This window comes from Podarcis vaucheri (genome assembly GCF_965113315.1).
Source record: "Podarcis vaucheri genome assembly, chromosome: 8".
Classification (NCBI taxonomy): Eukaryota; Metazoa; Chordata; class Lepidosauria; order Squamata; family Lacertidae; genus Podarcis; species Podarcis vaucheri.
The window spans coordinates 35,358,149-35,430,237 of NC_138766.1; the positions used below are offsets into that span (position 1 = coordinate 35,358,149).

The following is a 72,089-nucleotide window of genomic DNA, read 5'->3' on the forward strand; positions in this document are numbered from 1 at the left end:
CCTGGCTTAAGCAGAGGCTGCTCTCCACTCTCTTGAGTCTGGCTCAGCAGAGGAAGTGCTTTCCTTGCAGGAAATAGAACATACTTTTGTTGGGAATGATTTTTCTTTTTTTCTTTTTAAGCACAAATGAAGCAAATGTCTGAATTAAAACACACAGAAGTGTAGATTTTTAGACTTTGAGCGCCACAGACACTGACACCATGAAAAGGAATTTGTCTATTGCTGGTAAGCAGTGTTAGGAACTGCAGACAATGGTATCTTAATCAAAATATTTATTACTCCTTGTGCTGCTACGGTGGTCCACAGTCTCTTTAACTATCTAGGCAACAACACGTAGCTGACAACAATGTGCTGTACAAGACAAGTCTGATTACAATAGTAATAATAAAATGACTCAAGATAGGAGGCCAGACATACGCAGAAGGTGATTCATAACTCAAGCATAATTCTACCAGTAACTGTAAATGTTGTGATCGTTTTTAGGCAGCGCAGGGGGTACTGGAGATTATAGACATTGTATAATGTGTCTGATCCAAACCCCACTGACATCAGTGGAAACCATCTAATTATTCCAGTGGCTTTTAGGCCACAAATGGCATAGATGTTTCTATTTCCTTCCGCCCTCTATAGGGTTACTTGAAATGAATTTGTTTTCAAGTGAAATATACAATAACTGCTGTTTAAATTATTTCCACATGGGTGAGGCAAATAAAAAATTATTTTTTATTTATTTTAATAAAATAAAATGTATTAAATTTATTTATTAAATGAAATTAATTTTTATTTATTTATTTGGTGACCAAAAGACACTGAATTTTTGATATTTTTTGCCTTTTTTAAATAAATGGGGTAAGCTGAAAACCACTACTCCTCTCCCCCAATGATTCCGCAAAATAAATAACACACAAACATGATAAAAGCAAATGATTTACTTGAGTGCAAAATGGTGCCTGAAAGCTCCAGAAATAAGTTAAAAAATTAGCCCACAACCATCACCAGCCAGCTGGAAATAAACTGGGCCGCTGCTGGGTAACCCAAGAGAAGCAGGAAGCACGGAAGAAGGTGGCGTTGGGCCACCCACATAGGAAGCAGTGGGGCAAGGCAACCCATAGCAGTGGGTTACCCATAGCACTCTTTAGCAGTGAATCATTCACTCCTTTTTGGAGCATTCCTGTTGTGAGAAAATCCAGACTGAAAGAAGGGAAGGAAGTGGTTTGGTGGAGAACATGATATGGACAATGAAGAATTAATGGAGGTGCCGGAAGCTTACTATCCACATCCAATGACAGTATGGATGAGCCTAAGTCCTGTCTGAAGAGGTACATCTCTTTGTATGTCCCTAATCTTCTAACATTCAGCTTCGTTGGACGACCCCCTAGGCCCTAGTATTATGAGAAAGGGAAATTTCTCTATCTACTTTCTATATAAAAGGTAAAGGGACCCCTGACCATTAGGTCCAGTCGTGGCTGACTCTGGGGTTGCGGCACTCATCTCACTTTATTGGCTGAGGGATCCGGCGTACAGCTTCCGGGTCATGTGGCCAGCATGACTAAGCTGCTTCTGGCGAACCAGAGCAGCGCACGGAAACGCCGTTTACTTTCCCACCGGAGCAGTACCTATTTATCTACTTGCACTTTGACATGCTTTCAAACTGCTAGGTTGGCAGGAGCAGGGACCGAACAACGGGAGCTCACCCCATCACGGGGATTCAAACCACTGACCTTCTGATTGAGATTGGCAAGTCCTAAGCTCTGTGGTTTAACCCACAGCGCCACTCACGTCCCCTACTTTCTATATACTGTGCATAATTTTGTACATAGTTTTATATCATCCCTTGCTTGCCTTTTTTCTAAATTAAAATATCTGAAATGTTGTAATTTCTCACTTCCAGCCCCATGCTCATTTTGACTGATGTTTTCTGACGCTCTTCCAGTTCTACAATATTCTTTTTTTGAGATGTAGCAATCACACAGCACAGTGCGGGCGCATCAGAGGTTTGTTTAATGGCTTTATGATATTGGCAGCTTTATTTTCAATCTCTTTCCTAATGATCCCTGACATGGAATTTGCCTTTTTCACAGCTGTCACACCCTGGGTCAACATCTTCATCATCTTACCTACTATGACTCCAACTTCTCATTGCCTGGTCAGTCAAGTTCCTATGTGTTTATATGAACTTAGAATTTTTTGCTCCGATGTGCATCACTGAATCATTGCTTATGCTCAACTATGTTCACCATTTTTAATTATTGTTATTTACTCGGGTAAAGAGTAAATAACCCCCAGTTTATCTTACAACCCTGAATAATTTGATGCTGTTTGACTCCTTTTGTATCAGTTCCATTCACAGGCTCTGGTTCTGTTAAAGTCACTCCCCTTTAAACAATCCTGGCTGCAGATCTTAGTTTTTGGCCATTATAAGCATGCGTTACATGAGGGGCAGCCAACATACTGCCTTCCAGATGTTTTGTTTGTTTGTCTATTAAATTTGTAGGCCGCCCTTCATCCGAAGATCACAGAGCAGTCCACAACACAAAAATACAAAATGAAAACACAAAATGCATAATAAAACAAAAGCAAAGCAAAATAGTAACCCCCATTAACTGGTCATGCTTCCTTTAGCTGACATTTTGGGTATGAGGAGTAAGTCTGACCGTCTCATGAACCCTCAGCCATATCTTCAAGTTTTAGAAAAGTATGGTAATCTTTCCTCCTTCCCGTTCCTTGCCACATGTCTCTGCCCTTGACAGATCTGCCTGGACCAGCCTGGAAAAACTTCAGTATTGAAAGAAAAGATGTTATTCACAGTATTCCTGGCTAAGCCAGAGTGTTTCCTTTTATAAACATTTGAGCTGAAAGCATGAGGTGCAATACTGGGAGCCTTGTATTTGTTGCCTCTGTATTCAGGATCTTCTCTGAAACGGGCAGATGCCATTTTTCTGTTTCAGCTAAGTACCTGGCTGTAAGCTGCAGGGCACATTCTTGGCTTTCTCTAATGAAGTCAGCAAAAGTTCAATTCTCTGCCGTTTTTCCCTGGCTCTTCCTTTGCGTATGTACCCATTTACCTGGGAATTTTCACTGAGTAAAATCTCCTTCCATTCTAGCTCACACTGAATGCCTTGCAACTAGGGACAGACAGACCCTTTCTCCATTTTTAATATCACTTCTCCACATCTCTGCAGCTATTCAATAATAATAAAAAACAACCTCATGAAAATTCTTCAGCGTTTTAGTGCAAAATTCTCTTAACACACATTTTTAACACACATTTTTGTGTGCAAATTAGACAAATATACCCAGTTCTTGCAAATAATTTCCCCCATAGGGGAAACATTTCTGCTATTCTGTTATTATTATTACTGTTTTACTAATTTGTGCATTTATATGCATACCCAAATACATGGAATTTTGTACACATTACTTAGTTGGAGAACTACACTGCAAAATCCAGAGAACTGCAAATCTGGAAAGAGGGCTAGGTTCCAGTTCAGACACTGTTTCAGAAAGTGCAAATTTAAATGTGAACAGAGTTGAATTTCTTCCCCACTCCTAATTGCAGCCAATTGTAAAACCATCGCATAGCTGCCTGTTGGTGCAAATAGATATTTATGCATTTAAAAAAATCCCTTTCATTACAGGCGGATGGGTGAGATCTGCAAAGACTGCCATCAGAAAACAGCTTATTGCAAGCCTTCCTAAATCAGAAGCAACCGCTAGTCTAGAACCCTTCCCTGTTTAGGGAAGTTTTTAATGTTTGATTCTATTTTTAATATTCTGTTGCGAGCCACCCAAAGTGGCTGGGGAAATAAGTAAGTAAGTAAGTAAGTAAGTAAGTAAGTAAGTAAGTAGTGGCTCGATGGATGCCTCTGGGAAGCAGACAAGCAAAACCTGAAGACAGTAGCCCTTTCCCATTTTATGTCACCAACCTCTGCTTCTGAATGTAGAGGCTCCATTACTGAAATACTTTATTGTCACTTGTACAACTTGTATACAGTGAGATTACACGAGACCCCCCCACTCATCTCTCTCAGTCTTAATTCCCCTCGTTTATTGATGCATACCCACCAAACCCGAAAGCCAGTTGCCCAGTTATTATGTTTTCATTCAGCAGCCTAACAGCCCATGGATAGAAGCTGTTCTTTACCCTGTTGGTGCGACTAGTCATGTGGAACGCCCTCCCATCAGATGTCAAAGCGATAAACCTGACATTCAGAAGACATCTGAAGGCAGCCCTGTTCAGGGAAGTTTTTAATATGTGACATTTTAGTGTATTTTTCATCTTTGTTGGAAGCCGCCCAGAGTGGCTGGGGAAACCCAGCCAGATGGGCGGGGTACAAATAATATATTATTATTATTATTATTATTATTATTATTATTATTATTATTCTATATCTTCTGCCCGAGGGCAGGAGATCAAGAAAGTGCCGGCCAGGGTGTGAAGCATCCCTGAGAATTTTCCTCACTCTCCTGTGGCAATGTTCTTCCATGATGTCATCCAGCGGATTCACGGGACAGCCCATAAAATCTTGTGCTGTATTCATCACCCTCTGTAGGCATTTCCTATCCGTTGATGTCAAACCAGCGTACCACACCGTGATGCAGTATGAAAGGACACTTTCTGTTGTGGACCGGTAAAAGGAGATCATCAAATGTTGATTGACATCATTCTTTTGCTATACTCTGAGGAGATGGAGTCTCTGTTGGGCTTTCTTAACCACCTGGGTTGTATTGATTTTCCAAGTAAGGTCTTCACTGAGATAAACTAGGAATTTAAAGGAAGAGACTCTCCACACAGCCCTCCCCGGTGTACAGCAGGGCTAGTTCTCTATTCCTCCGAAAGTCCAACACCATTTCCTTTGTCTTTATGAAGCTATTGTAATCATGGATTTTGTCCAACCCATTAAAAAAGCCACCTAGATGGCTAGTGGTCATTACCACATCCTGAGGCAGAGGATTCCTAAGTTAATCACACATTGTGTGAAACACGACCCCCTCTTGCCTGTTCCGGACCTACTGCCAATACAATCGTTTTGGGTGAAACTGGAGATGGGTGCACTCAACCCACATCTGGCGCTGCATAGAGGAGAATGGACGTGAAATGGTTCTCCCTCAAATAGATACTTCATTCATGAAACTGTTCTATACTGAGCAACCTGGTCCATGTTTTGGCAATGGCTAGCAGAGACACAAACTGTTTGGAGAAGCAGAAAATGCCTGGAATGAAGAAGGCAAGAAGTTGGCAGGAAAATGGGACCGACCAGAGGGCAAACCCTGTGTGTGGCATCCTCAGTGACAAAGGGCTGCAGTAGATTTAGACGCACTATGGCAGAAAGTGGCTTAGAGTGCAGAACTATGGCCTAGGAGACCAGGATTCAAATCCTCACTCAGCCATCAAGATTAGTAGGTGACCTGGGGCCAGTCACAATCTCTCAGTCTAACCTACTTCACAGAGTTAGGATAAAAATGGGAGGGGGGAGGGTAACCACATGCACCACCTTGAACACCTAGGAAGAAAGGTGGGCTATAAATGTAATAATATAATTTTAAAAATAGATGGGCATTTCTATGGTCATCTGTTTCCGAAATCATCTTCTGTGTTAAATATATTTTTATTGGGGTTTACATAACAAATTTAAATTCAAACTTTAAACATCAAGGTCATCATTTAGGATTCCCTCCACCCTTCCGTGGTTACCATTATCAATCTTTTTTTTTTCCAACTGCTTCCCTTATTTTCTCCATTTTTTAAAAAAAAGAATAATCCATTTTTAACCCTAGTTTTTTGTACATTACAAGCATTACTCAAATCCCACCAATGTTTTTAGTTGTTCACAGTGTTCTCTTAAGTACCTTATGATTTCCCTCCATTCTTTCTTGAAATTCTTCTCTTCCTGGTTTCTGATTTTCCCAGTCAATTTTGCCATCTTGGCATAGTCCATCATCTTCATCAGCCATTCATCTCCGAAATCATTTTCTGACCAATGATGTTATTCTGGTTTGGAGCTGCCATTCCAAACATTGCAAAAGGTGCTGGGAATCTGTGTCTGACTTGCAGAAGCCCACACGACACCTACTGGCTTCCAATAGACTTCCCGGGTGCATCAGGTTTGCAGGCCTCGATCTGTACCTTTCAAATCATGCCTGCATGTCTTAAATTTTCAGCGTCACCTTTTATTACATCTAGTTTATTTAGCACCGGTTGTCAGTTTATTAAAGATCCAAGAGAGGGCTGTGATTTATTATTGAAATTCCACTGCAATTACTTCAGCTCTCATCAGCATTACAATTAAGTTCAATACTGAATACTTTAATGTTATTAGGATATTAATGACTATTAAATGCTGGCCAGCATAATCTGTTATTAAATTAAGCAATAGGCCATGGCTGACTGACTGCTATAATGGATACAGTCACATCTCAAGTGTACAGGGAGACATAATGATAGAGATATTTGAGGAGAAGGAATTAAAATCTGGCTAAGTTTAAGAAGCTGATGGCATTCATTATACACTGGGACAATATAATTGAGGTGACTTTGCATTTCCATTTGTGTGAGAACTAGGTTGTACATAGAGATATACACATATGTACGAGCATTGCACACAAGAGCCCTTTGTATACTGTACTTAGTCTTCTGTTCTTCCTTTGGAGAAAGGTGTTCCTCTAATGTTTGCAATTTCTGCAGCTAATCCTTAGTTTTCTAAAAACTTAATATCATATTCTAATTTCATGATCAGTGACACTGATAGAAATCTCCCATCCAAACATCTGTTTAGAAAAAAATTCCAACAATTTCCTCAAATCCTGAGAATCACATCCTTAGTTTTTGGAAAAATCCAAATGCTTCCCCTGAATTATTACTCACGGAAGGTGAAAACACCCTGAAGCAAAGTGTTCATGAAAATATTTTGAGGAACAACAATGCTCTGAAAGCTTAGGGGTTGCCTTCCTGAGACTTCCGGGTATAGGACGGTGTATAATAATAATAATAATAATAATAATAATAATAATAATAATATAGCTATGTTGAATTAAAATTCCACTATTCAGGAAGAATGTATACATTAGTTTTATTGAATCATGCTATTGGAATTTAGGCTCTTCATATATCTGTTCTGCATACAATGGTAAACTGGGTCAGTCAAAAACATTTTCCTACCTGAGTCAGAACAGCCAATTGCATCCCTTTCCCCCACAAATCAAGGTGCAATAACTGGGCCAAGATACCTTGGCACCTGAGACAGGAAACCCACAAAGGACATCTATGCTTTCCTGTCACCAGTCACCTGTCAGTAAAAACACAACAATAATAAATTAAATATACCTGCTGCTCTTTTGCTATATGCAAAATCTTCCAACTGAGGTGGCCACCTCACTTTACCTAAACCTAAGGCAGTGTCTTGAAAGATCTACAGTGTATGTTCTTGGCTATGGCTATAATCCCCTGTGTGCCTGATTCAAGAGTAGCTTCTACACTGGCACATTGACCTCCAATTTATGTAGATTTACAGGTCAGTAGGTACTCCCTTGGGAAAGATGGAGGACACAAGGAGGAGGGGATGACAGAGGACGAGATGGTTGGATAGTGTTCTCAAAGCTACCAGCATGAGTTTGATCAAACTGTGGGAGGCAGTGGAAGACAGGAGTGCCTGGCATGCTCTGGTCCGACGAAGAGTCGGACACGACTAAACGACTAAACAACAACAACAGGCTCTCCCTCCCCATTTTCTCTTGTTCATGACAGAATTTGCTTTGGCGTGGTAGGGGATGGCAGGATGTACTTTTTGCAATGCTAAAGTAATATGGGAATCAGTGGGGCCTACCCAGTGCTTTTTTCCTGGGGGTACGCAGGGGTACGCACATCCCTAAACATTTTGTGAATCTAAGTTTGGACTCATTGAGGGCCAGTATTTCAATATGAGTAGGAAAATGAGAGTACGCCTAAATATTTTTTTAGAAAAAAAGCACTGGGCTTACCCCTCTTCCTTTTTCTGTTAACCCATCCAATTTTAGAAGAGTGTAGGGCACGCTTCAACTAAAACATCAGGGGGCAACGCTTTTGGCATTCATGAAAGTATCTCCCTCTGCCTTTCAGAAAATCACCCTTGTACAGAAATGGATTGCCCTGGGCATGAATGTCATGGACGTTCCAGAAATGCTTTCATAAACCATTTGTTGTAGGAAAACAGAGGAAAACCTCCTCGTGACTTTCCACCCCTCCAAAAATGGTTGTGTGAATTTCCTTTTAGGGCAAACATTGTCTAGTTAAATATTTGCTATTGAATAGAATGGGCAAGACTTTTAGCTGGGCTTTGGTTATCTTTCTTGAGTAAATAGCACAATCCCATGTAAACTTGTTCAAAAGCAATCCACTGTGTATCTAATAATAAGTGTGTACAGGACTACAGAAAAGAATGATGGGGAGTTGTGGTTTATGGCTTTTAGAGAAAGGCATATTGTACATAATTTGTAGGAACGATCTTTTTTGTAGGTGAGACGTCCCCATGTTCTTGCTACAAATAGATTGGCCTCCACTTACTTAATACCCAGTTGCAAACCATTTAGGATCCTGACTTGCTACGATTTCCCATCCACAAACATAAAAAGTCATTTTGTAAAGAAATAACACCAATGTGTAACATGCTGTAATAGATTTTTGCAAGTAGCCTTGCAAAAGGGAAAAAAAGAAAATAGGAAACTTCAGCACTCTGAATTCCATTCTTGGGTTCCCATTTCTTATGGAGCATGAAGGATTGCAGTCATGGTCAAAGCCAAAATGAGCCCAACTCTCTGTTTTTTGTAATCACCCCGGTCACCTTTGTGGAAGGTTTCTACTTGCCTCTGTTTGTTCAGATGAAGAGCGGGGGGGGGGGGATTTCTTTTGGCAGTGCAACTTTTACATTAACATGTAATATTGGGTATATCCACAGGCAGCTGGCTGAGTGCTATTTAAGCTGGGTGCTGAACTAGCCGCAGACACTGACAGGCAGTAGTTAAGCTGCTCTTATCTTTTTTCCTCCATGTCACCGATAATGATACTGTAATTCTCTGCAAAGTGGAATCCTTTGGCTGTGTTTTGACAGCATGCTTGTTACTCCAGTGGCCTGCACTGTTCTCTATGTCATTTCCGTTGGAGAGTTCTCTCCTCTCCCATCTTTTCATTCCTGTTTCAGGATTTTTGGAAGCAAGTCCTCTCATCCTCCGCTTCACAGTTTCTTGTTGTTGTTTCCCCAGCCCCACCCCGCTAGTGCGTATTGTTCACCTTAAATAAGATCGGCCAACAGTCTATTTAGCTCTTGAATATTGTAGCCCATTTAGCACTGTGCTTCTGATTGCAGGGTGAGGTATCCCTACAGTCACTTCCTAGTGTCTTTCTTCATTTCCTGTGTTTAGATTGAGGGGATTTGTTTTCCAGATCTTTTCTGGAAAATCGCATACGTTCCCCTCTGCAGCCCGTCAAACCATTAATTCCTGAAATTAGCAGTTATGTCTTTAAATGCTTTTGCATTGTTTACCCAGAAAATAGAAGAGGCCTCCTATTCCCTTATCTTTCCCTTTCTCAAGATTACGTTGACTGTCTTCAGCAAGTTTTCACATTCTGGCCATAATAAATGGGACCCTGGTTCACTAAGCTTTCTCTGCTTACACTTCATTAGTTACAAATTTGGCATGGTTCAAGTGTTTCGACTTTTCAGGAAACTGGAACGTCCCCCTCCTAATCTGTAGGAAGAATATAAGTGATGGAATTTAATTACTACAAAATGTACTCCCCTGCCGTCTTCTATGTGGCCACATTTCTACAAACCAGTGTTTTCTAATTTATGTTTCCATCTCTGTGAACTTAGCAAGATATCCATATATGCATGAAGAGCAGCAGTCAATGTAATTACAGCAGCAATTCTGATAAGCACATAGCTATGCTCTTTAGTAATAGTAAGTATTTAGCAAAAGCAGCAGTTTTGCTGTTAATTATGTTTTCTAAAAGGCCATAAGAATAAGAACATCCATTCTGAGTCCTTTCCACTCAGTGTTGTGTTTTTTGACAGTTGGCACATTTAGATGTTTCTGGAAATTTATAGCATGGGAATAACTCAAAAAGTTCATTCCTTGGCATCCTTTGGCAACCCAAGGCAATAAAAAGCCTTCCAAATTAGGATGGATGTCCTAAATAAACACTCTACATATCTATCTTTCTCGAATCTATTCATTTATCCAAAATTATTTACGGACCGTCTTTCATTGCAGTTTACAAAGTAAAACCACTGCAAATAAATAATAAAATATACAAGTGCAATAGAACCGGTGCTAGGGATGGGTGCCTGGTGATGTTTACATCAACAGGCAAGTTTTTAACAGGCAGCGGAACACCTGGGAGGTTGTTCCACAATGAGGGGGCCACCATAGAGAAGGCTCTCCTTTGGATCACCACAAATTGTACTTCTCCTGGGTGCAGCATGACTGGAAAGGCCACTTTTGATGAGCTCAGTGATTGGGCTGGTCTCTCAGATAGCCTGGTTCTAAAGCTACTCAGAACTTCGTAAGTCAATAGCAACATCAGAGATGGCACGATAGTGAATGGACAGTGCAATTCCTTCAGCGCTGGTGCAAAGTAGGATATTCAATTGAGCACCCCAGCTGCTGTGTTTTGTATCAGCTGCAGCTTTCAAATCAACCTCAAGGTACCCCCCTTTTCTAGTCTTTAAATATTATCCTCCAAGCCATGACACCCATTCTTGGTCTAGTAATGTTGGTCATATTGTTACTGACATGGTTACTGGGAAACAAAATAATGCAGTGGCTATAATCCTGCACCTGTGTCACTTAGGCACACTTGAATTCTCTTGCCTTTAAAGACTGCAATGTGCAAATGGTTGAAATAATTAGTGATAGGAAAGACAATCCATTTTATTAATACATCCCAGAATTGCTTGTTCTCTTTTGGGAATGATCATGTGTGGGCTATTTGCACTTTAAAGGACATGCACTCATTTTCCTTGTCAGTTTCAGAAAGACACAAAACAGGAGTTTGGCTGCAGGCTAGCTAGGGTTGTTTGCTTTGTCCTGCATCCCATCATACAGGAGTTGGAGGTTGATGTCATTTTTCAAGGTCATGGTACCAGAGCACTGTGTGGGTCCCCCAGTTCCCCCTGCCTTAGCATAAAAATAAATTACCGGTAAGAGAAACAACCCACTTGTATTGCAACTGTGCAATGGACATAAAGGATCAGTGTTAATAATAAACCTATTCCTTTTGGAATTCACAGTGGCGAAATTCTGTTTTTGAGATGCTTAATGCTCAAGCAGTGAAGAATTGTGGACAGTAAATTGCAGGGCTTTAAGAGTGATGTAAGAAAGTGAGTGCAATCTTCAATGTGCCTTTTTAACTGCTACTACTCATACAACTGCTAATAATGTTTTTGTAATCAGAGCTGGCCACAGAACATCCAAAGTCAAATTGGCCAGGGGCACCATTCCAAATTTTCATAACTGCCAAATACAAAACTGAGCAAGACTGAAGATTAAATGGGGGGGGGGGGGAATTCACATGCAGAATTGTTTTCTTTCTTTCTTCCTTCCTTCCCATAATTATTACTGTAATGTTACGAATGCTCAACAAATAGCCATTCCCTTTTTTCAGCAAAGGGAATTTGTGCCTTTGCCATGTACACAAACGCAACTGTGATGGAGAATGAGTGGCCTGACTGGAGGCAGAGAGAGAGAGAGAGAGAGAGAGAGAGAGAGAGAGAGAGAGAGAGAGAGATGCAATCCTGAAATTTCTGGCCCCTTTTGGCTACTGCTCTCTGTCCACAGCAGTAAAAATCTCCCATACCCCAGACTTAGAACAAGAGCCATTTATTTAATGTGCAAAAGATGCCTCTTGATCACTTATGCTGTTGTACAATGACACAAATTGTGCTTGGGTACCTGCACTTTTCCTTGGTCTTTTGGGGCCAAATCCAGATGGGGTGCATGGGACCAACAAAGGTGCCCCACATTGCCCTAGTCCTGAGCTGCCTTATTAAGCTTCAGAGCCTGACTTTATTGCTAGAGGAATCCTCCTGTGAGTTGACCCATGCCTGTTGGTAGCTGGCCAGATCTGCTTATCTGTTTGCTGCTTTTACTGCTGCTCATATTGTAAATATTTTGCCTGCTCTTTTTCTTGAGTTTTAAGCCTACCTTCCTGTTTTTTTAAAACTTTTCATTTAATAGTTTGCTGTTTTTAATTCACTACTTATTGCTGCTGTTAGCCTTGCGGGTGTAATTTTTTCGAAAAGGTGGGATAAAAATATTTATCGTAAATCTAATTGATAAAAAAATGTGAATCTCTCTTTACTCAGCCACTATAGATCAATACTGAGATCTTTGAAGTTGTTGTGGCTTTTTTGTCTTCAATAGGTTTATTTACACCAACTTGAGAACCTGATCTATCATATTCAGGATGATGGAGAAGCTGAATCCTGAATGTGACCTTTCCTTTTCAGGAGCTCTCGTGATGCCTCTGGGAAGAGCGAGGCAATATTTCCTGGGGACTCTGTGGAACGATGTTACCTTCTCCTTCCCCAAGAACGCTTCTCTTTTTTGAAAGCTGATGGATGGGGGCAGGACGTGTGGACTCGAACAGGAGGGCAAGCTCACGGGAGCCTGAATCCTTGGTGAACCCTCCACTACAATCTCTAATTATAAAAAACATTACAGTTGTAACAGTTGCCCAGCCATGAATTATTCTGACAATGTTTAACTTGCAGATAAGAAACCACAATCAGCCTGTCACATATTCCCCACTAACGAGGTTAGCATCAGTCGAAAAGGAAAGGCAGCTCACCACGCAGTGTCTTGCTGTCATAAATTATAGGTATCCAGCATGCATCACAAGGAGAGGAACAGTCAAATAGCATGGGACTCTATTACACATTCTGACAGTGACAGAAAAACACCACTCGGCAGTGTTTAATCTACCATAGCTTGTTTATTCCCTTTTCCCATCGATGCCAGCCTGAAAGATTTGGCGCTGCGTTTTGCTGCTATCTGCAATTAACACAAGGATCTATTTAAAGCTTGTCTTTGATAGATAGCATGGGCCTCTCTAATTGCCCAGTCAGTGGGACCCATGCAAGGCCCGGTCCTGTTTTGTGCCTTCAAAACAAAAATGCTGTTTTCAGGCAGGTTCCTTGTTTTGCTTGTAATAAACGGCACCGTTACGTGTGCAACTGAAGGGTGCATTCAATGCAGAATTTCCTCTGGAAATAGTAAAATACAGCCGGTTACGTTTTTGATGGGAGGACACAACCACAGAATAACGTGTTACCCTGCAGGTCAGAAGCTCAACCTAGCTGCCAGGTACTTGCTTTTGCAACCCCAGGCAAGAAAGGCAGGAGGTTTATTGAATCCTTGGTAGGCTGCCCTTAGTGGCTCACAAATTTTGCAGAAAGAAATGGAAAGATTTCAGGAAGACCCTCATTGAAAACACTTCTTTTCAAGAGTAGCATTTGATATGCAGAAGCAGATAGCAGGATTATGGTTGTTTGGAGCAGAAGCCAAATAAAAGGTGAGATACGTTAGCAAGGAATATGCACCCTGTTCCTTCCATATTTCCTTCCACTGCCTTTTTTTTTTAACCAGTTGCTGCCTTTATCTAAGATTATACTGAAATGCCGTATACCAGCTTGCCAGTGGGGTGGGGCTGCTACTTTAGCTAGGAGGGGTAGGGTGGCAGGGAAGCTGTTGCAGTGCAAACACGTGGGCAGAGCCAATGTGGCATTCCTGCCAATTTGTTTGCACCACACTGACTTCGCCTTCACCTTGCCCCTCTCAGACAGCTGAGAAGCCACTCTACCTGGTGTTCTGCTTCTGAAATCAGGCCAGACTCTTAGTCCATCTAGTTCAATATTGTCTGCCAATAGCTGTCCAGGATTGCATGCAGAAATAGGCCTATTCATATCACCAGTTGCCTGACCCTTTTAACTGGACCTCCTGCATGCAGAGCAGATATTCCTCCATTGAGCTATGGTCCATTTCCCATATCTGTCATCCGCCCCCCTTTGTTACATTTGATCACTTATAAAATATATGAAGGTGACCCCTTGCTGAATGCTGGAGTAATTGTATCTTAAAACATAACACACATTATTCTTTGCACACAAAGTAATAGCAGGTTGGTTAACGTGACACCCTCATTTTTACACGCCTGACCTGGAGCTAAGCTGAGTCCTGAATTACAACACATTTTAATTTGCTGCCAACAAGCTTTCTGCAGTTGGGTGATGCTGTTTTCAATTTAGCCTGCTTGCCTTGGCTCTTGCCACTGACATAATCAGAAAAGGTCCACATGAAATAGGGAATGAATTCTATCTTGGCCAGTCAGTGGAGTAGATTGGATGCCCCCCAAACCTAATGCTTACTTGCATTGTAGGGCAGAGTGTAAAATATATCTGCAATTTGAAGACCTTGTAAAACCTAAAGGACAGCTAAGATTCCTCGGACAGGAACTTTGTCCTTCATTCTGAGTTGTCAGCAATAGTGATGTTAGTAGAAATTTTGGGATCTTAGCAGTTTCTTCAGTGTGAATTCAATAATGGTTTCTGAAACATATCATGAAGAGCAGAGGAGGCATAACAAAAACAACATTAATGCAAAACAGTTTGTTGAGAGAGAAAAACATGCAGTTCTGCTTGTAATGCAGAACTGAAACAAAAAACACACAACTCAGGCAGTTCCTGATATGAAAAGCCAGTTCCTTAAAATGTGGGAACACAGCCCATAATCAATGTAACTGAATTGTGAATTGCTTTCCTCTGCTCCTTTGGCATTCACAAGAAGAGGAGTTCAGAAGCACCCAGTTCTGGTTTTAAACATAGCTCCCTGTTGCATTTGGATTTGACAAACTGTGGCTTGTTAAAACTCTAGTTATTGAACAAGAAAGGATCATAAACTACAGTGTGACCAATCGTGTCCTGCGCCTGTGAAATCATTACTTACTCACTTCCGGGGTTGGCGCGATCTGGGAATGGCGGATTCCCTCCGAGCTCCGGAGGGAATCGGCTCAGCGGGGGACGGGTCTTTGCCGTGCCGGCGACACGGGGACCCTTAAAACCGCAGGCACGAAAGCCTGCGGACTGAAGACTCGGTGGGTGCCTTAAGCGCCCCCCCTGATTCGCAAAGAGCCTTTTTAAAGGCTGCGGAGGGGATACGGGGGGTGGCGTGGCACCGAGAGTCCATCGCTACCTCTGCTGAGCGAAGCCGCGAGCCATGACCGGAGAGCGCTGACTTCCTTCCTTGAAATTCGGCTGAGAAAAAGAACCCGTGAGTTAATTGAATTTGGATTCTAAGAATTTTACCTATTGAATTTGAGACGATCGGGGGATGTGTTAAAAGGAAGTCCGCACCCCCCCCTTGCAGACGATCCAGAGCAACGATAAAAGAACTAAGCTGGAGTGCCTACCCTGTAAAGGGTGAGTTTAAAAAGACAGTAACTTCCAAGATTTGGAAAAGATTTTTTTTTGAGCAGGAGAGAGGAGTGTTGGAAGGGGTATATTTCTGTTGTAAGCAACCCCCCCCTCCCGGGCCCGGGAGTGTCCTACTTTGGAGCTGGTATAAGAAGAGCAGAGTTTGACAGCTGTCAAAGCTGTCAAACGGACTGTTAATAGTAGAAAAATTGCTACTTAAGACCCCTCTGGATTAAAAGGAGTTACAATTGAACTAAAATTGTTGGAAACAAAGAATCAATAATAAGACAGAGGACTGTTGGAGAAAAGAACACTAAGTAACCAGATTCCCTCTAGGGGGAAATCTGTGGAATTACAATGGCTGTGGATGGAAAGATACTGGGAGAAATCGAAAGGATGTTTTATTTGGTTGGAATCTTACAGGAACAGACTACGGCTATGAGTGAACAATTGATGACCTTGAATCCTGAAACAAGTAGTTCTGTTCAATGTAATGAGAACCTGGCTGAGAAAGAATCCACAGCTGAGCCGGAAATGATAACCAAAGAAGAGGAGAAGACAAAACAAGAAAGAGAAGAACTGAAATGGGAAAATATTGTCCAGAAGCTGATATCTGTGGAATATAAACAAGGAGACTATTGGACTGAACCTACTACAAATCTACGAAAGATCCAGAAGATGAAAGTGGAGGCCCTGGGAATTTATGAAATCAAGGAATTTAAAATAAAGAAATATAATTGGGGCCTCCACATAGACTCTGACTTTGATTATGTTCAAAATTCATGCCTTGTGGAAATTCCTCAGCAGTTGCTTGAAAATATGGGAAGAGATTTTGGACTGACTGTGAAAGAACTCTTTCGAGACGTGAAGACCGACATAAAGGATTGCCAACTAGGCCGGCGGAGAGGGACTGAAAGAGATTTGAGAGCCTCGGACGTAAGGAATCCGGGCTAATAATTGCTATTTTGGACATGTTTTCGGAAGGGACACAAACCGGGGAAGGGAGGGAGGGAAGAATCTAGTTTCAACAACACTTAAGACTATGGGATTTAGCTAACAAGATTATTATTTAAGACAAAATGGGAAATCGTTGGAAGGGAACTGAGGTCCAACTTAGAATAAATTTAATTTTGCTTTTTTATATATATAAAGGACTAATATTAAGATGGATAAGGAAATGCCAATTTGCTGATACAAATTTGGGAATAGGGATGCAAGGGAGGGGGTGGGGGGAAGTCAATGACCAGGGTTAGAAAATAAGTTTTTTTCTGGAAACTATATATGTTTGTTGTTTTACTTTTCTGTTTGTTTGTTTTTATGTTTTTTGTGTTTTTGTCTTTGTCTATATAAAATGTGAAAACCCAATAAAAATTTTATAAAAAAAAAAAAAGAAATCATTACTTACTGTTACCTTCCTCCCAAATGTGAATATATTCGGCTCAAAGTGTGAGAAGTGAATTGCCCGTTCCATTTTCAGTATGGATGACTGAAGAGCCCCTGAGTACGATTTAGCAATGTCAGCTATCACAGGCATACTTTGTTTCGAAGTGTAGAAAGCAACTTTGTTAAATAAATGAGTAAATGCAATTAAAATAACTAGAGATAGTGAACCCCAGTGTTTCTTTCTTTCTTACATCATTTTTGGATGTTTGGAAGAATAAATATACTTTTAACCAAGTATAATAATGATAATAATTTATTTATTATACCCCTGCCCATCTGGCTGGGTTACTTCCTTCCTATGCTCAGTCAGAAGCCTGTCATGCCTTAGGGTGGAGGGTGGATTGATTTATTATAATAAATCGAACTGTGTATTTTAAACTATTGACTTTTATTGCATTGTTTATATTTGTTGTTTTAGATTGTATGTCCTTTGTGGAGGATTTTTTTACTGTGCACAGCACCAAGTACGTTCAGGGAGTTATATAAAAACACATTAACAACAACAGCAATAGTCACTACTCCCCACTACTACAGAACAAGGATATTGGTGGTAGCAGCTGAATCATCACCATCATTTTGAGATGTGTTTATGTTCTTGAACTTTGAGCACAATTGGTGTGTGTGTGTATGTAAAGGTGCATGCAAATAAAGTTATGATGATGATGCTCTGTGCACTGGGCATTGGCAGGTTCAAGCTCTGATTACATTATCACTCTAGGAAAGCAACATCACTACATGCATAGGCATAAAACTCACAAAAGTTATTTACAAACTTTCCACCAAGCTTTCCACTGCAGATGATGTGCAGTGAAATCCTATGTTATGCATGTTTACTGGAAAGGATGTCCCGTTGTATTCATCTGGGCTAATTCCCTAATAAAAGTGCACAGGATTGCAGTCTAACTGTATCAATGGGAAATAAAGTGGGACATGAGGCACATACTCTATGACCATCATAAAACAGAAAAAAACCCCTGAGACACCTAAGGAAGCCCGTTGAAGAACCCTGATAATGGAAACATGGCTGGAAGAATATGTCTGAATATGTCATTCAGAATATGTCTGAATAAATCCCTAGAGCAAGAATGGCACATTACAGACTTACAAAACTTGGTGTCCTCCAGATGTTTTGGACTATAATTCCTAACCACCCAGCAGGGCAAATGATCAGAGATGATGGGAGTTGTAGTCCCAAACATCTGGAAGCTTGAGGAAGTTTGGGGAAAGCTGGTGTAGTATAAGAAATGCATATTATTATTATTCATTTGGCCACGTGCTTACTTGGGAATATATCTCATTATATAATATATGTATTATAATGAGAATATATCATATTATATAATAATAATAATAATAATAATAATAATAATAATAATAATAATGAAGAAGAAGAAGAAGAATTTATTATTTATACCCCACTCATCTGGCTGAGTTTCCCCAGCCACTCTGGGCCACTCCCAATCGAGTGTTAAAAACAATAGAGCATTAAATATTAAAAACTTCCCTAAACAGGGCTGCCTTCAGTTGTCTCTTAAAAATAGGATAGCTGCTTATTTCCTTGACATCTGATGGGAGGGCGTTCCACAGGGCGGGCGCCACTACTGAGAAGGCCCTCAGTTTGGTGAGAGCAATAATCACTGTAAACACGAATAAAACTAAGGTGTAAATGTATTGTTAACTATTATTATTATTATAATTGATGGTGATAAACGTTGCTTATGACTGATGAGAATGTTGAAACACCTCTAATTTTAAGGAAATGTAATTCTTTCATTTCCAATGTTGTGATTCTTTCATTTCCAGTAATGAAACCATCTTTCTTAATTTCCTACTGAACACAGATGCATTGTGCCTATGACTTTAAAAGTTATATGCTGGGGGGTGAGGGTGGGAATCCATGCCTTCTCTGGTATATTATGAATCCTCTCCACATGACTGTGCAGACTTAGCATGCATGCACCCGAGAGCAGCGTGGTACTCATGCAAAGCGCAGCGCTGGAAGTAAAGCACTCAGACTTTCCATCCCCTGAGCTCTGAAAGCTCGCAGCCCTCATCCCCCATAATACCCAGATGCCTGGGTTTGCAGATTGCACGCACGTTACTTGAAGCAATACACACTTGCAGGCGGCAGCTCAGCCAGGTGAACCAAAATTAAAAACCTCCCTCTGGCAAAGCTATTAGAAGCTGTGCCAAGCTTGTCTCAGCTGGAAACAGCCTTTTTCCATATCTTATGGAGTTCATATGAATTGTTTTCTCTTCCAGGAGGTTGTAAATTCTCTGGGTCAGCAGATAAACGGAGGGAGGGAGGGAGGGAGAACCACCCTCAAATGAAAGACATTTATTCTTTTGCTAAAAACGAGCTCCCAGCATTTTATTGAAATCAGATGCCATGTATGGTTTACTTCAAGGATGTTTTGCAGAAGCCAACTGCAGAGTGCAATAACTCTGTGGAACACAAACACACAGCGTTCCCACCCAGCAAGCCAAGGTGTAGTCAGAGCTGATTCAAGGGAAAGGTACCTGCTGAACAGACAGGGAGAGCAAACACGTAACATATTTTATCTCTTTTACGACATGTATAGCCTGCCATTTTCTCCAAAGAGCTAAAGGCACCACACATGGCTCCTCCCCTCTCCATATTATCCTCACCAGAATTCTCTGAGGTAGGATAGGCTGAGAGACAGGGGAGCCAACATTGGGGTTAGAAGGGGCTTCGGCCCCCTCCATATTGGTGGGCAGCAGGCTGAGCCCCCCCAATATGGAGGGGGCAGTGGCGTAGCGTGGGTTGTCAGCACCCGGGGCAAGGCAAATAATTTGCGCCCCCTAACCCATGGATTTGCGCCCCCTAACCCCCCAGATGTTGCGCCAGGTGCGGCCGACCCCCCACACCCCCCACGCTACGCCATTGCTCCCATCCTCTCATAGCTGGAGGTGCCGGCGACTCAACCTGGGGGCCTTTTGCAAGGAAAGCAGCGCTCTCCCATGCAGCCACGAACTGTAGTAGACCGGCTCTTTTGAGCAGCAAGGCGGCCTCGGCTGAGGGACGTGGCTGGTCTCTGCAGGGGAAGGAAAGGAAGAGACCGTGGGGTCTTTTTCTTCCTGGCATCCGTCCAAGAAGGAGTGTCTGCCTCTGGTTTAAACCTCGCTCACCAGAAGAGTTGCAGATCCAGCCGGGGCCGCGCGCTTTCATGAGCGGGACAGCAAATGCGGGGGAAAGTCTCCTGAGAGGCGCCCTCCCTGCTCTCAGAATGGCGGGATGATGAGAGGCACCGTCTAAGGGACAAGAGACCCGGGAAATCCACCTCCCACTGAACTGAGGTGGGGGGGAGGGACTTAATTGAAAAGAGGATCGCAGCTTCCTCGAAGGGAGCCTTTGACCTTGAAGCTTGCTGCTGGCAGGGTGGCTTTTTGCGGTCGCCCCAATTTGGGGCGCAAATACCCGGCGGCTTCGCCCCCAACCCCCACGAAGATGCGGCTTGGGGGCGCGCGCGCGTTTCCGCCTGACTCTCTCCCTCGCCCCCTCCCCGGAGCGTTGCATTGAGAAAGGGAGAGTCTCCCGCTCGGCTGCCACTGTTTCTCTCCACGTGTCCGCCGCCAGAGGCAGCAGCGGCGGGCGGCCGTGCCTGTGTGAGCAAGTCTGGCGGCGGAATGGTGGCGAGGTGCTGCGGCTGCCGCCGGGCCCTGGCGGTGGTGCCTCCTGGCGCGCTCTGCCCGGGCGCGGCGCTCAGCGGGCTCTTCAGCTTCGGCTTCTTGGCTGCGGCCCTGGTGCTACAGCCTGCGCCCGAGGCTCTTCAGAGACTCCGGAGGCGGCGAGCGCGCCCCCTCAGATGTTGCCCCCCGTGCGGTTGGCCCCCCTTGCACCCCCCACGCTACGCCACTGGGAGGGGGCCAACATCCCCTGCCACTGCAGGGCACCCTCCGCATGACACAGCCCCAGACCGGGAGCCCAGGAGCTGGACAAGGACTGGTGACGGAAGCCAGCCGTCACAAATGGTGCAGTTTAGCATAAAATAAAGACACAGAGAGCCAGCAATATTTTCAGGATGGTATGAGCAGCTCCTTTCGAACTTCTCTCCTCTCTGGTATGTTTTTTTATCCTTTGTTCTCTCCTGTCGCATGGCTGTTTGCCAATGTCTCACGTTACCTACATCCGGTCATGGCTTTAACCCACCCATTGCCATATAAGGTTATGCACTTAATACACTGCAAGGCACGGACATGCAAGTCACTGAGGTCAACGAGGCACCAGGTGGTGCTACAAGCCTTTGCCATGACTTCATGGCTCCCACAGACTGGGATGGGTGAAGGTGAGGGAGATTATCTCCCTCTGTGCTTTCCACTGGGTGGCATCATGTGACACATCATGTGACACGTCAGTGCCCCTGACCATCCCTAAATCACCCAGTAGGCTTTTTAGATGCATGACCATTTGAATCCAGGGTTTCCTAGGCCACAACACCGCCATACATTGAAAGCCCATTCATATGACTTCCACCGTCGTGGCTTTCTTCAAGGAATCCCGGGAACCATCATTTGTTCAGGGTGCTGGGAAATGTGGTATTGTGAGGGGGGATACTACAGTTCCCCGGATTCTTAAGAGGAAACCAGATAAAGTGATATAAATGTGTTTTAAATGTATGGTTTGAATGTGACCGTGGTCTCACACAGGGCTTTTTTTCAGCCAGAACTCGCAGGAACTCAGTTCCGGCAGCTGTCAGGTGGGCGCCATTGCCATTCTACTAAAATGAGGGAGCTCATTTCCTAGAAAAATAGGACTGGTCTTACACTCTAACCACTGGCTCTCTGGCGTAGTTGCCCTTTCTTACTTGATTTGGTTGCATTCAAGTTTCTTCCCCCTCCCCTCCCCAGTTCTTCCTAAGATCATTATCCAACTCCCCTTCTATTTCTCATTTGATCCTGACCTCCGGAGACACTGTTGCAGGAGGGAGCTGCATGCCGGAGTGAGAGAAAAGACTGTTTTTTAATGCTTTTAGCAATGTGACCTTAGGTATTGATTTAGAACCTGCTGCAGCGCTTCAGTGCAAAAAGGGAACTGTGGTAATTAAGTTAGTATCTGCACTTTCTAAAATAGTGCTGAATTGCAACAAAGAGAGAGAGAGACCCCTTTATTTCCTCCCTGCTGTCTCTCACTGAATGCAAATGCAGACACTGCCCTCTGACCCTGTGCAGCTTTCTTCAGCTGCAGCTGTGATTTGTCTTCTCTTTATGCCTTTAGGTAGGGGATGGATGGAGTCAAATCCATTCCTTCTGCTGCCCAGCTTTCTCTTCCCCAAACGGGCACTGAAGCATTTTTACACCCTACCTGACTTAATCACCCCCCTGAGATTTCTAATCGCAGAAAGAAAAACAGAAACTTGGGGAGGGGGGATACACATAAAAATGGTTCTGATGAAATTGTTTCCCCCCCTTTCCATTTATGTATGGAAAGACTCCTATCTCAACAAAGTGCATTAAATATAAAATAAAAAATCTTTACAAAAGAGATGTGATAACGCCAGCCTCCTGAAAAGTCTGTTTTTGTATTATTTCATTAGCAAAACAGAGCTGCTAAAGGTAATGGCAATAAAACCCTGAGTACCTTGGGGTAAACATGCAAATGACATGCTAATGTATGCAGATTAGCCCACCATGTTCAGTGTCCATAAAACCCCCACTAAATGCAGCTAATTAAAGATAGGTAAGTTGCTGCTGCCTGGCATTCTGCAGAAGGCAGTATATTATCACAATTATACTACGAGTGCCTTGGGGAATCTTGTCTTATATCTACCTTTCCAAATAACTTTCTTCTCCCTTTGATTTTTTTTTCCTACTGCAAAAGAGCAACCGCCTCCTTTCTTCATTTCTCAAAGATTCAGTGTAAGTGAACTGTAAAATTTAATAATGAAACAAAAGACTGGTTCTGCAAATACTGTTGAATGCTGTGCAATTGAGATCAGTAGGTGTTAAGCATGAACTAAAAGTTATTTTTCAGAACAGATATAAAGAGAATCCCAGGATTAAATCTTACTTTGTCTCTCACACACACCTGAGTCAACTCTAAGCCAATTATTATTATTATAGAACTGAATCATTTTTACTGACTACCAGCCCAGTGCTCTGGCCTGTTCTTAGAGATCTGAAAATATGAGGGTGTTGTAAATATTTTCTAATTGCACAAATGCCTATTTTTAGATGCAGCAGAGTATATTTGTTTTTATAATAATTTGCATATTTTTAAATGCCATATTATGGCTCTAAACACTGTTTTGTGCCTGGAGCCTACAGGAATTGGCTGGGTTTAAGTAGCTCAGTTGGTGAATGGATCCATTGTGTGTCCTTGGTTTTGAATAAACCAGGTTGTCAGTCCTTGAGCAGAGTGAAAGCTACTTGGTGGCAAGAGCTTCGAGGCATTTTCCTTACAGATAGCTTTAAATTCGTTTCCTGACTCGAAGACCAAGCTGTGGGATAATGCAAATGAGCGAAGGCCTAAGCCTGCTCAAGTATTCAGAAGTATTCCTGTGACAGCAGAAGAAATTTAGAGCTCAGTACTATACATGTTTACTCAGGTATGAATCCCATTGAATTCAATGGGGCTTACTCCCATGTAAATGGTTATAGGATTGCAGCTGGAGCCTTACTTAGTTATTCTACTGAGGCCACATTGTTCTGCCTCAGTCAAACCGTGATATCAATGCTTACTTAAACATTTCAGCACACACTGAGATCCTGTGGTGAGTTACATGTTGTTTGTGCCACAGTTCTGAGCCTGTGGCAAAATTATACACACTCTCTCTCTCTCTCTATATATATATATATCACACTTCAACAGTTGATTCATCAAGAGAGGATGCATAAAATGAGGGAGTGGAAGAAAATATGCAAGGCAGTGGATTCCTGTACACACTACAACACAAGTGAGGTCTAATGTGATATTACCAACAAGCAGAAAAATGGAAAGCTGGATTTTGATAAGATTGGGAACAGTGGGACACAGAGAATGTGAATCAACATTTCCAGCAGCTTGAAACCCCACCTTATCATCAGTTCCCTCCTGAATGAATTGCATGTAAGAACACTCCTCGCTTCGCCTCATACTTTCTTTCTCTTGTCTTTTCAAGTTTAAAAAGATACAGTGAAGGACTTCAGAATTCTGTTGCCGAAGTCTGCATCCTTACGATAACATTCAGCAGCCTGGTGGCATCCAGATGTTTGGGCCTAAACTCCCAACATCATGCTGCCTGGGGCTGATGGGTAGAGCTGTCAATTTAAGTTTTTCTTCAGTTTCTCATTTCCCTCCCAATCTTAATTTCAGTATAAATTACTGTGCAAAGCAGCTGCAGCAGCTGAGTTGTGTCACCAGTGGGACTCTGTGGGGCATGCCCTCCAGTCTGTCACATCCACATGGTTGCTTTGCCAACACTCTGCCCTTACCTTCCTGACTGACATTCGCCACCACCCCTGGTTTTGGCAGTTTCTTGTGTCTTGCTCCTCTGCAAACTTACATAGTTCTGAAGACCTGCTATATGACACCATCAGTCCGTCATCAGACAATGGAATTCTGCCTGCGCCATACGTTGTTGGTGACTGTTATCCTTTTTCACGCATTCACTGGATCGATCCATACATATGTGTAGTGAGGTGCAGGAACATGCCAGCTCTGTCCTTGCTTCAGACCGCAATATGTTTAGCTGAACATTGGCACACAAGGTAGGCTGTATTATTATGTGTTTTCTGTTCACACAGTTGGCAACCCTGCAGAAAGAAGTTCCCCAACTCATTCATATGAAGCCTACAGTATGTGTCTTCATGTATGTGTCCAGACCTTCAATTAAAAGGTAAAAGGTAAAGGACCCCTGGAAGGTTAAGTCCAGTCTAAGGCAACCATGGGGTGTGGCGCTCATCTTGCTTTCAGGCCAAGGGAGCCAGTGTTTGTCCACAGGCAGTTTCTGGGTCATGTGGCCAGCATGAATAAACTGCTTCTGGCATGAAGACTATCAGAGCTAGCATGGAAACGCTGTTTACCTTCCTGCTGCAGCGTTATCTATTTATCTACTTGCACTAGTGTGCTTTCGAACTGCTAGGTTGGTAGGAGCTGGGACAGAGCAATGGGAGCTCACCTCGTGATGTGGATTTGAACTGCCAACCTTCTGATTGGCAAGCCTAAGAGGCTCAGTGGTTTAGACCACAGTGCCACCCACGTCCTTTTTAGATCTTCAATTACTGTAATGTGAAAAGCGGGTGCAGCCCTCCCTCTCCTTCGTGGATTCAGTGAATTGGTCATTAATCTGTATGAAGGCCATGATTATAGAGCTGTTTTCCCACTTGAAGATACTTGTAAATATGTATTTCTTTAGATTTATGGGTCATCCAAGCTTCAGGGAAGGTAAATATTCCATAATTCATTTCTTCTCTGTTCACTATTGCTGTGGGTCTGCTCTTACTTCTTGTACAAGAGCAGTGACTTCAGGAAGGCCACCCAGGGACTCAACGGCTAAGACGGGAAAGGTTTTGAGTTCAGGTTCAGAAGAGTGGCTGTGGTTGACTTGGGAAGATGAAAAAAGAGTTCCGTCTTGTAAAAGTCATTTCTGCCTATTTAAGAAGCACTTCAAGGGAGTGGCAGCACTTCTTTCGATTAAGCGTTATTCGCGGGGAAGGGACAGCACAGAATCTGCTGATATTGGCAGAAATGGCCTTGGCTTCTTTTCGAGGCTTCCCTTGATGAGTGTTTAAAGAACAGCTTTGGATCTGGCAGTCAGAGGACTTTTCCCACTTGTTTTACTTCTAAATATTCTTCAAAAGCTTCAGTGGCCCACTGAGCATCACTTTGATCCTTCAAGCATATTCACCACAGAGGCTTACACCTACCTCGGACGATGCTCAACTCATTTCCTATCCACATTCAAGTTTCTAATTATTACTCTCAGGCACAAGGTGCTGTCAGCCTCCACCCAAACCACTGAATTTATGAAAGGATACGTAGATGGGAATTTGGGCTGCAGATGGGTAGGATGAACCCTCTGATAAATGGAGTGGAGACTACCTTACCTGGGCAAATGGGGCAGTGCCCCACCAACCTCAGCCAGTTCCCACCTGCCTTCCTTCTTCCTTACAACCAGTCCAGAGGGGGTAACACCGTCTGACAACTTCCTCCTTATTAGGAAGAAGATGGAGACAAACTAGAATCTGCCTGCCATTGGTTCTGGATCCACCTACTGCTTGACCTTCCTGCTTTCCTGTGCCAATGGGCACCAGCCACTACTGGCTAAAGGTAAATTAGTTTTAAGTTAGAGCATTCCCTCCCCCCCCTTGTGAGTACTATGCTGTTGCCCACGGCCTGTTAATTTCAGATCAGAACACCAAAATGTGAGTGTTATAGCTACACCATTGGTATTCATGTAGTTGTCAGAGCCTGACCCTCAATTCCCCATGTACTCCATAAGCAATGGTAGTAGTTTTCTGGACCCTGAGATCATCTTCTGAGGCTCTCCTTCATGTCCCTCCTCCTCAAGAGGTTCAGAGGGTGACAGCACGAGAACAGGTCTTCTCTGCAGTGGCTCCCCATCTGTGGAACGCTCTCCCCAGGGAAGTTCACCTGGTGCCTTCATTATACACCTTTAGGCGCCAGGCAAAAACATTCCTTTTTAACCAGGCCTTTACATCCTGTGCCCTCTTAAAATGTGGTTTTTGTTTTTGTTTGTGGGACGGGGGCATTGGGTTGTTGTTTTTATCTTTATTATGTATTTTGTGGTTTAATATCTTGATTTTATTCTGTGAACCACCCTGAGTCCCCTGGGTATAAGGAGGTTAAATAAATAAATAAATAAATAAATAAATAAATAAATAAATGTTCCTGAGGATGCCCACTCCCCTTTCCTCCATGGTGAGAAAAAGAAGGCCACTTTGCTGGAAGAACTTGCCCATCATGACTTCAACTCCTTGCTCAGTGGTAAAGCTTACCGACTGAGCATGGGCCAGCTGATATCTCTCAGCCGAACCAAACTCACAGGACTGTTGTGGGGAGAAACAGGCACATTGCCCTGAGCTCCTAGGAGGAAAGGTGGCAATGAAAAAAATTAAAATATTCTAATTTGGGACAGCAGTTCCTCCTCAAAGGCCGTGGTATTCAATATATTTAGCAATCTTTTCCAAAGTAAATACTTACTGATTTATAGTGGGTATGGGTTCCTTCCCTTTTCCATACCTTTGTCAGGGGTTTTATCATTCAGAATGTGAGTTTAAACTGCACAGGTCTGCTATCTTTGTAGCTTGGGCAGCTGGTGAGAAGATTGCAGTGAGAAGATATTTTGATGGCAAGTTGAAGTACACTGGATAGCACTTGAACTTGCTGATGGTCTAACATGAACCCTGGTGTTGGAGTGGGAACCGACAAAACTAATTTTAAGTCTGAACAATTGTCCTACAACCAGAGGGTGGTAGTGGTTCTAACAAACTTATAAACACTGGTTCTAACTGGTGAGCCTCTTAGATTTCAAAGGAAATCATGCTGATGGGATAGTTTGCAGTTAGTAAGCATCAGTGAAACAGGTGAACAGAAGAACAGGCACTGCTTGCCTACATAAGGACATGCCTTACCAAAATTATGACCACCAAATCTAAACAATCTACTGATGCAAATTTCCTTTTCTTGTGACCAAATATGATTTTTAAAATGCACACTTTTGGTTACCAAACTCTGTCTTTAGCTCAGCAGAATGGAGCATTCTGCTCTTCCTCCTGAAATCAGCCCACAGTGGTGGGTCAATATATTTCCCTGATAAAGAACATAAACTTATTAACATATGAGTAATACATATCATTGTGATGTTGCAGCAATGTGGGGATTTTGTACAGCATCTGATATTCCCAGTGACCTTGTAATATGGATGAAATCCAATATTAGAACCTGAAAGGGGTTATTAGGGAGAGGGGAGGGAAAGCCTTGCAAGATTCTTTTGCACAAGTGGCCTTTGTAGAAAGAAATAAGAAATGAAATCCAGCCACCTGCTGCAAGGCATGGCTATCCAGGCACCAGTCTGACCCCCCCTCACTTGACCTGCTATGACACCACCCAGGCTGTACACATAATGCAACCCAAACATCTGATCTTGCAAACCGCACTGGAAAGTGTGAGCAAGTACATTGGCACATCCCTCACGTACTATGCTGCGATGTTTTCTTTCTTTCTCCATTGGATTGAGCCATTCTGCAGCAGGAGCTTTTAATAGACCGAAAGAAAAGAGATCTATCACAAGACTGCCCTGGTCTTGCACCCTTCTTCTGTTTTAAGCTGGAGTGACCTCAGAGAGCACAAGACTAGTCCTCCTGCCCGGCCCTTTTCAAACCCAAGCCTGCCTCAAAGGAGTCTTGTTTTCTTGCTGGCTTTCGCACACCAAGGCACTGTTGTGTGACTTTAACATTGTAAATTATGTCTGTTTAAGAAAATGTCAGTGTTTTTTAAAAACAGAATAACAAGAACTGTGGAAAGGCCGGACTGTGCATTTTACTCCCAAAGTTTGAATGCAAGGAGAATGGTACATTCATCATTCTAAACCAGCAGGAAAAGAGACGAAAGATGGATGCACAATGCAACTTCAGTCCCAAGTAACGTGATAGCTGTTTCTTTTCTTTAAAGCAAGCTTATCTGGGACATGTTAGTGCTCATAATCTGACATCTGAGGCATTATCAATGCAGGTCTCTACTTACAAGCAACTGAAATGTTGAAAAGCCTCTTTCTTAAAAATTGAGGCTGTTTCCATATGATATACTATCTTAACCCGGGGGTTGCTTGGGGTAGGAGCATTTTGTGGTCCTCCAAATAGGATGACATGGGCACCCCATTGCCAGCTGTTTTTATGTTTTCCCTCCTTGAATCAACGTCATCATTTTTTTTTAGTTTTACCTATGTCGGGAGCAGTCATCTGACTATGCTTGCCATTGCATTGGCTTTAGGCTTACTATATCCTACATACTGGGGTATTTAACGTGAACATAACTCTGTGTGTATTTTGGTTTAGTGAATATTTCAGGACAATAGTGCAAATTGCTTCTTGCCTGTTGGTCCCGTCCCCCCCCCCCGGCACACACCTTAAGACCCGTGTGATGATGATTGGTTGCCAGATCCAGAGCCCATGCAGGTGTACACCCTGATGAAGATGGAAGATGGGAAGGTAGGACCCAGGGAAGTCTGAGCTCAGTCCCTCCAATTGTCCCTATTTTCCAGGTACAGGCCCAGATTTACAGAAGCCGTCTCGGTTTCTTATTTGATCCCGGAATGTCTCGCTTTTCCTTAAGACGTCTGTATTTTCACCAGAGTAATGTTGAAGGGTATGATAGGACGTCCCTATTTTCATTGGAGAAATGTTGGAGGATATGGAGTTATGCCACCCCCGAGCCAAGGAGATGAGTAAATTACAACCTTTAGAAGGCACCAGAAGGCAGGGAAGTTTTTTTTTAATGTTTCATATTTTATTATGCTTTTATTTATGCTGGAAGCTGGCCAGAGTGGATGATGCAGCCCAGTCAGATCAACAGAATAAAGGTAAAGGGACCCCTGACCATTTAGTCCAGTCGTGGGCGACTTTGGGGTTGTGGCACTCATCTCGCTTTATTGGCCGAGGGAGCCGGTGTACAGCTTCCGGGTCATGTGGCCAGCATGACTAAGCCACTTCTGGCGAACCAGAGCAGCACACAGAAACGCTGTTTACCTTCCCACCGGAGTGGTACCTATTTATCTACTTGCACTTTGATGTGCTTTCAAACTGCTAGGTTGGCAGGAGCAGGGACCGAGCAACAGCAGCTCACTCTGTTGCGGGGATTCCAACCGCCAACCTTCTGATCGGCAATCTTAGGCTCTGTGGCTTAACCCACAGCGCCACCCGCATCCCAACAACAGAATAGGATGTCCCTATTTTCATCAGAAAAATGTTGGAGGGCATGTGAGTTGTCTTCTGATTTCATCATGGATGATGGAGCTTTGGCACTGGCAGTGTAGGCTGTGGAGCTGGCTGAGGAGGAAGGTTTAAGGGGTGCCTGAAATATATGGTTTGGACGTAGCCTTAAAAGTAAATGGGAGGTGAAGAAGGTGACTTTATTTTGTTGAGAACACAAAAATAGTAGCAGCAATGGAAAGGAAGCTGTGAAACTTACTGAACACAACTCTCTCTCTCTCTCTCTCTGTGTGTGTGTGTTTTGGAACGACAGCCTAAAGGATAAATGAGAATAAGCCACTGTGGTAGTGACAAGTAAGAAACCTCCTCTTCGAATGGAGATGCATATTATATCAGATGTGACTTCAGTAAGTACAAGGATTGGAATTTTCTGCATAAATAGATAATAGAGGACAGAGGCTCTAGAGCAGAGATAAAAAGCTGAGTAGGTGTGACAAAAACCTGCTTCTCTTATGCTTACAAAGCCCAGGTCAAGCGCATCAACTCTAGGGGGTTGATGTGTCTCAAACCCCAGCAAATTGGGGGTGGGGATTGTCTGCAACAGAAGAGGAGAGTTAACTGTGAATAGGGTTAAGTGGTGGAAGAGGAAAGTCCCTAGCAAGAATTAGTATGTCTGCAGCTGATCATTTTATTAAAATAATGAATACTTTATTTTGTTTTCAATGGCCTGAAGACATGTATAAAGTTGTTTATGAGTTATTTAAAGATGGGGTTGAATGGAGACTCTGTAGTCATAGCCGTCTGTTTGGAATTCTTGTAATGAGAGGTCAGATGTGATGCAGCAAGGAACACACAAAGCACGGAGAAAGAGGGATGGAGATCCATTTATAAAGGTCAAGCGATCAGATTTTTCTTAGCGGGCACATGTGGTTCTAGTTTGCTTGTATTTTCCAAGGGCTTGTTCTCACAAGCTTCTATTTCTCATATCATAAAGATGATGGTAACAAGGTCAATGATAAATTGCCTTACTCTGGATTTGTTTCCATCATCTTTCTTCCAGCTGCTCCAGTCACTGCCTATGCTCCAGTGAATCTTCACTTCCATCAGCGTTGATGCATTGTGGCAGAATCACCTTATTCACAACTCCCCTCCTAAAAAAAAGACCCATGCCCATGATAAGATTCTTACGATAGCTCTTTGGATGGAGCTGATAAATGCACTGAATCAGACATGTCCTTTAGAAGTAGTTGCCAGCCTTTTTCTTTCTGCGAGAGTGTCATAAGTCAGGTGCAAAATATGCAGCAGTGCTACTCTACTGTTCACCGGAGTACATTTGTCAGCCACTCACGCCTTATAGTTATGCAGTCACTTCTCAGGACTACTGTATAAAATGTGACTTGAATTGGCATTGACAAATATTGTCACAGTGCACCTTCTTTCCTGGCAGTAGAAAATGAACTTAAGAAGAGGCTGCAGGATCAGGCCAAAGACCTATCCATTCCAGCATCCTGTTCTCACAGACAGTGGCGTAGCATGGCAGGGGAGGGAGGGGCTCCCGGGGCAATTGGCCTGGGTGCAATTTTTATTTAGGGGTGTGCCTCTGCAGTTGCTGCCCTGACTGGAGGCACTCCCTGCCCCACCTGCCCACCTAACTTGAGCAGCAGCATGCTGAGCAGGAGCTGGGAGAGAACAGGAGGAGGACAGGCCCTTTCATCCCTCTGTCGCGTGGCATCCCGTGCTGGTGGGGAAGGCAGGCGGACAGCGAGACTCACGGTGGAGTGGCACCCCAGCCCAAGGAGGCTCATGCATGTCCTGCCACTGCTCTGCAGCTCTGTTCGGCAGCAGAGGCCGCAGTTAGGCAACACAATACTTACTTTTGGAGGTACGATACTTGCCCTGGACGCTGACAAGCCACGCTATGCCACTGCTCACAGATGCTCTTGGGAAGCCCACAAGTAAGACCCGAGTGCAACAGTACTCTTCCCACAGCAACTGGTATTCACAGGCATACTGAATAAAGATTGAGCATTGGAAATGCCTACCAAGAAGAAACAGAAATGATCAGTTGTTTCACCACTTGTTTAATATCTGAGCTATTGCAGTGTCTCTTCTCCTGGCTTACTCATCTCTCACGCTCAAGCTCCCTTTTCTGTTTTCATTTCTGCTGTTCACCATTGCTCTTCCCACTGGGCAGTCTGAGTACAAATCACCTCTGTTTCCTGCATCTTCACTGCTATAGAGACTTCTCTGTATTTTAGGAACACTCCCCTATCCACGGCCAATCTTCCTTCCTTGCTGCTTTGATGTGGATCTCTGTTACACACTAAACACTTGTTCAGGGGTCCATGGTCACAATTCCTCAGGCACTAGACTGGCAGAAAGTCATATTAATTACAGTAGCCTTTGCAGAAACTGCTCTCAGCAGATTAGATCCCACATAGGAAGAGAACCTTTATACGCTCCTCATCAAGTCGACACAATTTAGCACTGTTCATAATTGGAGTGGCTCAAGCTGTTGCACGACAGAAGCATAAAAATATGAAATTTATTTTCCTGATACTAAATATTTCAAGTTCTTGTTTTAAGTGTTCAGAAAGTGGTCATGACCCGAGGCGCTTCAGACACATGTAATAGTATAATACACTAGCTGTTTCATTTTTTTAAAGAAAGCAACTGATACAATTTTCATTCCTTCACAAACCTTCTAAGTGTACAGCAAATTGTCTCCCAAATGAACAAACCAACCCCACAAGCAATCAGGTTTCGCTCTGAAAACACTTATTTAACTGTTTCTTATTATTATTTATATATGCCAGCAAATTGTTAGACATTTTAGCAGTCCATAAGTAAAGCAACTTCATTTCATATTCATTATGCTTCTCCAAGAAATATATTAGGTGCTCTGTGTTGCAATTTTTTACATTAATAACATGATTATTGTGACCCTTCAGCTTTTCAAATACCATAGATAGATATAGATAGATGATAGCTAGATAGCTAGATAGATGATAGATGATAGATGATAGATGATTGATAGATAGATAGATAGATAGATAGATAGATAGATGATAGATAGATGATAGATAGATGATAGATAGATAGATAGATAGATAGATGATAGATAGATAGATAGATAATAGATATAGATAGATGATAGATATAGATAGATAGACAGATGAAAAAAAATAATTCAGTCTGGAAAAACCTGTTGAACTAGTGAGGCTTTATAAGATGTCCATACATTATTAAGTATAAACATAGCCAGGGAGCCCATCTAAAGCACTGGGGCCAGCGTTGAAAAGGCTATGCTCTGACAACTCACAGATATTTTCAGAAATAGGGCAGGGAGCAGGGAAAAGGTTTTTCTGGGTTATGCAAGACCCGTGGTGTGTTTATTAAAACTAATGCTTAAAATAGGCTTAGAGATAGTTGATGCCATTGCTGCAGCATAGGCTGAAGAGGAAAGAGCTATGGCTAAGTGGCAGAGTATTTGCTTTGTTTGGAAAAGGCCCTGGGTTCAATCCCCAGCATCTCTAGCTAGAGCTGAGAGACAACTCTGCCTGCAACTTTGCAGAGCCTCTGCCTGCCAGTGAAGACACATACTGAGCTAGAGAGGCTAATGTTCTAACTCAGTTCGAGACAGCTTCCTGTGTTGCTAAGATACCCCTCATCTCAAAATGTGTAAGGAGCTATGGTGCAGGGTTCTGTTCCAGCTGCAGCTTCCAAATAGTGCACTGCATTCACCAGTCTTTGAAGAAATCCCTTTTTTAGATCCAGTCTTCTCAAAGGGCATCATGGCCTCAGTAGATCCACCCAGAAACAGAAAGGTACGTATCCTACCTAGGAGACAAGATGGGCAAAATAGAGATGTACCTGATGCACTATTTGGAGGAAATGAAGCTTCCTAAAGGAGGTAGGAACTGAGATAGCATTGAGGGCAACATGGTGCTGTAACCTGGTTAAACCTAACAAGGCCTGGGTCTGTTCAGTGCTTGGTTGGGCAATCACCTGGGAACTTGACACACCACAATGAGGTCTAATCATAGATGAAGTAAATATAGAAATTGTGAAAAGGTTTGACATGAAAGGAGGGGCACCCGTAGTGATAACTCTTGGGAAAGGGCAAGAAGAATCCCAATAGGTGATTATTTTAAATCTATTCTTTCCTACAACTTTGCCACTACCTCCTGTAGGAAAGAAGAAACATAGCACAGTGCAACTTTTTCCAGAGCAGAGTACTTGAGAGGCCTTCTTTGCAATGCATGTGACTGAGGTGATGGTGAGGCTCCCAAGTTTGCTTGCGACGTATTATGATAGTCAGAGAGTGAGAAAAAGAAGCAATGGCTGGATCCTTCTTTTCTCTTCTTTGATGGTACCAATAAAATGGTATCACTTCTTTGCAAGGTTGGTTAAATGTTGCATTTCATCTGGCTGAAAATCTTTTGTGAAAGCTCGGGGTAAATCTGTGTAGTCAGAAGTAGTCACCACCAAGTTCAACGGAGCTTACACCCAGGAAACTATGCACTAGATTACATTTATGCTGATCATAATAAATAGGGTACTGTGTGGTATGTGCTCTTTGATGTTCGCAGGCAGTACGACCCACCTGCGCAGGTTACTTTATTCTGTTTTTTGGGGAATGCAGCCCTTTAGCCAGTGATGGAAGGGAAAGAATTTTTTGTGGTCTAGTAACATGAGTAAAAACAAGAACTAGTTGCAGAGAGAAATTGAGACGTTATAAAACTGTTGTGGGCCTCCTTCTTGGGAAGGGACATGCCAATCCCCTTCTACCTGTTGTCAAACAAATGCAGACACTCCAAGTGTCCCTATTTTCCAAGATGTCCCTGATTCAGAGAAGCTGCCCCGGTTTCTGATTTGATCCCGGAATGTCCCACTTTTCCTTAGGATGTCCCTATCTTTGTTGGAGAAATGTATGGAGTTATCTGACCCCCCCGAGCCACCTGAAGGCAATCCTGTATAGGGAAGTTTTTAAAAACATTTAATGTTTCATTTTGTTTTTATATATGTTGGAAGCTGCCCAGAGTGGCTGGGGCAACCCACTAAGATGTGTAGGGTATAAATAGTAAAATTAACATTATGGAATGGGACATCATTATTTTCATCAGAGAAATGTTAGAGGGTATGCAAATAGTATGTGATATGCACTCCAGAACACACACCACTTGTACATATAACTAACACTGCCCATGTGATATGCAGGTGTTTTAGTTTATAACTTTCTCCTCACAGACAGCAGCCAGATTTCCCAAGAGTTTATGCTCCACGGTTTCTCGGCAAAAAGAGACATTGTACAGGCTCAAAGACCCTGGCTGTTGATAAGTGTATTTGTTTTCATCATTTGAATTTTAAAAAAACCAAAACAAAACAAAGCAAGATCTTCCGTTGTGTAAATCAGCTGGGCAGATGTTCTCAACACTGTTCCTTGGCCCGTGAAAAATGTGTGAGGTTTACATAGTGGCTAGACCATCTCAGTCTCTGTGTTATGTTTCTACTAATCCTATGATACCTTACAGTCTACCACTGTGGTTCATAAATCAGTTAAGGCAGAGCACAGAAGCACAGGATATAGTGCACTAAGTTCACCTTGTCATACTGGGCTCCTGTGAATATAAAGCAACTTATGAGTAGGGGTGGGGGAGAAATTTGAAACAATATGCAATTTGAAACACAGCCATTTATGATGTTGCTTTACGCTGAGTCGGACCATTTAAACCAGCATTGCCTATTCTGACTGGCAGCAACTATCAAATATATCCAGCCTCTCTCGGGTAGTATATGTTGAACTTGAGGGCAAATACTTTGAAATAATGCATTTAGGATTACCCCATCTTTCATTTCATTCCATTTATTATATTTCTGTGCTGCTTTCCACTCACACAAATCACAAAGTGACTCACAAACAATAAATAACAATAACATAATTAATTACAATAACAGAACCTCAGAAATTCAACATAAGTCATACAGTCATTTTGTTGACTATATTAACAAATCCTCACATTCTATAAAACACTATTAACAAGACAGCTTTTAAAAAAAAGCTGAACAGCACAAGCATATAAAAGTCATATTATAAGATGCACAGAGCGCTCATAATCCACAAAGCCAATAACCAAAAACAAACTTGGCACTGCTGAATTCACACACACACACACACACTCCTCACCCATACGACCACTAATCTTCTACTCAGCTAATCAAAAGACACATACACATAATGCCCATGGCAGCAATTTCATTCTGAAGGCTCCTAGGACTTGAGGGTGGGGTAAAGCAATTGGAAAAACTATTGCCTGATGGTCAGCACAAAGTCTCTCTCCTCTCACAGTTCTTCCTCTGGAAACAGCTCCCTTACCAAAGTTCCCTAGGGCTGAAGGGTGGGACAAGGCAAGTAGAAAAGTCTTAATGATTTTTTTTTAAAAAAATAATATTTATTAATAATTTCAAAATTACAGAAAAGAAAGAAAAAAATTTAAAACAACACTACAATACATAGAAAAAAAACCAAGGAAAAAAACCAAGACATAAAAACCAATGCAACAATACAGCAAAAAGATAAAAAAGAAGGAAAAAAAGACACAAATCCCATATTACATATCTTTAACTTCCATTTGCTTGTTTCATTGACCTCCTCACACCTCCCTTTTTGTATTCTAGTTTGATTGATTATTTCAGCAAATTCTTTCCATCTTTCTCAATTTTTACTAAATAATTTATCTTGACAATTTAACCTATTAATTAACTCAACAAATCCTTTCCATCCTTTCCCCATATTCTGTTATTCAAATTACCTTAAGTTATTTAACCTTATCTTACCAAAAAATACTTTAGAGCTTAACGCTTAATACTCGATTATACATAACTCCTGATATCTTTTCTACTAGAGTCATATAGTTTCATTCCAACATTTTCCCTAATGTTCATTAATTTTAGGCTAATTCCCTAAAAAAAAAAAAATATTTATAAATTTTCTTCCAATCTTCATCCAACGTCTCTTCTTCCTGGTCTCGGGTCGTGTCAGTCCTTACTGTCCATTCCATCTAGTCCATCAACCTGGTAATCTAATGTCCGAGGCCCTTAAGTCTCTTCCATGTCCCTTCTGCAGATCTTCTTCTTCTTGTTTATACTTGCACTTTTCCTTGTCTTTTGTTGGTCTATTTCTTAGTTTCTTTCCTTTCTCGTTGGGGAGTAGGTCTCTGGGGGATTCCAACCCTAAATTATCTTCGTCTCCCTTCATCCAACCAGCCCATTCCCCAGAGTCCCACTCCCCACAATCATCAATGTAGTCCAAAAAATATTTAAAACATATTTCGAGGTCTCTCCAAAGTTAAGAACCTCCTCAGCTCCAGACTCCCCCTGGCCGACTCCAACTTCAATCTTCAAAGACAGCGGCTTATGCTCCTGTAGGGCCTCGGGTCTCTCCATTTGTATTATTTGAGGTGCAACCGCAACCTCCTCCATTATCTTCTGCACTTGCCCAATCAGTACAGGTTCCTGAGTTGGTCCCTGATTAGTTTCTGTATCAATATTCCCTGTTTGTCCACAGTTATTAACAACCATCAAATCCATTTTCTCATTCATCAAATCCATCTTCTCATGCATCTGTTCCAGCAAGGCACTTGTCTTGCATAAAGCAAGCACCAAAACTTCCTCCCAGTTCATATTTAGTCAAGGTCAAAAAGGGCTGGTCCCACGATCTTAATCTGACAGCTGTAGAGTCCTCAAGTAGTCGCAGCACCAATTTAGCAAGCTGCCTCTAGAGGAGACAATTTCTATTTGTATCCATTTTTTTAAGGCAAGTCCAACAAAGGAAAATTACTTTCATTTTTCAGATATTTTGTTTCTTTAGAATGCAGAAGGCAACATTGGAATCAATTTATTTATCTTCTTTAGCTATCTGTCAAAGTATTCCATTCACAGTCAATGAACCTCTCCAAGAATTTCTGTCTCTGACACCCCATTCCCAGGTTAGAGACGGTGGAAACTTACCTTTCTTCACTCCCTCTCCTGCAGGCATTAAACAAAGCCCCCCCCTTTTCTCCTGCTTCCAGGGGGGTTTCAGTAATTATAAATGAAGGAAATTTAAACTTTTTTAACGACTTTCCAGACTTTAGCTTACAAGGTTTTCGCTTCAGTCTATATACAAAAAGTGGAAGGCGGACTTCCTGTTTTGAACCTTCCCGCTTCAGTGCCAAATTAAGATATTTCTTGATCCAATTTTCCATTTCTACTCACGGGTACTTGTTTTAAATCCAATTTTCCACAGGAAAAAGTAAGCGCTCTCCAGCAATGGCTGTGCGAAGTAGCAATCAGTTCGCAGCACTGCGCCGCTCACCCCGCTTCAATCCGGCGCCTGAAAAAGGGGTTCCCGGTGAGTAGGGGGGCGCTCCTGGTGCCCTGCCAAACCCCATGTTCCCAGGCTTAAGTCTTAATGATTTTAGTGAGCCCAACACTCTCATCCTAAACAACTTTCCTTGGAAGTAACATCCATAAAACTGAATAGGATTGAGTGATCAAAGTGTAAGATAGTTTGTACATTATGAGCTGAAATTATAAAACGTTATCCAAGGAGACGATGTAGCACAGGTGGATTTCAGCACAGCTTCACAAAAGCCAGAGGGAGTTACCACAGCTGCAAGTAGTAGCTGTTGTCTTCTGAGCGGCATGCCATCCCTTACACATGTTTTGAGCTGTATCTTTGATCAGTGTATTCAATGCAGTGAGGTCCCCACAATCTTTGAGAGGGAGTAGACAGATAAATCTCTGGATCAGGCTGTAAGTGCCCTAAGGTTTTATAGCTAAGGAAGCAATCACTTTCCCAAAGACCTGAAACTCACAAACCTAGCAACATTTGTAGAGGCCGGTTCTTCACTAGGAAGTTTTCTTGGGATAAAATTTTCTGTAGTATTTTTTGATTCCTCTCTGGAGCTTTGTGACAAAATTCCAAGCAAAACAGTATGACTCCGACATGATGTACAAAATACAAGGAATCTTCTCGTTTAAATTTCCTTGGCTCAGTTTTGTGAACTGGAGAAGAGAGAGAAGACACTGGAAGATGATTCATACTGTTTATAAGAACTTCCTCCTTCTAGTGAACCATGGATGTGTCAGAAAAAAATTGAAACTTTCCTTGCAGATATGATTTTATTTTGTTTAAAATTTCTTTAAGAGCTCGTGCTGGAGCTCAACAGGACAGATCTGGCTGACTGAAAGAAATCGCATGATGGGTTCCACTGCATTTGTCCTTGCCAGTAATAAGGCCATGTAGCCAATTTTCTCTACGAACCCTTCCCACTGTCTTCACCTTTCATTCTGACTCCATTAAACGATGTTTTCTTTTCTTTTTCAGGAAGAGGGCAAAGATGTTTAAACCCTGATCCAAAGCACATTTAACTGGAACTAAATCCACTGTTTTTCATGCAGCTTAAGATGCCTTTCTCAGTTACACATGGCTCTTCTTAAATATATAAATAAAATTTGAAAAGGATTTGTGCTCCAATTATGGTTGCCATTTGACTACAGGGGAAAAAATATCCCAGCTTTTTTGGGGGGGAGGGGAGACGGAAGGATTGAGCCTGCTGCAACAAACGAGTCAAACTTAGCAACTTAAGGATTTTGCCAGGCTTGCCTAATATTTGTATTTGCAGTTGGAATCCATTCATTGTTACTAATAAATGGGACATTTTCCTCAGAAAAATAAAGCACTGGGACATTTTCCAGAAAGCAATTGTGTTTTGGACGTTTTCCCACCCCACATCAGGGACTAGGTCCTAGGATATACACACAGGCTCGGCCTCCCATTTCTGTCAGCTCCCGACACAGGGGCAAAGAGAGGTTTGTTTGTTTGTTCATTAAAGTATCGATATACTGCCATATCATAAAATATCAGGGTGGTGTACGACATTAAAACATAAAATCTGTTCCTGCTTCAAGTCTTTCATACTGGTGGTTGGTGCCCATTCTGAACAACTGGTATTCTGAAACAAAGTGCCTTCAATACCAGTGCTGGAACATAGCCATCAAGTCACTGATGTCTTGATCCTCCATGAATTGTTTAATCCCTTTAAAGGCCATCCAACTTGGTAGCCATCACTGCTTCATGCGAGGGCAAATGCCATTGATTATCTATGTAGTGTGTGAAGAAGTGCTTCCTTTTGTCTGCCCTAAATCCCATCACCCCTTCTCTCAGGCCTTCCCATATCTCCCAAGGACCTCAGGAAAAACAGGATATCCTGTTTTTTGGTGAGAGATCATGGTGGCCATTTTGGGTGCCATGATATTGCGTGGACATTTTGGGGGGCCATATTCTTGCGCAGCACCCAAAAACACAAGACCTCATCCTGAAAGAACACTTTTCCAGGTTGAGAGTGCAGTGCGGGTCATGTGACTCACCCAGGAGCACATCCTGGAAGATGCTTGTCCTGGTTTTGGCTCCAGAAAAGTTGGATGCTATCCTTCCCCTCCCAAGTTTCCCACATGCACCACTCTGGAGCCACATCTTTACTGTGTTTTCTCTCTTTACATGATGGTTTAGCAAGCTATGTGCACTGAAGAAAGACTCGCTTATGGTACTGAAATGCAGTCCCCAGCCTGCACTCTGAAGTCCTGTAGTCCCAACAGGTCTATTCCTTGTGATTATTTTTTTTATAGGTAGATAAGTTCTGGCATTGCTTTGAATACAATGGAGAACTAAAACCTTTCCATTCTGCCTGAGAAAATGTTCTACCTTAAGACTTTTGCAAATGGAACAATATCATGGGTTATTAATTCAGCTCCTGCGAGGTAACGAAGAACTTCCAGCCTGCAAAGGCTCAAGCCAGAACAAACAGAATTAATTATTTCAGATGATCGCAGCTAGCTATCTTTATGATGCATTTTTTCATACTTTCATAGAAGGCGGTACCCTTTGCTGTAATTAAAAGTTAAGCTTGTATTGCTGGAGTAGATTCTCATCTTCCACACCACATAAAGTGGGCAGCGGGAGGCTATTCTAAGGTTTTGTGGTATTCTGTAAAACTCTATACAGTGGTTTGTATTTTTGTTTTTTATCTCATTTGAAGTTTGAGCACTTCTGTCATGTTATATAACTGAAGTTACAGCTTTTTAGCTGTCATGACTTGGGTTCTCTGGGTGGCTTTACAAATTCAATGAAAAACATATACACAGCAAATAAATGTGAATATAGGCTACTATTGTTCATAGATACTAAATATTTCCTCAGTGAACATGACAATGAGTATTCTTCATATCTGAAGAATGGTAGGTAAATTCAGGGGACTGATTTGTAAATCTGGGGACTGTCCCCGGGAAACGGGGACGTCTGGTAACTTTATATAGCAACAGGAAATCTCTGAAGTCTGGCAGCGAAAATGTGTGTGTGTATCTGTATACGCTAAGGATGAGGGAGAAATTTCATTGAGTCTGCATTTAAGGATAAGTTTACCTCATTTGCACTTCCTGGAAAAAATATACAAACTGATACACATCCATCTTTTGAAATCCACACTTTTCTGGTTTTTGTGGTCCAGTTCTCCAGCCAAATAATGCATCTACTAAGGGAAAGAGTGCATTAGTGAAAATTTATTGTACTAGGGTGAATTGCTTGTAAAAAAACATTCATATTAGGCAAAATTGCATAAAACGTGTGGTTTAGGAGATATACTAACTAAAATGCTGACAATTTTTAATGAGGACTTAAAACATCAGAAACTGGTGTGAAAATGTTAAGAACAGAATTAAGATTGAGAAAAGTGGAGAAACCAAAACTGACAGATTTGTCCATACCTAGTACACCCACCCACACAAATTACTTGATTTGTAGTATTAGCAAAAAGTCCCTTTTGAGTTTCCAGCCTGAAACAAAGAATTCTGCCATGACCTCACTTAGACTGGCTTGTTGTAAGAAATTCTCATGCTGCATTCTTTGAACTAAGTGGGACTTGGGGTAGTATCCCACACTGCTGTTTTTGGACTGCAGCAGACCTCTGCTTGTGCAACAGAACTTTTCCCTCACCTCCTCGCCTCTCCCTTTTCTTGCAGCCCCAAGCCTCTGAGGACTAGCAGAAGAGGAGAAGAAGGGGACGTCCTCTTCTGTGAGTGGAACTCTGCACTTGCAGCACTGTATAAAGCCCCCAGCTTCAAGTAAATAGGTGTGGGGATTGCACTGAATATCTCCATTCCTTCTCTGCAAAGTACACTCTGTACCCTGCCAATGATTCCAAAGTACCTGGTGAGAGAGCACCATATCTTATACAGAGTCAAGACCAATGATTTGCTTAGCTCAGTATTATGAACACTGACAGCAGCTGCTGCTGTGCCAATGTGAGTTCTGAGGCTATGCAGAATTGTTACCAGATGTGGAGCAGTTCCAGGAGCAGATTCCTCACTTAGGATCTTCAGGGTACCATTATTGGAAGGCTATGATCTACAATAGTATTTCAAACATGTAAGTCATTTTGGGTTCTCAAAATGATTTACAAGTATTAAACAGTTGTCACAACAACAACAACATTATTATTGCATCTCCGAGTGGTGAGAGATTCCTGGGGTTCCAAGCCCTTACCCAGGGTTTGGTTTCGTTTGAAATGAGGGGCAATGGAGACTGTGGTGTCTTTATGATATATGGTTTATTTACACTTATATACAACCTGAACCTATGATGGAGCACTTCACAGAATTAACACCACAATCTCATCTTATGCTGGAGTACGTTCCTGACTATCATGCGCATCTGCAAAATTGTGTAAATGAACAACAAGGTTTTTTTATTAGCTTTGTTTTCTGCCTTTCATCTGAAGATCACAGGGTGGTTCACAACTTAACAATACCCTGAGAACAACCCTGTATGACAATCCTTACCTTCTGAATCCAGCCAGCGCTAAGTGAGCCTTGCCCTTCCCTACTGATGCAAAGCAGACAGAGGTTGCACCAAGGCTCCTGCAAGATATCTAGGGTTTCCCCCTTGCTCTCCCATATTTCTGATTTTTGGTGAACTGCTAAAAGCTGTGATTGTACAAGGGAAATCAGAATACAATGTGATCGGTATTATTTACTCCAGAGTCTAATTTTGCTACAGACACCACCAGCAGGACTGCTCGGCAGTGTTGTTTATGGATGGCAGCCTTTGAGCATTCCAGTGGCGTCTTTCTTCACCTTCTTTTCTGTGTAGTGTTGCATATACATAAAATTAATATTTATATGCAGGTTGGCAGTACAGCACAGGATGAAATGCCTCAAGAGCAATTGATGCTCTAGGTTCTTTTTCACCTCGGGAAGTTCTTTTCAAGGAAAAAGTGATGACAGTGATGCTTCAGAAACTCGATCTTGGTATTCACATGCAACATGAGTGCAGATTGGTAGTAAGCCTTGGGCTTTGCAGTTTTGATGGTGATGATGACTTGGAGGGAAGAAGAATCCAGAGGTTAAAAAATGCAGAAAACACAGTGTGATGTATTTAAAACAAAGCCCCTTTCCATAGATAAAACGTTAACAGAGTGGAGAACATCTTCCTCTTACAGAATTTGGGCTTCTGTTTGTGTGAAGCTGACAACCACTTTAATCTGTGAGTTTCAATCTATTGGCTGTGTTAAACAAGAGTTTGAGGAAACTCTGGTACTCTGGCTACCCCAGAACTCTACATTCGTGTACACAGTTAAATGGATTTCTTTGCCTCTTTAAAGTCATTTTGAGTCAGAAAGCTATCACGTGAGCCTGTTCCATCTTCATTCTCTCTTTTTGCCCCCCACTTTTTCTTTCTTCACCTTGAATCAAAAGATCTATTCAGCTTGTGACCAGATGTGAGCAATCACAGCTTGACACACGGTACAAATAACACCTACACCAGGCATCTACTTTTGAATTGGAAAGGAGCCCTTGATGTGCACAGGAGATTGCTCTGGTTTATGTAACTTGCACATGAACAGTAGTAGGCATCAAGTGAGAATTACATGTGAGGATCTCTCGATAGCAAGCCCAGAGGCAATCCTGAGCTCCCAACTAAATGAAGGCAGCCATTTCAAAATGGAGCTGGGGTCAGAGGCCACGGTTCAGCCTGATTGTATAAGTGGTCTAATATGTTCTGTAAGTAAAGATCAGCCAAAGGAAGAAAAAAAAAAAGGAGTCTGCATTGAAACCCAAATTAACATTTGTTTTCATTTTTCAGCAACTGCAGAACACACAGGGGTCATTGAACTGCTGGGACTGACACTATTTAGCATTCATGATCTGGAGAAAAATAAAGTGCTAACCTCTGACCTTTCATTAGAGTGTAGCCTAGAGTAATGGCGGGAGCCAGGGACAGTTTGTGACTGAAAATAAAGCATAAAAGGGCTATTCCCTATTAGAAAACTGAGCTTATTCTGTTAGTAGACACAGGGAATTTAGTGTTCTAACAGTAAATGGGGCCCATATGATGCTTGTGGGTGTTTTGGTAATGTGAATAGTTCTTAAAAGTCATATCATAGACCATTTCATCTGGTACTTTTAAAGTTTGCCAAATACAGCAACTGTGGGCTTTTAAAATAAAAATATAAATCATAATTTGGTTTTCTTTTTCTTTTCAAGCACTGCACCTTGATTCTCTTTCAGGAAAATGATTTCACCAAACAACTTTAAAGTAAACACCTGTCATTCATACATCACAGTCAGAACTGTACAAGTGTTCATGAGTGAACTGTCACATTATGGAGCAGCAAGCAGCTACAATACCCTCCCCGCCAAACACACAATTCAACATGACAGGATTCCTCACCAGTCTTGAATGCCTGATCACAACACTGCAAACATACTACTGTTCTAGATCCAGTTTTGAACTGGTGTGAACAAATGCCACGGAAGCCAGAAGATTTAGAACCCACTCCTGATAAAATGCAGTTGAAGAATCGAGAAGAAATTGTTTTGTATATTTCATGACAACTTGAGGTTTCTATACAAGGGGGAATAGAATATCTCAAATGTTGAAATTTGGCAATGGGATGCACAGCTTTTCTCACTCAGTTACCTGTGCCAATGCTCCCTAAGTTGATAGTAGCTGAAAATTGCTACCATCTGTTGGCTGCTTTAGTGCCAAAAGGAGATGGTGGTTGCTATTAATCTCTTACTGTACCTCTGTTCATCAAAACATAGAAACCCTATCATGCTTGGTGTGAGCTTCTAATAATTTTCTATGGCTTCAGCTAGCAAACAAAACAGGTATGAGTTTCAGTTGTTTCTGTAGCATGGATTGTTATGAGTGAGTAAGGGTGGCTCTACACATGTGTAGAGGTGCTAGATGGCCAAGGTGGAGGTGGAATGGACTGAACCACTTCTGACAGCAGATGGGGGGATACCACCTCTTCTCTATATTAAATCAACAGCAACCATAAATCTCAGCAGAGCAGTGGATCTTTTTGTCAGATTCTTGGTCTGCTTTTACATGTCTCTGTACAAACCAGGGAAGTCTACATAAGGATTTCTAATCCAGGCCAGTTACTGTCATACGGTATTCTTGAGAAACAGTTGTGGCACCACCAAACTATATCAAGCTATCAAACCTTAGAAGTTTCAGATAATTCAGATTGTTTCCAGGGCATACAGGAATCTAGGTCGATAGTTTTTGACCTTTTCAGATCCTGACCTCCTTTGGCATGTATTAGTATATCCTTTTTTGCTGCCTTCCTCACTTTTTGTCCTTGTTCCCATTTCTCTCTTCCTCAGGCTCTTCTCTTATCTTAAATTTAGAGGCCTAAAGGGGGGGGGGATTTTGTGGTGATGATACTGGTATGACTCACCTTGTCCCACCCAGGTGTTCTGGGATGCTTGTCCTCTAATTCAGCTTCATTCCACAAAAGGCCTCTTGTGTGGTGCTTCAGTTTAAGTTGACAATTTTGTCCTAGAAATCACTGAACTGCAATTATATTGATTTCTCTTACACAGGCAATAAGCAATTTCTAGTGACCCAGAGTAGATGTAAGGGACTAGCAGAACTCTGATGAGTGTGCATCAGCAGGAGAGGAGGTCAACAATTTGTGGGGAATGGCACTGGCCAGGCGGCAAGAGTCAGCAGCAAGGGAAGCTTCAGAGCTAGAGAGTAGAGCGCAGGATAGGTTGAAAGATGAGGAGGAAAAAGTAGGTCAGGCAGGTGAAGGGCCAGGTGCTCCCCGTCTTCTGCACCACTGTTGCCCAGAACCAGGAGGGGATTGGAAAAGGTCGAGCAGAGGGTGTTTCTACACAGCCAGGGGCAGGCTCAGAATTGGGAACCACCTGCGCCCAACAGGATGGATATCTGGATATCTTGTTGTAACTAGGCAAGCATCCCCCAGTTCCATCTGAGCACTGGACATAGTGGTTGATGCCGTGTCCCACCAGTGAACCAGGTACATGCTTCCAAAGTCTTATCCAGCGTTAATGGGATGTCAAAGGGGATGTTCAGTGCTAGAGTTTTAGATACAGAAGGTCCTGGGTTGAATCCTCAGCAGCTCCTGGTAGAACTGGTAGTGTCCCTTCCCTGCCTGTAGTACAGTAGAACAACTATGCTCATCAGGGCAGAAACTGGTGGGCAAGATGGACCTACAGTACAAGGCAGTTTCCTCTGTTCCTAAGCACTGCTCCCCTAACAAAGCTTTTCATTACATTGTTTTGTTTTCAGTCAGCACATTCTTCTGCCCTTCTTCATACAGGGATAATGCACTTGGATAATATCAGATTAGATGGCACAGTTCCAGGAAGTCTGAGGCAGCTGTCCAATTGGTTGTTTTCTTTTGTTTTTTGGTAACCCTCAGACTGGTTTTACAACCTTCTTGCAAAAGTCATACTTAATGGCAGAGTAGTCAAAACACCTCACTATCCGAAGATAGAATATACCAGAACCATTCTGCTCTGAGCAGAAATGTGCCTGTATGCTTGATTTAGTGCAGTGGGAGCTCACAAAGCCTATAGATTAGATAGAAATGTACCAACTGTGCTTGTCAAAATACACTCGTGCAGAGCTCACTGCCAGATACCTTTTGAGGGAAGGGGCTTCTTGTATGTTTCCATAAGTCTGTTTGTGTTTCTTTTTCCATCTTGACAAAATTATGCTAAGTAATCAATAAATCTTGGCTGTAGCACATATTAGAAACACTCCAGCTACCCAAGTCTGCAAGAACATTGCTTGCTGTGCATATTTGCGGCTGATCCACTTTGTCCCTTACACAAGCCATTAGGCACATGCCCCCCCTCTATAATTACTCATGGGAGGGTTGCCAGTGGTGTGGGGGAATGGACGGTTGCATTGGCAGCAGGAAACTCCTGTACATAGAATAGAGTCACTGGGGAGGAGTCAGTAGATGACCGAATCACCTCCTACTTCAGAAAATATTTAAACTGATTTGCATTTTTATGGAACAACAAGAGGGGTTACTAGATCTCAGGTGTAAACTTACTGTCCCTTCTGTGTATGTGAACAATGAAAGGTCTTATCTATACCACAAACCTATACCAGTATGGCTGTCATGGCTTCCACAAAGAATTCTAGGAACTGTAATTTGTTGAGGGTGTTGACAGTTCTTTGTTAGAGCTCTAGCCACTCTCATAAACCTACAGATCTCTGGGTTCCGTGGAAAGAGACGGTAAGTGTCAAATTTGTTTCTGTGGTGTAGATATTCCCAAAGAGGAAAGTGTGATGCAACTCTTTATCCAGCCCTTTGACACCTGAGATGAGTGTTTCCAGGGCCCACTCGAATACATTCCTGTGACGGTCATCTGTTTATAAACTGTTTTTAATTCTGAATGTTAAATTATTGTAACACACTTTGGAATGTGCTAGTGAAGGGCAAGTAATTGTGATCTCAAATGTAATTTGGTCCAACCCTGCCGTCTATGCAGGAAACCAGCTTCTACAACATCCCTGATGGGTAGCTGTCCAGACTCTGCTTAGGAACCTCTAATGGAGAGTCAGCCACTTTCCTTCAACCTTTCCCCACAGAACCTGGCCTCCAGACCACTCACCATCTGTGAATAATTCTAAGGATTAATCTTTAATACCTATTTTTAATACCAGTTATATCTGGCTCCATTTGCTGGTGGCTTCTGCATTTCTCAATAATTCACAAATAAAATTACCAGCATGCCGAAGCAAAAGAATTCAAATCATGCATTCCAATTTAATTTGACTGTTTAGTCAATTGCTTTGGACATGGTCCAGACAAACGTAAGTGTTTTTATGCCTTGCTGATTTCAGTGGGTGAGATTTGAGTCCTTCCTTCCCATTCCCATTGAAATGAGTGGACATTCAAATGGTTTAACTTTGGCATATGCCTGCTACATATATGGAGGATCTCTCCATGACTGGTACCGCTTTACTGTAGAGTAGATTGTGATTTCCCCCATTGGACTTACTTATAATGAATCCATTCCAGTCACTGCTTAAGGTAGGCTAGCATCTACAAAGGAGTAAAGACAGCTGTTAATTCTTGGTATAGCAACAAACAGGGTAAAAATATAATAGCCGTGAAATGAATTTGATAATATATTCAGTACAACTGATAATTTAGATGATGATTTGCAAATACACCTCCTCACTTACATAGCACAGTCCTTTAGTTCTAGCCTACTTCTGTCCTACAGGAAAAAATAAGCTTAGAGCAAGGAGATGGAAACTTGAAGTCAACATGAACTGATGGTGACATGAGCCAATAGCCTGAAAGGTGAAGAAAGGTGGGACTGCTTTCTTAGCATTAAGTATTTTCCAGGGTGTGCTTGCAAAACTGTTGCAGGATTTCCGGAGGGCACTGCCTTGGCATGGGTTTAGGGTGTGCCTGGTTCATTGCTCCAGGTCTATTTAAAGGTGTGGCTTCTCAAAGTGGTTAGGGCTTGACAGAAGTCCAGCGTCTTCATAACAGGTTATTCCTATCTACTTGGAAACTACTAATGTCAGATTCAAGGCCTTGAAGAAGCTATTTTTGAAAAATAAAGGGGCTGCATATTTAAAAGAAGGAAATGCAACCGTAGATTCCAGGCCAGACCTTATAGAATCTTAATATATCTCTTAAGGGCACCTAGTTATTTGGCATGCCACACATCACCTATGCAAAAGGCCACACCAATCTTTTCCCTTCTCTTCACAGCAGACATTGAAAACGGTGACCTGCGAATGGTTAGGGTCATTCACAAAAAGTAATTAGTGCCAACAAAACCTGCCCAACCAAAAAGCAGTACAATGCCCCCATCCTGCTTTATATACTTCCAGTTTAGCACTAATTATCAAACTAAGATCATGAGCAGAGCAAGAAACAAAGTGTGGGTGGGGGTATTGCTTCTGCAAACATCCCACGGATGCCCCCAAAAGAGTCTTCTTTTGAATACTTTTTAAAAGCAACATGAAAGTGCTTCTGAGGTGAGAGGTAAGGAAGGAATCCTCATTGCCAAGGCAACTGAGTCAGCGCTCCCTGTTTTGCCTGCCCTGCAGTTCAGCAGTGTTGCGGCATCACCTCAGCAATGAGGATGTTCTCTCTGTGCATCAGTTTCCATTGAGGACAAAGCATTGGCTTTCTTTGCCCTTGGTGACATTGTCACGTAGCCAGCACATTTCACATAGGTGTCATGCCTTGTGAATGCTCTCCTTTTACCTGGAAGGTTTTCAACACTGAAAATTGAGTGCAGCACTAGTGGTGACCGAGAGCCATTGTAGTGCAGTGTGTAGTGAGAGAAACATAGTCTGGAAACATTTGCACTCAAATCCTGCTCAGTAGGGGCCTCTCAGTTTAGCCTAGACTCCCCCAACCTGGTGCCTCCAGATATTTTGGATAACAATTCCCATCAGCCCCAGCAAACATGGCCAGTGGTCAGGGATGATAGGAGTTGTAGGCCTAAATATCTAAAGGGCATTAGTTTGGCAAAGGCTGACCAAGTTTGCCATAAAGGGAAAATGAGAAGGTGGGTGCACTGCTGCTGGTCCAGACTCCTTGAAGACAGGCTAGGCTCCTTAGCAGTTAAATAGCAGCACAAAAAGATGGTGTAGAAACATGGTCTACTGTAGTGCTAGAAGGCCATGGCACTATTTTCTTGTATTAGTATTTTCACACATTATAGTTTGCCTCCTTGGATGTTTTTGTTTGGTTTTGTGTTTTTATATTGTTGTCAACCACTGTGATATATTGTTATGATACCGTGGTATATAATTATTATTATTTTTTACAAATAAATAAAATAAATAATGCTTGGACATGTCTAAATAGAACAGCAAAAGAGCTGAGAAGTATGGCTTCCAATATGCTGTCCTGTTGTCTCTTTCAAGGAGAGGCCCAGGAATATACTGTTGTCTATATATAGCCTTCTAGCCTCTCTGCTAACCTGAGACTCCCGATACCAGGATTATGTTGTTATTTGAAAGTAGGTTTTTTGTACCTCTCCTCTCCTCTCTCTCTTTACAGTGGTTTGAATACCATAAATTTATGCATAGATTTGCACTCATGGAAGTATTGCCAGATTAATGCAGAGATGTGGAGCACAATCTCTGTGGATAATGCAGAAATAATGTTGTGATTGGAGCCATGAAGAGGGTTCAGAGCTGGTTCCAATGGCAGCTCTGAGGATGTAGACATGGGAGGGATCAGTGCAGCAGGGGCCTCCCCTGCCCCCAACACTATTGGCTGGATCAAGACAGTTAAGCCCCATTGATGTCAGTGGGTCTGCTCTAAGCATAACTAACCCCACTGACCTGGGAATAAGCCCTGTCCAATACAGTAGGACTGACTTATGAACAGAGTTTAGGGTTGCACTGTAAGCCTGGATCCAAAGCAACACACATCAGAGCACTAAATAGACCTAAAGAGCAATCCTAAACATGTCTACTCAGAAGTCAACCAAACTGAATTCAATGTGGCTTTCTTTTAGGTAGGTGGGGTTGAATCTTTATTTCCATTCTTCGTTATCAATTATTTATTCAAATCATTTTGACCACCACCATCCCCTTTTAGAACAAAGTCATCACTAAAACAGCTTATAATCAGTGGTTTATACTGGATCAATAAGAAGCAGACAAGACAAATAATATAGCCAAGTAATTCAAAAATAATAGTTCCAATTATGCTAAATCCATGACAATTTGTAAAGGGAAGGGGACAATCTATCGTGGGCATAGCATGTGGGAATACATTTCACAGAGACCAAACAATATGCTTAGAATTAGGGTGTAATTGTTATTCTTCCTGCATTAAAGTTGATAAATTGAGAGATCATGTTTGAGTTCACTAAGTACAGATTTTCAGTGCATGTTGGTGGATAAAATAAGGATGGATTATGCAACTGGGGTAAGAACTCTTATGGTGTTTCCTGCTGCCTGAGCTTTTATTTGTGCTGTTAGGAGTTCACAACAAGGAAGCTGTATATAAAGGAGAAAGATATCAGCATGCAGTAAAGGAGTGCTGTAACAAATTGTGGAAGAGGTAGGAAATCTTTCACCTAAAAGATGATGATAGTTTGTTTATTGATAATAACATTTAGAACCCGTGTTCTCCTCTCTAATGGCAGACTTCAAAATGGGTAAGAAAACAGTAAAAAGTAAAAAATAAGAATGTGAGAGCAACTTGCCGGATCATGCCAGTGGTATTCAAGTAAATATTCATGCTTGTGCAAGGATTAGTGATAATGCACTGTGGTTTCCTCCCACATCCCCCTGCATGCGATGTGCACTGTTCCCAAATTTGCTTTGGAGGGTTGAGGTAATCCCAGAATGGATTTAGCAGGTGCACTGGGGAAGGAGAAGAGAATTTTCCATTGTACAGTGATAAATTATTGTGCTGATGAAACATTCTACTTCCCACTGCATTGGATACTGATAGAATGATTAAAATTAATGGACCCAAGTGAGTTATGTCCATTAGTATCTACAGGTCTATTCTGAACATTAGATACCACCAGTGCTCCCCCCCCAAAAAAGTTTAGGGGTATTCTCATTTTGACTCAAGAAAATCACTGGGAAAGGAAATGGAGCTGCCATTGGAGGTGGTAACAACAAAACTGACCAATCACCATGCTAGATTCCAACTCCTACTTCACACATTAAACACTCGCTTCCATCTGAGACTCAGAAAACACCGTGACAGGAAATGAAGCCGCCATCGGGGTTAGCAACGGAACTGACGATTCACCATGCTAGAGAAGAAACTAAAAATTGTAATTATTTTTTTAGTTTCTTCTCCCGTTAGATTCCCAAAATGTTTAGGGATATGTGTCCCCCTGTGTCCCCAGAGAAAAAAAGCACTGGATATCACTCAACAAATTCAACAGAATATCAACACACCAAAGCTAAAAGCAGCATAAAAACAAATCAGGGAACACAGAGCTAATTAAAAAATCAAATAAACCACAGTCTAAGATTCTAAGCAACTAAATCAAAAGCTTGTTGGAAAAGAAAAGTCTTCAGAACACAAAGAGGCAGGTGGCTTGATCTCATGGGACAAGCAGTTCCACAGGCTGGGAGCTGCCACAGAGAAAGTTCTCCTGTATGTTGCCACCACCATACCTCAGAAAGCAGTGGCATGTACAATCAGTAGATCTTAACAGGGTTTGCATGGGAGGAGGTAGGTCTTAAAACAGCCTGGTCCCAGGCTTTAAAGGTAATACCAACACCTTGAATTGCACTCAGAAACAGGTGAGCAGCCAGTGCAATGTTTTTGTACAATATTTTTGCAGCAACATTCTGCAACCAACTTGTTCCGCTTCAGGTAGCAGTCTCTACTGGGAAAGGGTGGGCACAGCAGAAATAGACTAAACAAGTCCATGTCCAGCAGGTTGAATAATCAGGAGTTGTATTCCAGAAAGGCAGGTCAGTAAACAGGAGCTTGATTCTAATATGTGTGGTCAGGTGCTGCAAAAGGTCAGCTTCCAAGATGGCCGATGGGGGGAGGTTTCAAAAACAAGTTCAGTCCAAGTGTAGGTTATGCATGAAACAAGCAGAGGCAAGGAAATGGGTAGTACCATGGAGAGCTCCAAGTTGGGCTGGAAGCCAGGCAAGCTTAATTTGAATTCTGACTGATCCTTAAATAAGTTTTTCTTTAGGCTATAAATGAGTGAGGCCTCTATCCTTAATGATGTCCTGCATGCTTTAGGACCTCTTGACTTTGGCGTTCCAGAAAGGACTTTGACATGTTACTTCAGAGCTGGAAAAATTGGATAACAGTGCTGCCCCCTCAGGCCGAAAGTGGCATGGCCTCATGGTATACACTTGATGATGTAGATTTTGAAGAGGTAGGCACTCTGATAACTAAATCCCCTTATGGATCCTTATGGGCCTCAGTTCATACAACAGGTGAAGTTTCTTAGTGGTCTTCAAAGGAAACACAATAATGAGCATGTTGCAGTAGTCTAATCAAGATGTAACTAATACATGTATGACTACATTATTTTATGTGCATACTGTATGCAGCAAAAGAGACACAAGGACTCCAGATGATTCAAAGAAGTGCTGTAAATATTGTAAATGCAGTGTGAGCAATTTGTACTTCCTTTCACACGGCTTCCTGGTGTTGTCAGAAGGCCAAAATTATGATCTCCTGTGGTGAAAGGCACTTTCTGCCCATGAATTAGGAAAATATACGTACCCAGATGCATGGGGAGAGGAAGTTATGTCCTTTGCTTTAGCACATGTGAAATCGGTTGAAGACATCTATGTCTCCATAAAGGTGAACTCATTTACTGGGGGTAAAATGTGCCATGGAAATGCTTATAGCTGGTTGTTTAAACAGTGCTGAATTCCTTCAGGCTGGAGTTACTAAGAAGATTCAGGTTCATTGTCAAGAGTGCAAAACCTGAGGTCTGATAGCAAGAAGATGCTATAATTGGCTCAAGTATTTCATTAGGGAACAAATCAAGTCATTTGACCAGCTGCAAAGCCCTTTGTTGCCCTCTGCAGGAGCAGAAATCCTATCCTAAAGAGAAAATAAGGGAAGCAGGAGATCTCTCCATTTCCTCAGCAATTAAAAATATATCCTAGAACTAAGGGAGTCAAAGATCAAGCCATTGTGAGCAATGTAAAAGGGAGTGTGTGCTTATGTTGTATGAAAATAACTGTATAGGGAAGAGATGTAACCAGATCACTATATTTGTGACCTTTGTGATGCATCACTGAAATTTAATAATAATTGTTTCATCTCTGCTGGTCGCAAGGGTGAGGTGCAGGGTTAAAGAAGAAATAATGCCTTTTGTTCATTTAGTTGAATAATTGAAAGAAAAGGTTATGAGTGGCAAACCTCTGAAGCAATAGCCTCTAAGGTGGAGATGGGGATTTGACAAAGGTCAATCCATCATGTTCTCAACTGCATCTTGCAAGCATAAAATGCAATATTCTGTTCCACTGCCTCATTTCTTAAAATCAGGAAGTCGCTGATGAAGCTGCAGAACAGAGGGGGAATTATTTGTTGGGTGAAGGAAAGAGAAAGGGAGCTCCATTAGCAAAGTGCCTCTCTGCTGTCTCAGCAATTTTGTGCTGATGGGATGGCAGGTCCTTGTTTAAGTTCCCATAGATTTTTTTCCCCCACAAGAGAATAGGCCATCAACTGATGAGTGAGATATATGCATTATACATGTATTCATAAATGAGAATTGATCAGCCTCTGGAATATTAGATTACTTGGAAATGAACTCATTCTTCTTAGGTGCCTGGCCCATTAGCACCACATGTCCCAGGAAATGGAATCTTCTTAGCATGTTCATGTTACTTTGCAAGTGATCATTGCAACCTTGTATGGAAAGGCTGCTGAAATGCTTTTCTGTGTAGCAAGGCTTCTGCATGCAATTCTGCCCCCCCCCACCCCCAATCCCTGGTCTCTCCAGGTAGGACTGGGAAAGACTGACATGCATCAAAAGTTGGCTGACTTGCCCAGCTCTGTTCCAGCACCGTCCTTATTCTCTTTCCCCTGTGATATAAAGAAGGGATGGGGGACCTCAGGACCAGGGGCCAGAGGTGGCCCCCCAGGCCTCGCTATCTGGCCCTCAGGATTCTCCCCAGGCCACACCTTTTCTTCACAAGCCATGCACCAGCCTTCCCTTGTACCCCCTTGAGTGTTTTTGCTGGACTATTAATGAACTCTGATAATGCCTTTTGCTTGCCTGTTTGGAGAATAGAGAGGGGTGTGCGAGAACATGTAGAATCAAGCCACCTATGCAAAGTTGAAATTCACATTCATTGTTCTTCCTGCTTTTGCTTCTGCCTACCACCGGCCTCTGGCACAGGAAAGGCTGCCTAATAGGGAATGTGGTTCTTGAGGTGAAACAGTTCCTTATTTCTGCTGTGGAGATATACACTGGTACATGGAGAAGTTTCTCACCTGCATGTGTTTTCCCATGCAACATCTGAACAGAAAATGCAGATGAAATCTACATGCATCCCCATATATTTGCTACCACAGCTGTTTTAGGTGCATCAAGCAACTCATTGACTACTTGCAGCCTAACTCAACCCATGTGTCTCCTGTTTGCTGCACTGCATTGGACTCTGATGGGCCATTTTCACTCACAAGGAGGGGGGAAATACCCTAGAATGCTGCACCCAAATAGCATGACATAGAACACTTCCCACAAACCTTGAGTCATCTATTTGTTGTTCTGTGTGCAAGATCTGCAATGAGGGCATAAGCATGTCAGTTCCACTCCTAAATGGCCTTTCTATTCATTTCACTAACGGTTACTTCCTGTGTGCATGTGCACACCTGCACAATGCCCCTTGTTGGGACACTTTAAGGAAACTTTGTACGTGTACACAAGTGGGTTGTCTATTGAGTCATTCGGCTGTCACACTTCTCCCAAACTCAAGATAAGGCATATTCCCATTCTAGTTTTCTATGCTGGTGACTTTGTGAAGCTGTGAATAATGAAGGTGACTGTTTTTTTTTAATATTATAACAAGGTATTGCGAATGTTCTGATGTACGTTCAATTTGTAGCTCTGTTTGTGCTGGAAGACATTCAAACTGATTCCAGGTTAAAGCAGATGGAAGTGGCTCTCAAGCTTAGCAAGTGTTCGAACACATTTCTGCATAGTCTGCCTCCTCTCTGATGACATATGCATCTCATTCATAGTTTATAGATTGTGGGCACTTTCGCAGAACCTGCCCCCACACCTGTAGAGTCAACTCGCAGTGATTTCCCCATGCACAAAAATATATCACCTATCGAGTTCCTGTTGCTGCACAACTGCTTTTCTGAAACAGAGTGCAAGCAACAATCCTCTTAGAAACAGATCCAAATGCTTTGCCTCCAGGTCATCTTTGAACTTCTGAAATGTTCTTTAGGCACAATTTCAAAAGTGTTGCTGGGATCAGTATTTCAAATTTGGCCCACTTGCTTTGGGATTTGAAATATCAGGATTGACCAGAACATAAATGGATCTTTCCCACTTTCAGCCATGTGCTAACAACATTCAGATGCGATGCACTGGAGACTAAAATGTGTTCAGAGCATCTCTTGTCAAAATGCTCTTCGGTATGGATTTTATGCCATTTTCCAAACTTGGTGTAATTTCCCCCTTAGGGTTAGTAGAAGCAGAAAGCAGCTTGGACAAAAAAATACAAAAAACTCTAGGCTATTATTTTTGAACCATAGCTAACTTTAGCTTGTTAATGCATATAAGAGATAAACCGAGTGCTTATTGTTGTAACCAGTCCTGGGAACAGCTGGGTGAAGGGTGGACGATAAATTTAATGGTGATGGTAATGATGTGCCTCTCCCCCTAATAGTGAACGTAGGTAGTGAGTGCTGTCAGGATTGGGACCAAAACCTGATAACTTATTTATAAATCTTTTTGCTTACATTTATACCCGATCTCTCTTCTGTCACAGAACCCAAGCAGGCTCACAGGTGGATTTAGGAGTCACCCACTCAGGCACAGACCAGACCCAAATTCAGCAAGGCGGCGGCCTCATGTGCCTTCAGCCAATACCTTGCAAGAGGAAGGTGCAAGCATGCTCAGGAGAACCCGTTAAAAACAGAATCTAAGAGGCACCTCCCCCCATCACACACAAAACAGCTCAATAAGAACCAAGGGTTGTCTTACATCCACCAAGTTCAGGGCATTTAGTGTGTTGGTTCCTGCCTTTTGAAATGCACTCCCAATGAACATCAGGCAGACATCTGCACTACTGGAATTCAGACACCTGCTTCAAAAACTCACTCAGGTTTTCTGAGGAGTGATCCAGCTATGTTGATGCATTATGCTGATTTATGGTGAATTTTGTATTTGTCTCAGGAATGTGATTTTATTGTTGATTTTATGCTGTTCATTGCAACAATGCTTCCCCCCCTCTTGCCATGAGCTGTATAGTCATTTTTGCATAACAGCAGCAGCAACAGGGTAGCTACAGAAGGTTGAGTGTTAGTTGGAAAGGAAAATGTTGAAACCCAGAGAAGGTCACGGCTGGTTGCCTGGAACCGTGAACAGTTGCACTCCAGTTAGGAGATGAGGATACATGGCACCATTTCGCTGCAAGTCTCACTAGTTTCATATATATCTATCACAAGTCCTGAATTGAAAGGTCAGCATTAAGAATCAGTAGTATAGCAGCAAGACTCATGGCCTGACTTATGGAAGTGGCATTTTTTTCCTAATAAAGAAAGATGGGAATGGTTTGTACCTTTGATGGGTAACATACTATTATCTTGTGATGCACAATGTCAGTCAAATTTTCCACCCCAAATATTGGTGTGCCTCCATGGCCCATCTCCCCAGCTGAGAGCACAGAGAAATTCCAAAATCAGATAAATGTAGAAATAAAGCATGCCAGCGGATGGGAAAATCCCCACAAACCTTTTTAACCTTACTCTGTCAGGCATTGTTAAGGAGAAGGATTGGCTTCTTGTTAGCTTAATCACTTTTGAAGCAGTTAGTCCATTAAGTCCTGCTTAGTCTATGATTCTATTAGAAGTACTGGGCAGTGTGCATCATGCCTCTTTGCTTAAGAAGGCCGATGCGTGAGAGTTTCCAAAAGGGAAAGCAAAGAGTCGTGCAATGGGGGCATATGTATGTGCATGTGTGAAACCATTCACTTTCCTGTCTTGTCAGGAAGATGTACAGATGCCAAGGTATTACACCTACTGTTGTAATTGCAGAGTCCTGTGCACAACGGAATGATGAGCAGTACGTGCCACATGCTTAACGTTGCTTTATTTTCAGTTCAATGTTGAGAAATTACAAACATGCATCTTGCCTCTGCTGGAGCAGAGAAGCAACAGTCCTTCTCCTCGGAACGAAGAACACCGAGAGAACAGTGAAAAACAGGAAACCAGTGTACGTCACATCCGTCTCCCATTCCCGTGGGAAAACCCAACAGTACTCTGACTGTGGAATGTAAACATTGTCTTGTGACAAGCACTTCGCTGCACAGTGAAGAGAGCAGAAACCAACACCTACCAGAATGAGAAACATGTAAATGGCAAGGTACTAGGAAGTGTAAGGCTAAATTTGCCAGGTTGCTTAAATATGCACCCTTGAAATGATTTGGGCAAATTTATCAAGGCTCGCAGAAAGATCAGAAGCCTCCCAGGACCAGAAGCACTTCTAATTCCCTTCTGTTATAACTGGAGTTTTATTTATTTTTAATGTAACCTTGAGCAGGAACTAGTGGCTCGAGGGTGCTGCATTTAGGTACTTGCCCTGCAGCTTAATGTATAGGGTACATGTATTGACAGTTTCCTGTCAGTATGATTTAACAAGTGTGTGCTGAAGAACAGAGCTCTTGAGTGTTCGAGTATTAAGGCCTGACCTGGCTGCCGCTGAGTTCGCTTCGAATGTTGTGACTGACTGGAGTAAAGGAAGGGAGCCGCGGAGCTGAGCTGGATATGAAGTGTGCGTGTTCATAGGAAATGCCACCGCTGCGTTAACAAGGAAATGCTTTTTACTCAGAGCAGGCTTCAAATGGTGTTCAGCTCTAACAAGTCGATTTCTCTAGTGGGCAAAGCCCTTTCACACCACACAGCTTCCTTGTCCATGGCCAACTCTTGGGAGGGTGCAATGTTTTCTCAACTCCCAGAGAAGTTGCTACGCTGGGCTTCCATTTAAGGGAACCATCATAGAGACTAGGATTTGAGTGTGGTGCACAGACCTAACATTCCAGTCTCATGCCTTACTCTTTGGCTTTTAGTGCACTGTGAAATATTAGAAGTACAGTGGACACTGGGGTTGCGAACGTGATCTGTGCAGGATGCACGTTCGCAACCCGTGTCTGCGCATCAGCACACATGCGGGTTGCGATTTGGCGCTTCTGCGCATGCGCGGCCACCGAAATCCGGAAGTAACCCATTCCAGTACTTCCGGGTTTCGGCGGTCCGCAACCGAAAAAATACAACCAGAAGCGGCTGTAACCTGAGGTACGACTGTATCATGTTTATTATCCGCAATGCTACACTATGGAGATTCTTTTTATTGTAATAAGCCCTTTGAAGAAAGAAACAGTTTTAGTATTTTATTTATTAATACTGGTTACATTTCTATCCCTCCTTTCCTCCAGGGAGCTCATAGTGGCATCCATGGTTCTTCCTCTCCCCCTTTAATTTTCATAACAACCGTGCGAGAGACAATGACTGGCCCAAGGTCCCCTACTGAGCTTGATGGCTGAGTGGGGATTGGAAGCCCAGTCACCCAGGTCTTACTCCAACACCAACCACTATACAGGCTCTCCAGTGTAGTCGCCATCTAGGGGAGAAAGTGGTGTTACTGCATGCAGTCCATCTTCAGCCTCATTTGCATACATAAAGGGTGCACAAAAAAGCCATGTGGGTTGGGTTAGAGGAGACTATCTTTCTTTTAGAAAACTGTATGTGGGATTGTTGGGAAATGGCTCTGGATGACCCCACTCAGTGGTTTCATGTAGATGTTAAACAGGAGGGCGGGCGTTAATATTGAACACTGAGGAACCCCATAATGAAGTCTCCACAAGGTTGAAGAGCACTCCCCAAGCATCACACTCTGGAAATGACCCTCCAAGTAGGACTTTCAAAGGTCCAGACCACAGCCCCTGAGCTGCGCTGTCCAGACTGGCTGATCTACTGCTGGGAGCTTCACACCACAAGGTGAACGAATGGAAACTATCCCATGAGCGCTTTGAAACATGCCCAGATCTCCATAGTATCAGTTTAGTTGTGTAGCTTAGGCATAAGATGCACTTTGCATACTGCTAGCGTGATGTAGACTGTAAAGGCTAGCGGGGATAAGATCTCCTGGAGGATACACTAATAGACATAATATACATAAGCAAGGGAGGAGAATGGCACAAAGAGTTTCCGACAGCAAGAAAATCCTCTTCTCTGCTTTGGCAGCTAAGCGTAGATATTCCATCATGCTCAGTGACAAGAAATTCCCCACTCCAAAACTCAAGCCAGCGCGGTTATTAGAAGCATAAATCAGTTCTAGGCAGTGAATAAATCCACCTAGCATTTCAGACAATACAAAGCCTTTACTACATTAAAGCATTATTATAATCGTGACAATATGATAGGATTGATGAGTTCTATCGGCAGCAATGACCACCTTACACTTAAACAGCTCGGTGAATTACTGTCTGCAGCATTAAAGTGAATCTGTCTGCTGAAAGCACTTACAGTTGTTGACCAGATCTCTTAAACCTTTGCATTTTGAGCTGGGAGAGCTGAATTACAGAAATGTAACGTGCTTCGAAAAAGGAAGTTGTGGATTTTTATTAACATTTCCCCCTCGGTAAGGCTTGCATCTATGCTTCATCCCTTTGCTTCCCCTCTGAAAACAATACGGGCATCAAGATGTTGGGATACCTGAGTGACTTTACGACTCGTTGCCTTGTGGCACCTTGTGGTCTCTTCATTGTTCCTGCGTGTCTTTAAAAACGAAAGCCAAGTGCCTCTCTTGTCAATAAAATGATGAAAAAGTGCAAAGGGTTTCCAAATCTGCCACCTGTGCTCTTCTGTAAATCAGACCGAAATAGCAAAAGAACCACTAATGAAAGCCAGACGTCGAGGAACACCAGTCCCTACACTTTGCTCCATCTATGTGAGACCACAGGAATTTCTTGCCCTACCTGGCCAAGTACTAATATCAATGAAATGTGATGTCTCTTCAATCACGGCACACTGGGTCAAGGGCTGAGCTCCAGCTGCTTCTTGCCCACTTTCCAAAAGCATAAGATTGGTCCAGGTAAACCTCATTCACGTTAAAATCCAGGTTGCTGTGGATTGATTCCATGCCATATGAAAATATTTGCCTATGGATAGACAGGCAGTGTCCACCCACTTGGCCTCAGGAACATAGCTCTATCCAAGAAGACTTCCTGGAGACGACATAGAAATGAAGACATATTTATACGGAGGGGGAAATAGCACTTACAGAAGTCAGAAGATCCGTCCAGATTTAGCTCGGCATATATAGCACAGCCAGTCACCTGCCACCTGAAAGTTACCAGTTTGCCTTAATGCCAAAAGAAACAAAAGGACTTACTGCTTTAGTTTCATGTTGCTTCATTTCAATGCTAAAGTGTCCTCTACCTAGTACTGAAGTTACACTTAAAGAGAAATCTCAGAAATCTCAATGGTTCAGCTCATCAGTTACCAGTTATCAATTCTACTTTTGTTTGTGGCCAGCAACTGATTAGCTGCTAGGTGAAGAGAATGGTGAATTAAAATACATCTCTTTGCTGAAAGTACTTATATCCAGTGCTTTTTTCGGGGGGGGTGTGTGTGTGTGTGTACACATATCCCTAAACATTTTGTGAATCTAAGGTTGGCCTCATTGAGAGGCAGTACTTCAATATGAGAAGGAAAATGAGAGTACACCAAACATATTTTTAAAATAGAAAAAAAGCACTGCTTATATTAGTAGTGGGCCTGAGCCACATTTGGAGGGTGCTTGGTGAATCAGGACAGACATCCATGGACTGCGGTGAATTGGGTTGAATTGTCCCAGAGCAATCTGTGAGCAGGGCATTTGGCAGAAAGGAGAGGCAGGCAGGGAAGGAAAACCACACAAGAAGGCTGAGACCTACCTGACCAGTAGCCGTGTCTTCCTAAAAGAAGGTAGACCCAGCAGTTCACTTTCCTGCCTGGTGCAAAGAGACACAGAAAACCCAGACTGTCTGGAGGAGTGCTCACTTGCTGACCCGGGCCCATGTCTCAAGTTGCCAACCGCATGAATAACTGTATCAAAAGGAGAGCAAGCCGAGATAGGTAAGAACATATGTGGGGGGTGACTGAAGAAACCATGCATGCTTTTTGTGGGGGTGGGTTTTAATAGGTAGGAGTAAAATTCATCCTTCCAGGCTCCCACATGTGTGGAATGAACAGATTTTCAAAATCTCACCCTTGGCATCAAAATCAAATGCATAGGAATTAAACTGCAAAGCCTCCTTTAGATCAAGTCCAGCTATGAAGTAAGCTGGCTTCCCCTTTCTTAACAAACTGGAAAGTAAGCTTAAAATATGCAAACACTATGCAGGCAAAATACTTATATTTACAGCATAACCAGCTTCAGACATCTGTCTGATCTGGAGCAAGCAGAGGCATGTCTGCATCCAACACTGATCAAAGGAAAAGAGAAATGAACAGGAAGTACTATATGCTCCTTCCTCTCCAGGGAAGGGAAATGACCTCATACTGAGCCCTTTCTACCAATTGTATTTCTATGGTGTGAATATCTATCTGCAATACAGCTCTGTGGACTTAGCCCTTTCTCATTTGCATTTGTTAGGTTTGGCTGCTAATCTGCCACACTTTTTTCATTGGCTCCCCACTCTTTGTCATTAGAAAAGCTCTGAAAGTGGACTTTGCAGTAGAAGCAGCTGCAGTCACGGTGACAGGACCTTCTAGAGAGCCCGGTCAGAGGCCTTTCATCATTGCCAGGAGTCAGATGATGCTTTTCGTTACTTTGCCTCCTTCATAGAGTATGAGTGCCAGTGATTCTAAGTGAATGGCAGTATGTGTACATTTTCTGGATGTCTAGAGTACTGCTGGAGCCAATGGATTTGGCAACCCTTCAGAAGAGAAGTACTCATTACTGAACTTGATGGCTGAAGTTTGCCAATAATTGCTGAATGAAAAAAAAAATCCCAGCCAAGAGAAACCTATCGTGGATAGGAAAAATTATTATCCCCTTGAAGATTTACAGTGCAAGCTTTGGTTTGATAAAAATCTGTGCCACCCCTTCAAAAAAAGTGAGAGAAGTTCAATTCCATTAGTCAAACAGTTTGCTTCTATGTAATTCAGGAACCAAGACTTTGGAGGGAAAAGGAATTGCAGCAAACAACTAATAATGAGAAGAAACTGATATTTCATCTCAGACAATGATGCATAAATATTTCATTATTATTCATTGAGCACTTTAAAATAAAAGCATCAATGAGAATGGCTGATGTGCTCACCAAAAACATGGCTAAACATAGCATGTTTTATATGCTGCAATCTCGTAAATTCAATGACTTCAGTACAAATTGTCTTTGAGGAACAGTGTGAAGGATGGCAGGCCCATGCCCCAGGTTTGATCCTCCAGAGGGGTGCAATCTGCACATAGATCCCTAGTGCCTATGGATTTCCTAGTGTGTGTAAAACTCCATGCAAGCAAGGCTTTACATGGGCCCTGCCCCCTTCAAAGAAAAGAATGACATGTAGGAACTATGTCAAAGGTGGCTCTAGGAGAGCATGACTGCTGCAGTCACACTGGGAGTGGACCTTCTGGGGCGCCACAACTATGAAGTCCAACAGAAGGCAAGAAGTGGGGGCACCAGATTTTGACACTGCACAGAGTGCCACTGATATTTGAGATGCGAAGTTCTGCCACTGACTATGTGCTTATCAGGAAGTTCTTACTCTCAATGGTTAATAGGATAATAGGACTAGGGAAAATACCCCCCCCCCCGTACGTCAATCTACATTTTAAAATGATAATAGAATCATAGAATTGTAGAGTTGGAAGGGATCCCAAGTGTCATCGAGTCCAAGCTTTTGCAATGCAGGAATCTCAACTGAAGCATCCATGACAAATTGCCATCCATCTTCCCCCACAACCTGAATTTCTTTTTCACTTGTGTTCTTTCTGTGGCAAACTTTATGGTGTTTCCCCCCTTTCCACCCACCTACCACACAATATAGTCAACCCTCTGTTAAGGATATGTCAACAACAGCAGAAAAATGACTTCAGTGAACTACAGGCTTTTCTGGGTGATCATATAGTCACGTCAAACAATTAATAAAATGGCATGTATTTAAAAAGGATATCTTATTGCTATTATTGTTTAATCCCCTGTTTAATCTCTCAGTTCCCATAACATTTTTCTGGTGGGCCAGACTCAAAGCTATCTCCATTTATACACCAAGGCAGATTTTATTGATATAAAACTCTGTGCTTCATCCCAGACTTAACAAAGACATCCATTTACACAGAGATTTTAAAAAATAAGTCCATCATTGCCTTTTCAGACTGTCACCTTCTCCAAAGTATTTCTCATGTCTAGACACTGTCAGAGACCCATCACTAATGCAACTAAAACAAACATAATCAACCAATAAAGATATCCAGATTAATGCCACAATTGCCTTAAGCACAGATGTATATATATTTTTGCACATCCTCAGATCATCATGAAATACCCTGTAAAGCTATTTCAGCACTTCATATCCCTGCGATATGGATACTTCATATGCTAGTCCAGGTCTTTCTCCGGTCACACAGAGGACAGTGACCTTATCCAAGCGCTTTGTTTTTCCATGTGATATTAACCACACAGAGGAAAAAGTGGTGATACATGTGCTCACCCCACCTCTTGTGTCGAGTGATCATCAGACCAGTTGTCCACCATGAATTGGAGGGTGGCCATCCAATGTGGGAGGGAGTCACTGGGAGTTCCCTGTGCATTTGGGAATCCTGGAAAATCAGGGATCTAAAATGCATGGGGAGCCTACGTGAATAGAGTAGGCTCCCCCCTGCAGATAATTGCCCTTCAACTCATGGAGAATGATTCAGAAGGTGGGGTGGGGTGAGCATGCCTGTCTCTGTTTCTTCTTTCATGCAATTCACATTTTGTCGAGGAACAAACATCAGGATAGTGCTCCCAACATCACAAGAACTCTGCAGATGACTAAAATTTGTGAATGCAAGCATAGCTAAGAGGAATGGCATACATCCAGCCACAGATGTGCAAAACCTGCCTGAGATAGTCCATTAAGCAAGTATTTTCCCCTTTCCTCAAACTATTCCAAGCAACACATTTCCACAGAAAATATATCTACCAATCTGAATTTCAGCTAGTTCAACTTATGATTTCATTCTTTCTGAAGCATCTGTTGCCCACTTTTGTCAAAGGCCCCAGATGTTTTGGCACACTGTTGCACAGCATTATGGGTGTTGTAGTCATAAGCTTGAAATGACAGTTAGACATCATTCTTGTCTACTTGTCAGGGCCACATTACATCATGAGCTTCATAATTTTAAAAATGCAAGAAAAGGTTAAAGAGAAAGGAAAGGGGGGGTGCTAAGGCCCTTCACCCCCCAGTCCCTATTTTCTTCCCGAAAGCACATTGTGATGTAAGATTATGTTTTCTTGCAAATCAACATCATCTGCATTTTGAGGGGATAAAGGCATTAGCAGGCCTGTTTTGCCATGATATAAGCAAAGAAATGTGTAGAAAGGGGTGAAATGCAAAGAGAACCTGGCCAGCAGAACCACAAATCCCATCCAAGTATGAAAAAAAGGAAACCAGATGATGTTGATGATGATGACTGAGAATGTATACTCAATAATCACAGAGCACTCATGATTATTATGAATACTTTGGAACAGAGGAAGCCAAATGCTGATTTCAGTCACAACATCATAAGTCTGGGAAGCTACAGCATGGTGTGCACTTAGTTTGAATCAGAGTCATGTTGCTTTTAACCAGGTTACATAAAGTGATGCACAATGGGGTGAAAAAAGAAAAAAGAAAAGAAAGTATTGGCACCAAGCTGGGAAAACCTTTATTAAGTGGGATTCTACAGAGTCAGCCCTTGATCCGGTGCTGCTTGAGAATATCTATACAATCTCCATAGAAAGAGGGGGAATAGGTCTAAAAGTTTCAAATGATCTTGATATGTTACTGGAACAAGGAGCATTCAGGCGAAATATATAGCATGATCTACACATGCAGCAGAATTGCATGGTAGAGTCCTGCCTGTGCAACTTCAAGCAGTGGTTCTGTATTAGAGAGAGAAAGAGAAAGCGTGTTCTCCCTAGCAGAGAGCACGTGTTGCGGTTGGGAACAGGCCACCCTCCAGTGACTAGGCAAATTTAGTTGAATCCCGACCATTTAAATGGTTAAACTGGGTTACTGGGGTGTTTTGATTGTTGCCAATTCGGAGGAGGGGTCAGAGTCTATATATACAGGGGCCAGACGTTGGCACGGCCTCTTGGCCGTTTTGCATCGGATCACCCGCCCTCCCTCCCTTGTTTAAGGGGGGTATTGAAGGATTGCTTGACCTTGCTATGCCTGTCATGGGGTCGTTCGCCTTGGTGCGAGGGCCTGGTAGGAATTTTGCCATCTGGCTGATTGGCTGGTGCCATTTGGTTTTTGCCTACTGCGTAGCAAATCGTCACAACTTGTAAGGTTGGCGGTTAGGCATTGGTTAAATTGGTGCTTGGAGGGGTAAGTGCCTATCCCTCCAAATGATGTGAATGGGAATTCCGTTAAAGGAAATCCAGGGGCTTGCCATTCTTTCGTCCTTGTCCCCGGAGTCGGACTTGGGCCGTGCAAGCCCCAACGGAACATGAGGGTGAGAGGTGTGGGTCTGTGTCCCAGCTTCATCTCTCACCCAATACTTGTTTCCCACGCTGGCTTCCGCTGGTGTCCGGAAGGCCAGCCCTGTCCCTGAGGGCATGGACAGATAGTCATAACCAATGCCTAAGCAACCACTCACATTTTTGTATTTGAATAAAGTTGTGGCCAAAATTATGCCAAAAACCTTAAACAAAAATTGATGTGTGAAGTGTGAGTTATTGGGGGGCTACTGTGACTCAACACGCAATGTGTTGCAGATGCAAATAAATGGCTGAACAAATTAAGTACCAGTTCTGCCTAGCCAACAAGAAATCATTCACACTTCACCACTCTTCCCTTAGCTATTTCACCTCTAGAAACTTTGGTACAGTTAATAATTATCTTATAAAAACTAACTGGCACTAGAACTAGCAACTGATTTTACCGCTGGTTAAACAGCCTGAGTCTGTTGGCAAGTAATGTCGGCTCAGAGAGCTCCTGTACCACCCTTTGCACATAAAATTGCATGGCAGAATCATTAAGCTGATTACCTACTGCTGTCTCTTTTGCCTATATTTATCACCTTGAGTAATGGGGTAAATACACCACATCCTCAAAAGCAACCTCCAACCCAATGAAGCTACGATAAAAGGGGTAAAATTCAGCACTTAATGTTCAACTGCATCAGAGCCTGCGGAGAGGACAAAAATTAGGTGTTGATCTGGAGCCATAAGGACATTTATCACCATGGCTAGGGACATCTGTGCACCACAGCCTGGTCCAAAGAGTTATTGTGAGTGTTCCAGGATGTCAGCAGGTACCACATATGGTGGAATATTGATTGCCTGTTAAGGAAAGGGTGGTAAAAAGGCAATCATTGATGAGTGTGTCATGACCAAGTGTTTATTATTCAAATACACGCATGGAAACAAATCACTCTTCCGGCTTCCAATAATTTGTGTACAGAACAGTGTGCAGGATGCATCTGTGTGCAGGGCACCATCAAACGAAATGACCAATGCTGATGAATTTTCATAAGGATTTTTTTTTTGTTGAATCACAAATTGCTGCAAAATTTGGAGAACAGAATTTAAGAATGGAAAAATGAGAAATTGAGAGGACCAAAACTGACAGATCCCTCCATTCCTAAGGGTGAGCAGCCTCTGGGTCTCTGGAAAATGTGACACCCCACACCCTTTCATCCACAGTCAGGATAACAAGTGGTCAGGGATGATGGGACCTGCAATCCATCCATATCTGGAGAGCTGCCTGCTGCCCACTTCTGGCTTACGTGCTTTGGTGCAGCAGTTCATATAACCTCTCTGTAATCAATTAACAAAGCTTGCAAATACAAGGCTTTTCACAATACCCCATAGAAATATAGATGCTTTTGTAATCAATCACCGAAATGCTGAGGTCTTTATTATCTACAACTGAGGAAAGATTTATTAAAGATTGCTGCCTCTCTTTGGCTTGCAGGCCCAGTGTGGTGATTGCTCAGCATGTCCCCATCTGATATGAAAGAACCAAGTGTTAAAATGCATTTGACCATTGGTGCCAGAAACAAGGTGCGCCAAAGATCTATGCTTCCAGCTCTGCCACATTCAAGGCCCTGTCAAACATGGCATATAAAAGAGTTTGCTCAATAAAGATGCTTGTGTTTCTATGTTTTAACACATCCCAGTGCCCCCTGTATTCAGTTTCCTGTGATCTGTTGAAAATCTGTTTCTTTTTATCCCCAGCCAATTTAATATTTAAGTGCACTTCAGAGCAACTTAGAACTGAGTGTTGACACAATGAGATTTTGAAACTTCTGACCATGATCCCCAAAGTGCTCCACAGGCACAAATTCATGCTCACTTGCTTGTCTCTTCCACTGCTAGAACATTTGAAGGGCTGATTTCCATGTTACTTGGGGAGGGGGGCAGTTTCGCACCTCCCAGATGCAGGAACGATTTACATACCTGCCCTGAAGTAAACACTTTGACCCAGGAGCAAGAAATCTGTTGATCCCCTCCATTTACAACAGCTCTCTGAGTGAAGGAAAGGCATGCCCTTTGCATGGGTGGATCTGTTTTCTGAATGAATGGAGCAGCCTATATGCCCAGTTGATCCATGTTTGATTCTGTATGCACATCCATGTGTTGACTGGAGTAGCTGTATCATGCCAGCCACCCCAGCCTAACTAGGACCTAAATGTATGTAGAAACAGGCACTTGTGCTCATTTCCCTAGCTAGCTGGACATGGGTGCAAGAGGAGGCTGATATAGTTGGTTCCCATACCAAGTGAACCTCCTCTGATAACTTCTTTAAACACAACGGATCATCTTTTTGGAATGGGAGACGTGTTTCATCTTCCCTGCTGCTTCCTTCTCTTCATCCCACTGAGCAGCTGAGAAAATGAGCCCCAATCATTTAAGAAGCACTTTCTTACATGTCAGTGGGCTCGCACCACAGCCACTTGACAATGCAGGGGCTTAACGTTTACATTTTCTTCATATGAAGGAGTGGGAACGACATTTTCCTCTACAAAATGAGGGTGTGAGAGCTTCCAATATGGATCCCAGGGGTCTTCAGAGCTCAAGGGATTTCCCTTGCCTTCAGAAAACACCTGGTGAGTTACTCACTTGGATAAACCCTTTTGAGATCTGTTTAATGAAGCAGTCTTGCTTCCCCATTCATCCCTCTCTTATCAGGTGTGTAAATAGCCACTCCCTCTTTCCAGGTAACACTTTCCCTCCTTGACTCGCCACATGGGTGGCCTGTCCCAGAAATCCTGCTTTCTTTTTCCTCCCAAGCTGCATCTCAGTTGCTGTGGCAAGGCTTGCCTATCGCTTAGCTCTTTCCTCTTTGCTTTTTTGACGGCCCCTTCTTCATCCTCGCTCCCTCCCTGCTTTAAGGAATCCCCTTTAAATCTGCCACCTGCTGCACCTTGATCCTCTGGTTGGTTGGACACCTCCACTTCTCCAGTAGGGCTGGGCTACCCAGTCTCTTCCAGTCTGTTCGGCAGACCATCGGGCTGACTTTGTGAGTGGGGGATCCTATATGTGACTTGGCCCTTAGTATCATCCTCGCCTACCCCTTGGGAGCTTAGTTCTTCTTGAATCAGTGTGGAACCTGATACTTGGGTCTTGATCCCTCCAACGCGCTCAGCACATGATGATGTAATCCTTTCCCCAGTGCACTGCCTGTTGTGTCTTGCTACTTAATTAAAGGGAACGTCAGACAGTTCAGAAGAGACATTAGTAAGATGTCAAATGCAACAAAGAAAGAAAATAATTTTAGGTTATAAAAAATAAAGAGTCTTATGTAAATTACACCAGCCAGCTTTTTCTCCAAGCTACAGCCCTGATTGTTTGAAATGATTTTTGTGTGTGTGTCTGGTATTTTAAACTGAAATGTGATTCTCTTGTTCATTCCTTGGCATCCTTCCCTGAAATATTCTGTTAAATGTTTTCAATTATATGCCAGTCCCAATAGGATCCTGCTAAGAAGCTTTAAAAGGTACCTTGTACCACACATTATCTGGTGTCATTTGAATACTATCAATGTGGCAATAAATAAAGATAAATTAAGTAATTTTAAAAAGTGTTACTGCTTTGAATCAATAGGCTGATGGTAGCTGACCAGATATACCCATGAGGACTGGTCTGTTTAAAGCTCTCTTAAAGATCTTAGCTCTGAGGCACACTTTTAAAAAAATGTATATCTTATTTCTATTGGGTTATGTGTACATCTAGTGCCAGATTACAGAAAAAATGAGAAGCTTAAACTAGACTATCAATCATACAGCTGTGCTTATATGTGCATTTTTTAAACTTATGGAGGCACATTATGCGTATTATGATGCCATTTTTTCCCCCAATGGAGAACTTGAAAGAGAGAAAGTCCTGCAGCTGAGCTGCCATAGTAAAATCACATCAGTTTGGGAGGAATGGCTTCAGAGAGAATAAACCTTATTGCCTTCACTATAGTCTAGAAATGAAGGTGTTCAGGAAGAAACCACCTGCTCCAGATGCCAGCCCTTTGCTGGATTAGAAAATACACACACAGAACAGGTGTGCATCTAGGTACACATGTGAATGGTGATGCACACCCAGAGATGAACAATGGCAAAACACAGCCAGGCAGTTGTGTACCCCCAAAGCCAACCCCTATCCATACGGCACCAGGGGGAATGAGAACACTTGGGACATTTATCATTTATCTGCGTCATTTTACTGTCTTGTGGCTCTGTGCTCCAAGTGTGAGTTGGCAGCTGTTTTTATCTCTCCTCTCTGATATTTAAGATCCGATTTTATTATGATGTATTGCTCTTGGCAGCCTTAGGCATTGACTAGCATGGCCAAAAAGGAGGGAGGATGCAAGCTTGTATTCTGGCACATCCAGAATACAGGATGAAGAGCCTTTCCCAGTACAAGGGCTGCAATCCATCATGGACCACCTTCCAGGAGCTTGATGGCCAGTGGTGGGCCCAAGGCAAAAGTGTGCAGGGCAACAGGGCTCACTTTGACCTCCAGTTGCTCCCACTGTTGTGTTTGAACCATGGTGGACTTCATCTTGGTATTCAGCAGTGTCAGGTGAGTCCCACTGTCCCTCTGCTCCATCTGCCACAGCAACTCATGTGACTCTTTAGCGCAATTGGCTACATTCCTGCCATGCAAAAGGTCAGAGGTTATGTACACATCTCTCTCCATCCAGGTAAGCAAGAGCTATTGCCACTGTCGAAAAACACAAAAAGCGCTTGAGAACATGGGGTGGGGCCTGTGAGAGGCGGCGGGTGGGGGATGTTGAGAGGCCTGGTGTCAGGAGCCGGAGGAAGGGGCTGGTCAGCAATAAAACACCCGGTGTCAGTGAAGTTAACTTGTTATTCAAAGGAATCAAAACAGCGCAAGCCTAGAGATCACAGCAACTCTTTGCAGCAGGTCTTGCCCAAATGAGGCATTTGAGAGGACTGAAGGTCCTCACCTTCCCACCACTTTCTAAGGTTCCTTCCCTAGCAGCCTAAGGCCCCTTTGCCTTACTTCTCTTTTCTCTGCCCTCTTCATTTCTCTCTATTCTGGGAGACTAGGAGGGAGGGGAGCTGGTCACAGCAGGAGATGGAGATTCCCTGGATTCTTCAGCAGACTGCATCGACTGTGCCTCTTGACCCACCTCTGATTCTGATTCTGGGCTGTTTTCTGCCACAGCCTCACCCTGCTCATTAAACCCTGTTGCCACTTCAGCTTCCGACAACTTTCCTCCTCCCAGCCTGCTCCCTCTTCTCACTCTGACCACTCATCACTGTCCCACCAATCCCCTGGCTCTGAGCTTTCTTCCCCTTCACTCCTCTTCATCCAGCCAATCCACTTGGTGTGCACTTGATATACATCTGATTCCCTACAAAATGGCAATGCAGATATAAGCAAGAGAAGGGACAACCCATCTGTTATGGTTTCTCACACAGTAATCAATTGGTGACTGGGAGTGTGTGCGCACTTAGAGTGTAGCATAAGGCTTGGGATATATGCATATCCATTTCTTTGTCTGGAGTTTGAGTTTGCTTGTCAGCACCATCCAATTTCACTATTTCACATTTTATTTCCTTTCTGGGTTTTGT

General features: G+C 42.6%; 1 long non-coding RNA gene across 2 annotated transcripts; it reads left to right on the top strand.

The window, feature by feature from the left end:
* The first annotated feature begins 19,288 nt into the window (after nt 1-19,288).
* LOC309539183 lies at nt 19,289-39,282 on the top strand. Of its 2 annotated transcripts, XR_014222750.1 has the most exons (5): nt 19,289-19,434; nt 24,630-24,721; nt 26,045-26,154; nt 36,124-36,186; nt 39,149-39,282. It is a non-coding gene; the product is annotated as an uncharacterized lncRNA (long non-coding RNA). The 2 variants fall into 2 exon arrangements; XR_014222751.1 differs by lacking the exon at nt 19,289-19,434 and having other exon boundaries at nt 24,623-24,721.
* Nucleotides 39,283-72,089: the final 32,807 nt, after the last annotated feature.